Here is a 72,089-nt window from a genome sequence, read left to right as displayed (position 1 = left end):
TTAAATTTAGGCAAAGATGCGTGTGTGTGCGTGCATGCGTGCGTGTGCGTGCATGCGTGTGCGCGTGCCTGCGTGCATGTGTGCACGTGCATGCATTCTTGCACACCTGTCTGTCTGTGGCGATGCCTAATCTTTGCAAAGCCGACCCCGTCAGTTCACTTAGGGGCTGATGAAGAGTCTAGCAGAGAGGGCACTCTGTCACAACGGCAATGGCGCCGTGGTGTAACAAAACCCCCTGCAGTCCCCGAGGTGCAGGGGGGGCCCTGAGCTCTAGGGGGGCCCCTCAGCACAAGTGGTAGGGGGTGCACCAGGGAGAGGGGGGCTCCCCATGTACCTTGCAGGGGGGGGGGGGCTGAAGTTTCAGTAGTCCCTCTCCCTTGGTGGAGAGTACCTCTCCACCAAGGTGAAAGACCGCCTGCTGATTCAGAGGCGGGCCAACATTAAGTGTGTGAACATGGGGCCTGCTCCGGCTGTCGCTGACATACTCTTCCGACCGCCCGGAGTTCGGCCATCGAAGGTTCACGTCACTCCACCCGCCAGATTTAGATGCAACAGTGTTATATGTTTTTTAATGTTTGGCACCCCCGGGTACTGAAGGGCAGTAAAAAACTAAATAATGCTCCTCACACCATGAGAGTCAAATGGCACGGTGTGGGGGTCATTAGTCTCACTTTTTCCAAAAATAAACTCCCACTCACAATGTTTCAAGCCGCAATTTGTCAAACTTTTACAACATCAACAGGCATCACCATGACGAGATAACTGTGAACGTTTAGAGTTGTCGGCAGGGCTGATAGATATCTCTAATTTGGAGGGCGGGGGACACTCAGTATAGCAGGAGTGAGGTACCCCGCCACATCGAAGGACTTACCTCCACCCACCAAACTCTAAGTCAGCCCCTTGGAGTCAGAGTGAGACAGCCACAGGTCCCGCTTGAGGGGATGTCTCAAAGAGGGCGGCCATGCCTGAGAGAGATCATCAGGGGCTCCCATTAGAGACCACTGGCTCTCATTTTAGATGCAGATCATGTCCAGTGACATCTATCCATCCATCCATCCATCCATCCATCCATCTATCTATCTATCGGTGACCACCTGCTTTATCAGAGACCTAATTTTCAATAGTCTTCAAGGATTGGTTTAGTAGTGTGCGACGCATGCCAGACCAGAAAATGACATACGTATTAATTTGTCCAGATCAAGTATTAGGTCATTTATTAGTAAAATGCCACCCAAGCCATCCGTGAACAGATAAAAGCAAATTCTCACAAGTGTTTCGCCCTCATTGGAGCTCATCCCGCTGAAGCATAATCCAGAATTGAGAAGGTCACCCAGTCCATGGGAAATCAGAAACACTAATCTTTAAGATTCCACACTGCATGACCCTAGCCCGTATCAACAATAAAAGACCCAGCACAGTTCACCGGAGCGTTCCTTCACCTCATAGAGATCACGAGCAGCTGGAGCAAGTCACGGAGGGTCCAGCCGTACCTAAGGCAGAGGTGATCCACCTTCTTAAGAAGCCTCGAGCTGGTCCTGCTGAGTTGCCCAATTAGGAGCCCTTTCCTGATGTGTCAGATCCATCAATGCCTTACGCCTACTGTTGGAACCGGCATGGTCTAGTGGGCTGAAGAAATGCCCCCGCCAGGCAGAATGCACCGCTCCCGTCAAGGGAAGGTGATTATACGCACTGTACAACCCATGCTCACCATTGGGTAACTTGGCACTGAGCGGTCAAGCGTCCTTAAGAAGGAATGTGTGAAACAAGAACACAGCACCCGAAAACAATAAATATTCCCCACGACACAAAACAGAGACTTCACATGTGATGTTGAGAAATGTAGTTTATATTCAACACACACATTCAACAATGCATCATGAGTATCATGGAATCCTGGGCATAAATCACATTTGGCAACATTACCAGCCCCAGTACTTGCTGATCAGATCTCGATAACATGCACACACGGGAAAAGTCCTACAGTAAACCCCACACAGCACCCTTATGTGGTGCGACCCATGATCATCCCCTGGCCCCTCCTAACAATCAGGCAATCTCACACGGCCTGTAGGGTGCACCCTGGGCTACACCGATATCAGTAATGAGTACATGCACAGAATTATAACACTTTTAGCAGCACCGCAGGACGACGCCATGCGGGTCAACCCACTGCTGAGATGCAAAGTGCTCTTAGCAAAAGAACAACATCTAAACCAACTCCGCCGAATAGTGTCATGAAACACAGCTGGTCCACATACGGTCACTCCTGCACGCTCACTTTGCACCGCTTGCACAATGAGATAGGCCCTGCACGCTCACTTTGCACCGCTTGCACAATGAGATAGGCCCTGCACGCTCACTTTGCACCGCTTGCACAATGAGATAGGCCCCAGCCCAGTCTCTATGGGCACTTTCAGACCCACACACCCAGCACCCTAATGTGGTGCCACTGATACCAAACAGGTCGATAGGTAACACTCTGTACACCCGTGCGTCCAAGTCTCCTGCCAGGCGCCATTTCACCACCACTGTCCAGACACCCCGGGTGGAAATTCACCATCTCCTCCCTCCGGACACAAGGCCATCTATGACTGAGGTCACACTGCGTCTGGGTCCCCGAAAAGCAGGTGGGATAGGCAGTAAGCACAAACAAGAAATAGACGTAAACAAAGAGAGTCTTGGGGCCACTCTGGCCGTTCACCAACAAGTTACAAAGCAGAAACATGCCATGAGCAGCAATCTGTTACAAGCGGGGGTCCACCAGGGTCTTCTGGCACCAGTCAAGTCCTGCGAAGCAAAGGGCGGTCACGCAGTCTCTTGACGGGCTCCCGAACCTTCTTGGAAATGTCTCATGAGCCTAGTCAAATCCTCTCACTCTGACCTGGCACCATGAAATCTTCAGAAGGGCCATATGGGGAGAGGGCAATTGACCCACCGTGATTGGGCCAGTGAGGGAACAAGCAGTGAATGAGAAACAATACACAGGGGAGCCTCTTGACTTAGTGAGACACCCCTTCTTGTACACGTTGATCCGGGTGGGTTATGCCCAGACAATCCAGGCACAGTGTCTGGCTTATGGCAAGATGAGTCACACCAGACACTTCAGGATACACCGAGCAGGGTTGTAATACCCTACCCCTGGGGAAATGAGGCACTCTGTCCGGCACACCTCGATGTCGGTTGCACCAGACGATTACGGACACACACACAGGCGCAATGTTCAGCTAATCCTCATGCGATAGAATGACACTCTGCAATGGGTGCACCCCCACCTCTGATGGTCGCAGCCTGTGAAAAAGACACACAATGAGCATGCAGTCGTAGTGGCACACAAGAGAAATGAGGCACCATTGATGAATTGGGCCACTTTGGATCCCGCAACCGGTGAATCGGCTCACCACCAACAAGAAGCGTATGAGTGCTGGGGTCCCTGCAGTACAGGAACCACTTCACCGTAGATGCGGGCAATGTCTTGAGCTCTGCACTAGGCTCTCAGGTCTCCAGGCATGAGTTTGTAGTTCCAAGTTCACACCGGGCTGTCCAGCTTTCAGTAGGCTATGTGGGCACTTAGAGGGCACCACTCTCTCAAGATATCCCCAGTAGAGGGTGTGAGCCCCTCGTAGGAGAATTTTGATATCCCTGAGATCTCAGAAAGAACAGGAGACCAGCCAACTGTTCCTTGGGAGCCCACTTCAGGGTGCTACACATCAGAAGGTAGTCTGCCCATGCCAGCCACTATTCTGGAACGCATGCAGTCCTTTCCTCGGGCAGTTATCCTCCTTGTGCACAACAGAGTCCTCTGGCAATGTGCACAACGCAGTCCAGGTTCTCCGGTCCTGCATCCCCACAAGTGGATCTCCTCGATCCGCGGTTGGCACTAGGTAGTTATATGCCATTCGACCATTGAAGTTGGGGGACTTTTCAAAGAGCATTCCTTTGAACCACAGATTTGTCCCCTAAATTTCCCTCCAGTTTGCCATGAGGCCGGAATGCAATTCTCTATCTTTATGGGGGCCGTGATCCGGCCGTGGAGGCCAGGTGTCACAATCTCTGCCCCCCGTATATTCTGCCAGAGCCGCAAATGGCAGCGGTCGGCCATCTCAATTGCATGCCCAGTGATTTATGGCTGTCGCTGGGGAATACCCAGATGTGCTACTCCGGCCTTTAAGGTTCACTGATGCCGAACACCATGGCACACAAAGAGTTTGATGCATAGAAATGTCCCCTTTTCATGAGTGGCATTTCCACGCAAGATATGCCAAGCGCACCGTCACCAGTGGAGCGGGTTTGGCCTAGCGAACCCATTGATAGGAAACATCACCAGGCTGCGCCGCTGCAATCCATTAGAGCAGCTTTAAATACCGGTGACCCCTTCCCAATGCTAACTTCAGGGAAGAGCACGCCTCCTCGGTAGGGGAACAATCTTGGGTCTCCCTTCCTACCTGGGCATTGAACACCGGTGGGTGCCTGCCCAGCCTTTCACCTTCCATCCGAGTGGAAGTTAAAGGCTCCCCCCTACGGATGGACTGTGTATGTTACAGGCCAGCCAGAGTAGGCTCTCTCACAGACCTGCTGTGGCAGGTTGGACACATGTTTAAATGCACAGTCTGTGCGTGTGCGCACACTGGCGTGCCATAGCAAGTCAGACACATAGGTAAACCACACCAGGTGTGCAAGTGCGCACCCAGGACGCAAGGGCAGTCCTGACCCACGCTTACAAACATCATGTCCGCACCACTTCTGTACATGTGTAGGACGTGTGCACCCCTTTCACACAGTACAGTACAGTACAGTACAGTGGGAAAGGGCTCAGAGCCTCGAGGCTCCACACGAGAATCAGCAAAACATAAGAGGACAAAGCAAAAAGTTTAGGGAAACTCTACCCGACACGTATCAGGTTGAACACCTACCATAGGTGCAAATTTAACTGAATCTCAGAACATGCTGGATCAGTGCACGCGGCACTGAGACACTGATTACATTTATCGCAGGTGACATCGAATATGAAATTGATGACAGCAGAGACGGAGTGTCATTTTCTCTACATCGGTCAGCACCGCAGATCACTCAGTTTTTTAGCAATGTTAGAGCAAATATGGATTCTGACTCAATTATCAAGTGAGAGAGTGACTCATTCCTCATCAACAGGATACAAGAAATATCCATTCTCTCATTCCCATCTCTCTGTTCTGAAGTCAACCAGGGATCTGCTGTCTCTCCACTATTTCCCCAAATGTATCTCCTGCGGTGGATCCACTCCTTGGCAGGACGTTCACCTGCAGTCATGAGGAAAGGTTTCATTTAAGCTGTCATCTCCTCATCTCCATAAACAGGTCCAAAGAGACATTTTATAAATGACTCAACCACCCCTTCTCTGTGAGTCACTATGGGAAGCTGGAATTAAGGAGCCCACTGTGAAGCTGATTGGCTCCCCTCCATAAGGACAATGACACCAAGTTTAGATATAGGCAGCGAGGGCTGACCTCAAGTTCTTCTCCCTTGGAAAAGATCCTCTCAGGCTGTATCTTGGTGAGTGTCCTTCTTAATATAGTTTTTAATGATCATCCAGAAAAGAGGGGCAGCTCTTCCCCAGATGAGGCCAGGGTTTGATCGTGGTCAATCCTTTTATGCGCAAAATAGGTCTTTTGAAAACGATTCGTAAAGATGAAGGTGGTGGAATTCTTCGATCTTGTAGGCATCAGATTTTCTGCCTTTGGATCCGGAGCCCACAGATTAGCCAAATGCAAGAGTCTGTAGCCCAGATCACTGGTGAGCTGTGACATTCAGGGCCGGACTCACAAAGGGCCTACGTGCTCGTGGCCGAGGCCCCGCAGTTGTGGGAGCGTCCCAACAATCGGGTGGATCCGCCACAAGTGCTGAGGCCCTTTGTGTATTAGGCCCTCAGTCATCGATTTGGGGACCATCCAGTTTCGTCTCCTTCGGCACGCGACTAGTACAAATTGCCTGCAGTTGCCACTTCTGTGTGGAGTTGTGGTATTATGTGAGGTTTGGTCTCCTAAGAGAGGACAACTGGTTTCTAAGAGCTAGACTGTGGCTGGGGCAGGGTACTCCGTTTCCGCAGTGTCCCTGGAAGTGGGGCTATATGACATGAACATGGCGGCTGTCTTTCACCATTTGTGTTGTGGGTGAGTTGTAGTCCATTCTCTACATTGCAGATTAGTGTAAGAACATTTCTTTTAGTCTTGTTGTTATTGACTTTGCCAATAATTCCATCAATCTTGAGGTGAAAAATGGGAATACAGTGGAGTTGGGGTTAAGTGGACGGTGGGATTGACATAGAATAACTGAAAGTAAAGGACACTATACAGGTTGCCTACTTCCATAGGATACATGGACATGGTGGCAAAATAAATTCTACAAACGAGACGCAGTCAAAGATGGATAAAATGGATTGAATCTTTTCTTTGTTGGGGGCTGAACTATCGGCCGGGTGTTAGCTCCGCCGCTTGTTTGGCCGGGACTCTCTTCGTTGAGCCTCCATCCTAGGTCGTATCCTGCCTCAGCAGAATCCCGGGCCGGGCTTTGCTCCGCTGTCTCCATTGGCCGGGCTTTGCTCCGCCATACCGAACTGCAATTCCCATCATCCCTGTCTGCTGTGAGGTTGCTGTGCACGTCATCTGCAAGCGCCAAGAGGCGCATAAAGGTCTGCCTGGGGCGGAGTCCCCTGTGAATCTTTTCTTTGCTGGGGGCTGAACTATCGGCCGGGCTTAGCTCCGCTGCTTGTTTGGCCGGGACTCTCTTCGTTGAGCCTCCATCCTTGGTCGTATCCTGCCTCAGCAGAATCCCGGGCCGGGCTTTGCTCCGCTGTCTCCATAGGCCGGGCTTTGCTCCGCCATACTGAACTGCCAATTCCCATCATCCCTGTCTGCTGTGAGGTTGCTGTTCATGTCATCTGCAAGCGCCAGGAGGCGCATAAAGGTCTGCCTGGGGCCGAGTCCCCTGTGAATCTTTTCTTTGCTGGGGGCTGAACTATCGGCCGGGCTGAGCTCCGCCACTTGTTTGGCCGGGACTCTCTTCGTTGAGCCTCCATCCTTTGTCGTATCCTGCCTCAGCAGAATCCCGGGCCGGGCTTTGCTCCGCTGTCTCCATTGGCCGGGCTTTGCTCCGCCATACCGAACTGCAATTCCCATCATCCCTGTCTGCTATGAGGTTGCTGTGCACGTCATCTGCAAGCGCCAGGAGGCGCATAAAGGTCGGCCTGGAACCCCCGTGGGACGCACGCGAGACGCGAGCGGGACGTGCCGGGAGAAGCCCGGGACAAGGGCGGGACCGTCTTAGGCCGTCAGAGGCTGGAGGAGACTGGACTGGGCAACCTCTCTTGGCTGTCTAAGCGTGGACTGGTTCAGGTTACGTAACGATACCATTGTGGACTGTTTTGTGCTCTTTGCAGGGTGACTTTATAATCTGTTTTATTTCTTTTGTGGGCAACTGTGTTGCCTAAATTGGTACTATAATTGAGGGATGCTATAGTCCTTGTGGGTCTCTTTATTAGTTGTTACCTTGTCTTACTAGGCGTGAGACAATGGGCAAACCTAAGCCAGCGACTAGTCGCCCCCGCACTAGACAAAATGCAGTCTCTAACACTCCTCTTCCTAATCTCACTGCTATTGATAAAATGTTGCAAAAAACTATAGGGGTGGTGGCAACTGCAATTGAGAATACCGAGAGACGTCTCTCCCTTACCCCAAGTTTACTTTCTCCCCCAATACTTGGGAATGCCTCCATCCTTTCAGATAACCATCAGGCTTTGCTACTTGTGCCCTCATTTGCCGAGCTTCCCTGCTCAAGTGAATTTGGCAGCTAGTCCAGGGGCCACTTCACCTAATAACATATCACCACTCCAGGTTCCCCAAGTAACTCCTAGGATTCAAAAGCCTCGCGGCAAAACTAAGAAGGTAAAGCCAACTATTAAACCCTCTATAAATAGCTCAGCACTCAGAGCATCTTCAAATTCAGGACTAACCCAATCGTCTGCTTCTCCAGCACCTCCAGTATGGGCTACCCACCTATTAATTGATCTGCAAACCCAACTGGAACATCTCATTACTTCTCAATTTAAAAACTTGATGAGCAAAATTGATAGAGTTGTATCCCTAATTAATAGCAAAACAGCTGGGCATTTATTTGCTTCTCCCGGGTGTGGGATTACTCATACGGTTCCTGTGACTTCTATGCATAGTTATCAAGACACTCGTCCTACTGTATCTGTATCTAGCCCTAATGACACTGGGGCACGGGTATCAGCTACTACGAACATACTTCCTCCCACTATAAGCTCTAATGTACTCGATCTTCCCCCATTTCCCAGGCCATCTGTGTCTGTGTCCACCTTGCCCCCACCCCCCTCTTCTTTTCCTATTTTAGCATCTGGCAAGAGGAGAGTGGACTGTGATTTCATACCCCACTCTACTGATGGGAATGACCATAGTATTGGGCAACTATTACCATCACTGCTTCCACAGTTGCCTCTGGAGGCTTCGCCATATGTGGTAGTCCTTTCAGGCGTTCCCCCATTGTCTGGTGCTCGCCAGGAATCTTTCCCTGAGTTGAAGAACAAGGTTACCCACTGGCTGAATACCTTTAGATCTTTACCAAGAGGGGGTTATGGGGAAATTTTGTTTGTGCGAAAGGTAAGTTGATTGGGGGTGAAGCAAAAAGACAAGGGAGGGGATTGTGTCATAATTAACTTTAGGGATCCTAGAGTAGTCAAATTCATTCTCGAATGGCAAGGCTCGCACTCCCAGAGCTCGATTTTACCTCTACCTTTGGGATATTTCTACCAACGGCCGGCCGGTATGGTCAGGTCCGCCCCAAGGAATTCTTATTTTGGCCCGCAAACGGCTGTCTACAATGTCCCAATTACCAACTCTTTTGGCATTTTGGGCAACGAGGCTTGACTAGTCCCTTCTGTGGGGGCTATAGGTTTATTGCATGATGGGGCCAATGCCACCAAGATGGTGGGGGAGTTTGTAGAGGCCGGCATTCCCATTGTCTGTCATTCTAACACACCTATGATTTCCTCTGGCTCAAGTATTGGTCATTTTACCGATGACGCAGGTCTGACCTTGATGCCCCACCGAGGCCTCTTTTTAGGGCCTGAAGTTGCACCCTGTAGTTCCTTCGGGGCCGTCAACTCTGGCTCTCTAATTGGGTCCTGTAATGTAGCAGGGCTGGGCACCAAACTTTCTAATCCTGACTGGGAAGTATTGGTAGATGACTATGATCTATGTCTCTTTCAAGAGACTTGGATGACGACTTCTCCAGCTAGGGTTGGTTTCGCCTCCTATAGCACTCCGGCGGTGCAGGGCCCTAGGGGGCGACCCTCGGGGGGTTTATGCATTTGGGTGGCTACCCACTTGGGGTGTACAGTCAGAGTGATCGACTCCCATTCACCAGATATCCTTTGTATTATTTTGAAATTTGGGGACGGTACCTCGGTACTGGTAATCAATATCTATTTACGCCCCACTCCATTACGAATGGGACTTACTATTCTTAATGCCCTCGACGACCTTTTGACTTTGTTTTCTGCACTTGCCTACAAAGTAATTGGGGGTGATCTTAACTGTCACTTTGAACCCCTGGCTGGCATCCCCTCTATTACTTTAGAGGAGGATTCTACCTGGGATATTCAGGATTGCCTTATGTACTCTGCTATACGCTTAACACCTTTGGCTATTGAGATCAACAAGCTCTTACTTATTCACTCTCTTCGAGCTTGTAATGGCAGACTTGCTCCTGATACCCCGGGGAAGCGTACTTATAATAGATTGGGCAAAAGCTCGACTATCGATTACATCTTGGTAAACGTGGAGTTTTGGCCCCATCTCAAGTCTTTCACCATAGTGGATCGGGTTGACAGCGATCACAATCTCCTAAGATTGGAATTTCTGCACCACTTGGACCCTAAACGAGCTCCAGGGACCTCGGACCACTCTATAGCACCTAATTTAACAGTGGTGGCAGGTGGTCGCCGCATTAGGTGGTCAAAGTTTTTGACAACTCCAGATAAAATCGCTGCATTGTACTCCCATGTGGCTAACCACCTAGATGAAGCGTTTGTTCTTATGGAGGGTAGTCAGGATCTATCATATTTCCAAGAGTTAGAGACTATCCACACTAAACACATTACTATGGCCGCCAGTTTTTTTTATGTTGCGGCCAACCCCAAGTCAAATGGGGCGAGGAAACAAGCTAACTGGTTCAATTCCAACTGCAGGTATGCTAAACGGGCACTCCTGCGGGAAGTGAAAAGTGGTACCCCGCACAGTATTAGAGGAGCCAGATTTTTGTATAAATCCATAACATCGGAATCTAAAAAAGACTGGGAGGCTGCCAGGTGGGATAGTATAAAGCATGACCTCGATAGTCATGATTCCACGACCTTCTGGAACTTAGTCAGGTGTGGTAGACAAGAAGGATCTTCTGCTATAACCCCCGGTTTAAGTGAAGAGCATTTTAAGCCTCTTTTTTTGTCTTCCGACAAAAGATATTGCAGTTCAATTATCACCACTTTTGATGGGTATATCTTCTCAAGTGCTTAATGAAGTACGGGTCTCTGACCCATTACTCTGCACTTCCTGTGAAATTCAGGCTGCCTTAAAGAGTCTTTCCCCTGGTAAAGCTCCCGGTTTAGATAGGATTCCTGGGGACCTATTCACTAGTTATTGCTATATTTTAATGCAATCCTCCTGGGTATGGACATCCCTTATACTTGGAAGGGCGCAGAAATCATTCCCATCCACAAGAAGGCTTCTCCTCTAGATCCAGCAAATTATCGGCCAATCAGCCTTATTGACGTCTTACAGAAAGTGTTTGCCCGCATTTTATTAACTAGGCTTGAAAGCTGGATGGTAGATTACCATATCCTATCACCCTTTCAAGCGGGCTTTCCCTCTAGGGTTTCAACAACTGACCAACTGTTCAGGTTACAGTTGGTATACTGGAAGACGGTACTCCTGGGGAAGGGTTCCCTCTACCTGATCTTTGTGGATCTTAGATCCGCTTTTGATCTGGTTCAGAGGGACAAGCTCTGGTCAATCTTGTTTGAGATGGGTGCTCCTCCATACCTCTGTGACCTCTTCAAGCGTCTCCATTCTGGAACGTTTGCGATGGTTCGTTGTGGTAGGAATGGTGAGCTCTCTGCCCCCTTCCCGGTAGATAGGGGTGTTAGGCAGGGGTGTGTGTTGGCTCCCACCTTATTTTCCCTATTTATTAATGGTTTGATTTCACATCTTTTGGGGATAAAGGATTTAGATTCTCCGATTCTAGCAGCACGCAGAGTACCTGCCCTAATGTTCGCTGACGACACCCTTCTACTTTCAAAATCTCCAATAGGTGTCCAGCGAACTTTGGAGCCGCTCTAGAAATCTGGAGTTAAATCTCTCAAAAACCAAATTTATGGTTTTTAATTCCAAACCATCAACTTACCCCCACCCACACCTCGAGGGATGCACTTTGGAGAAAGTCTCCGCTTTTGATTACTTGGGAGTCACCCTGAATGACAGGATGGAGTGGGACTCCCATATGGTTAAGGCTGACCTTAAGTTGATCCAATCAACAGGTGGAATCCTAAAGGTTTTTAAAGAATGCTCCTATAAACCTTTAGGTCCCCCAGTTGAAATATATAGGGCCCAGGCCAGGGGTGCGGCACTATACGGTGTAGAGCTCTGGGGCCATGTTAACGCCAGCTCTATGTCCATCACAGAGAATAATTTCATCAGGCGTCTCTTAAACCTCCCCAAGAGTACTCCTTTGACCCCCCTAAGGCTGGATTTGGGATTGGCCCCTATCCAGGAGATCATCCTACATCGACCTTTGTTTTATTGGAGGAGACTCTGGTCCACTCCAGTGCTGCTAAGCTATAAGGAGGAGCTAATCGATCTACTGTCTATTAGGGGATCGGGCAACATCTTGTGGCTTAAACATGTTAAACAGCTCTGTTATGATTTGCATAGTGAAGATTTGTGGACTTTGCCTAAAACATCTTGTCCTCTGATTAGAAAGAGGGCGTTGGGGGACATTCTTAAACAGTATCACCTGAATCTCCGTGATCTGAACTCTAGCTTGGGCAGGTTGTCACTCCGATTTCTGGACGTGAAAGACCATTATTTTGTTGAAAAATTTCTGGATGACATCCAGCCCTCGTTAGCAAAAAAACTATATCTCCAATTCAGACACGGATCTCTACCACTGCGGGCCCTGTCAAACAAATGGTTGGCCCCTTCCTCCAGGTGGAGTCTTTGTCCCGGTTGTGATTCTGTAGAAGAGACCGATTTGCATGTTTTGCTCTTTTGTCCCTCTTACATCAGGGCACGAACCAAATGGTTTGTTCCCCTTTGTAAATCAAGAGGTCTCAGGGACTACAGGGAGGTCTACAGATTATTAAAATATGATACGACCCCTGTGTTTGTATTCGCCACTTGGAGATTCCTCCTTTCCATGTGGTATGCAAGAAATGCAATAATTAAGCTAAAAGATGTCCAGCCCTATGATGCTTTACACTGAGATTTATTGCATTCAAATTGATTTGTGATTATCTTATTGTTTTATCTTTTTAGTACATTTTATTTATTTTAATTAATGAATTGTGGTATAGTATGATCTATGAATCCCTACCAATGTGCAATAAGTATTGTATATATGTGCTTTTATGGTTTTTAACCGAACTAAAGCTTATGAAATGAAAATTAAATGAATATTCCTAAGCTAATAAGCAGCTGACGTGCGGAAGAGAACCATCGTCAGCCTTTTCTTTGGGTCTGGTCATGGGGGTGAGCGAGACACACTCTTCGCTTACGCCCAGTCTGCGTGTCGGAGTCTATGTTACAAGGATAAGCCTTCACCTCACTTATATGCAAGGCAGCGGTCAGTGGATGTAATCCTGTCTCATACTCTTGCCCTTTTGGTCCTGGGTTTACCGGTGGAGAGGGAAGGTGTCATCCAGGTGAGTAGTACGGTCCATATAAGATCATTCTGCTTGGAGCAATCACTTGCAAAAGGTGTCTTTTGGTTGAAGCCTACCAGAGAGTGCAGATGCCTGGTTTGCTAACAACATCTTGGGACATTCTGAAAGCTTCCCTGGAAATGCATTCTGCCCTTTGCTTTCCATAGGCTTTGGGTTTTGTAACTCACAGTTGCTTTTTTTCGATTTGCTGGCTTTATTTGTTTTAGGCTGTCCAGCTTGAGTTTGACCCTCCTGTGGAGCATAGCTGATTTACTGCATTCTTCCTGAGTGCTTGCTTTCTGTAAAACTGCCTTTAAATCAGGCTTTGTCTTCAAAGGGTGCATGGTGTGCACTTATCTTTCTCTGACTTGAAAGTGGGAGGATTTATGTGGTAATCTTGCTTTAAAAGGAAAGGCTTTTGTCTGTGCAAATGTAATGGCCATTTCAATTGAAAATGTGTTGTATGTAATGGCAGTGCACCATTACTCCATGCCTACTCCACACAATGCGGTACAAAAGGGGGTGGTGATGGACGGAGCATCAGAACCAATCAAACACTCACACCCAGTCAACAGATCTGGGTTTGATCCATCACCATTCTTTAGCCCACTCTGCCACCCCAGTTCAGATATGGCCATATGCAAATCAGTCTGACCCTGTGCCTCATGGGAACAGTCCAGCCCGAACTGCCAAGCCATGCCTTCCCTGGACCGGAAACAAGCTTCCTAGGACCGGTTTCTGGCATTTCAGCCGTCTTCAGCCAGGCTTGCTTGAATCCAGTGGCAAAGTGAGCAAGGGACTCACGTCTGAGCATACCCTGCCAACTTATGGCGAACAAAGCGGTACAAAAGGGGGTGGTGATGGACAGAGCATCAGAACCAATCAAACACTCACACAATGGCACTTCAATCTGCACCACTCCGCTCTCCAACACTCTACTACACTCTATGTCCCTCCACTCTATGCCACGCCTCTCCATTCTACACCACTCCACTCCACTCTACGACACGGATTCCACTCTATTTCACTCCACTCTATGACAGTCCACAACACGCCACTCCACTCTATGCCACGCCACTCCATTCTACACCCCTCCACTCCATTCTATGACACGTACTCCACTCTACGCCTCTCCACTCTATGCCAGTCCACGACATGCCACTCCACTCTATGATATGTCCCTCCACTCTACGCCTCTTCACTCTATACCCCTCAACTCTGAGAAACTCTATGATACGCCACTCTATCCACTCCACTCTACTCTATGACATGCCACTCCACTCTGTCATGCCACTCTACGCCACTCTGCAGCATGCTCCTCTACTCTATGCCACTCCACTCTTTACTACTTACCTCACTCCACTCTATCCCAATCTACCCCATAGACTGCACTCCAGTCCAATCTACCCTATTCCACTCAAAATTACCCCGATCTAATCCAGTCTAGCCCAATCCACTCCAATCAACCCACTCCACTTCAGTCTACCCCAATATACCCCACTTCAATCTGCCCCAATCTATACCATTCTACTCCACTCCACTCTAATCTACCTCAATCTACCCACTCCACGTCAATCTATCCCACTCCACTCTAATCTACCCCAATCCACTTCAATCCTGTCCAATCTACCCCACTCTACTCCATTCCAATCTGCCAACCTCCACTCCACTCCAATCTACCAAAATCCACCCATATCTACCCCACTCCACTCCCCTCCAATCTACCCAACTCCACTTCACGCCACGCCAATCTATCTAATCTACCTGACTCTACTCCAATCTAGACCAATTCACACCAATCTACCCCAGTCCACTGCAATCTACTCCACTCCACCCCAATCTACCCCAATCGACACCACTCCAATCTACCCCACTCTACCCAAATCTACCCCACTACATTCTACCCAACTCCACCCTCCCCAATTTATCCCACTCCAATCTACCCCAATCCAATCAACCCCACTCCACCTCATTCCACCCCACTCCACCGAACTCCACTCTATGCTACGAACTTTTAGCCATGCTGAACAGGGGTTAAAACACATTTCCAAAGCCGATTTCTCTTGCAGGGGTGAGACTTACTGGCTTTGCCAGAGCTGCTATTGGCTGGGGATGTATGCACAAGCACAACTTCTGGGGGTGTCAATGTGCAGAGAACTGCCAGTTTAACAGAGACAAGTGGAAGAACGAAAAAGAGACAGCAGTGGAATACAGAGCCTGGCAGGGGACTATGGGCTATCACCCATAGAAAACAGTCAGCAACCGGAAATCAACATGTTGGCTGCCGTATGCAGGGCGTGCTAAAAAGAACTTATGCGGAGCCTGGCTCCAGGTAGATGAGGAGGGGTAGGGGGAGACACCTGTCTCTGACAAAGCCTGCTTGTGTGCTGGGTAGCAAGCGCAGACAAAAGCCTCTCACGAGTGCATTCACCAGACAACCTGGGCGGCTTTCTTTGTTGTAGCATCCATTTTCAGCTGCTTCTGTCAGTATTCAAGCCCCAGCGTCCCCAGGCGACTCACTGACTGTTAAAAGCATTTCCAATAGATGCGGAAACACTTAAAGAGCGAAAGGAAAATGAGGAGACCAAAATATTACCGTGGGCAGAACCAGGATGTGATTGACAATATCGCTAGCCAATGGCTGAAGGTTCCAAGGCAAAGGAAGTCAATGTCTGAAGGAGGCTCGAATAAAAAGCTCTGTAAAGTACAGAATGCAATATTTTTGCCGTGAATAGTGAAAGTATTGTGCACCTCACTCCTAGAGAGGGAGCAGAGAGTGACAGAGACCATGAGTGGGGGAGAGGAGGCTGGAAGTGGGAATACAAAGTCAGGAGTGGCTGTAGCGGCTCCGAGGCATGGCTGCCTGGCCACCAACGGGCCCTGGAAGTGGCCACCAGGGAGCTGCAGAAGCAGAGTAAGTAACACATGGCCAGGGCTAGCATCGCCTGCTACTAAGCAAGCCCAGCTGGCCTGGGCTTTTCATACAAAGTCATTGTGTGTCTTTGTGTATTAAACACCCCTCCAGTTATCTGAGGGTGGTTCGCTTCATTGCGTCATCTCTCCCACAAGGATATTGTCTTACTTTCTGACGCAAAGTATGTTTCACACTCGTCTAAAGGGATGCAATGTCCGTAGGGCCTCAATGCCGCCTCCATTCCACACCCTGCAGATGGAAAGTAGGGTTCAAAGAAGGAGTCAAGAACGGCTTCCGAACAGAGGTGACCTGAGGATACTACTCTGGCTGGAGGCATTAGGCCATAAAATAAACACCTGATATCCATTTAATAGGGTGGATACATACAAACGGGAACAACTCTTTATGAACCTTACATAATCGCCAGAGGTTAAAAAAACCTTTCTTTTTCTCACTTAACTACGGCCCAGATTTACTTTGATTTTGCGTTAGGTTGGCATCACTATTGTGGTGCAGCCCGCTGCGAAATCATTTTTGGCATTTTCTAAGCCACGCTTAGCCGGTTTTCGTGGCTTTGCCTGCTTTAGTAAAGGCAAAGTAATGCAACGCAGCGCGTAGTGATGTCATGCATCACTTTGCGTTGGGAATGTGTTAAATTGGTGGAAATGGACATTCCCTCATGAATTTTGATGCAAACCCACATTTGAAAAGACTTGTGGAGTGGTGTGGCTCACTGGTTAGAGGCGGCAGACCCGGAAGCAGAGGCCGGTCCGGGACCAGGGTTCGATTCCCGCCGCGGCAGGGTCTTGGGCCAAGGTCAGCGGACTCGACAATTCTCACCTCGGTGCCCACTCTAACCATGGATCCCACTCAGCAACTCTGGGCAATAGCTTGCTTAATCTCCACTTACAGCCCCATCAGCGCCGGGGATGCTTGCCTTCACCTTGGAGATGCCCAGTAGGGACCATCTCACAGGGAAAGCCAGGATGGGTTCCCCAGCAGTACACAGCGCCGGGACACTCTGCTTGAGTAGCTGAGCGATCAATAAAACACCAGATAACATAACATAACTTGTAAACCGGGGCTTGCGCCACAATGGCGCGCCTACCGGAGCGCCGTAAACAGGAGAAATATCTCCCTTGCTCCTCGTTACTCCCTCTTTCTGCATATGCCCGAATCTGCAGCACACAGGAATGTGCCTAAAGGGATTGATTTTCTGCAGGAAGGTTTCCCTTCCTGCACAAAAAAGATCCTGCCCATAATCAGGCACACTTGCCCCATGGTGAATGGATGCCTGCGTTGGAGCTAGGTAGCCACGAGTGCGACAGCGAAAGGAGGAACCTGAACAGCACCATATCTCTGTAAATATGGAGCATTTCTGCGCTCTGTCTTTCACGCAGCGCACCAAGCTCCCTTGCTGGGCAGCGCTGCGTGAAATAATAGTAAATGTGCCCCCACGCTTTCAAGGAAATTATGTCAAAATGATGATGCTCATTTTATTCTCTGAATCTCTGTTAACCTTTCCATCAAATAATTTAGATTTTTCACAGCCTGCTGGGCAGAAAATCTGGATTTTATGAAGGACACGGAGGCTAAGATTATGTCTCTTCTCGTTCATTCAAGGGCATCGCATAATATGTCGCCCTTTTATCGCAATGTTTGGTCACAGCGCTGTGTTCACCCTGCAAGGACCTCAGCGCTATTCATTGATGGCCTGCCAAGTTATATCTCGCCTTCAGATCCATATTTATGGGGTATGACTGACGTGTGGGATTAATCCAGCTGACACATGCCTTCATTTGTGGACAGTGGTCGGTGCCACACTGGAATCACTCTCTTTCCTTCAGGTATGACTGATGTCACTTAAGTCTTGGCCAGAATCCTGGCCTTCCCCAGTTGCCTCCAGTGTAAGCTTTGCCAAGTAGAGGCATTTAAAAGTCTTCAGGTCCTTAATGGGTTAATCCGTCTTCATGGATGACTATTACCCTATCTGGGCTGTTTGTAAACTGTCTTTCTAGTTCAGTTACCCCACAAAGGTAAAAGTATCATTATTTTTACCAACTACATTTTATTTATGTTTGGGACCAGAACAGAGTATATATTTTAAAGATAAAAGGGTTCTTCTCCTGTTCATCTCATTGGAGCAGAAGGTTCCTGTTACTAATTTAAATGTTCTTTTTGGCAGTCCTGGGCTACTGATACCGATGTGAGCAGTGCTTGGCCTGCAGTGGGTTTTACAGTCCGTCCACAATTGAACTTTGTTTTATTTGTGTCCCATATCGCATTGCAAACTACAATAAACACAACAAAGGTCATTCACAGGTAAGGAGCAAAAGGCCTACACCAACAATAGATAATGTCTACACATAAAACTACACAAAGAGAAGGAGAATGCATAAAATAAAGTTAGGAGAAATCAACTTACCAAATCCATGAAGAGCAGAGTTTTTACAGGTTTTTTGCAGAAAATAATCGAAGAATCCTCTAATTGCAACGCTGATGTGAAAGAATCCATCATCTGTGTGAGCCAGGACATAAATGACTATTTTACACTTTTGGACAATTTAAATCTTGGAATATCCAACCTCAAGATATCACTTCTGTTGGAAAGGCGTCCGCCGGAAGGGGGTTCGATACACGTCTTGCCCACCCCTTTGACCCACCTCTCCCAAGTAAGCCGAACCAGGCGCGCACACCCTGATCTGCACTGTGAACAGAGGGACACCACAGGTATTCTTTGTAGGACGATAAGTTCTTTTATCGATGATTTCAAGGGATCTTTATGACCCAAAAGGCAAATAGTACAGCAGTGGCACACGTACCACAAATCAGTCGTGGGGAATGGGGGTAGCGGGACAGTCTTTCAAGATAGTGTCTCTGCGAAATACCCTGCGGAAGCTCACAATCCTCGAGCTGGAGGGTGTCGTGTCTCTGGGCGATCTCTTATCGAGTCGTCCTCAAGGGGAGCGCCGCGAGTCTCTCAGCAGGCACAGGTGGTCGGAGTTCAGGAGCCGCGATTCCGTCCGCAGGGCTCAGATGGTTCAATAGCTGGGGGGCCGCGAGTCACTCAGCAGGCCTAGGTGGATCAGTGTTCGGGAGCCGCGACCTCGTCCGCAGGGCTCAGTTGGTTCAATAGCAAGAGGCCGCGAGTCACTCAGCAGGCCCAGGTGACTTCAGCGTTCAGGAGCCGCGACACGTCAGCAGGCTCAGATGGTTCCAGGTCTTCTCTGTCCTTGTTCCTCCGGCACCCCTTGTTATACTCCGCTGGTTCTTTGAAGTCCGGAGTGCTCGCAGAGGGGGGACTGGGGTGACGGAGGGGGTTCGGCGGGATTTCCTGCCGCTCACTTCTTTGGTCTTTTCAGGTGGGTCTGGGAGGGACCCCAGACGCTCGGTAGGGGAGGCGCCTGCTCCCCAGGGGCCTGGTGGCCGATTGAGTCCTCCCGGGGAAGGCGACCCGAGGTGTGACTGGGCTGGCGCCTCTGGGTCTGGCTCGAGGGTTCCCGCTCCCTCGGTTGGGCATGCGTGGTAGGGTGTTGAGTCTGTCAGGTCTCTGGCCGGCCCGTGGATCGGGGGTGGCTGGGGCGGCCGGAGTCGGGGATGTCGTGTCTTGAGGGTGGTTGCAGGTTGGCGGGATGATGGAGAGGGCAACGCCGTGAGGCCGGTCTCACACGCGTCCCCCCCAGCTGAAAGGCGTGGAGAACTACCCATCCACTGGGGGGTTCTCCTCGCCGAAGCGGAAGAACCGGGACAGGCCGTCGGCGTTGGCATGATCCGTCCCGGGGCGATGTTCGACAGTGAAATCCATCCCTTGGAGAGAGATGGACCATCGTAGTAGCTTGGGGTTCTCCCCCCTCATCCGCATTAGCCACTGCAAGGGCCGGTGGTCCGTCTGTACTCGAAAATGGGTTCCGAACAAGTAGGGCCGCAGTTTCTTGAGGGCCCAGACTACGGCAAAGGCCTCTCGCTCTATAGTGCTCCAACGCTGCTCTCTCGGCAGCAGCCTTCGGCTGATGAAGGCTATGGGCTGATCAATGCCCTTGTCGTCGAACTGCGAGAGCACGGCCCCGATGCCATGTTCGGATGCGTCGGTCTGGACCACGAACTCTTGGGAGTGGTCGGGGGCCTTGAGTACGGGAGCGGTGCACATGGCGGTTTTCAAGGCGTCGAACGCCTGCTGGCACTGGGGGGTCCACTGCACCTTCTGCGGAAGCTTTTTGGAGGTCAACTCTGTGAGGGGCCCTGCGATACTACCATAATTTTTAATGAACCTCCGGTAGTACCCCGTAAGGCCCAGGAAGGCCCGAACCTCTGTCTGCGTGGTGGGGGGCTCCCAGGACTTGATGGCATCGATCTTCGGCTGGAGAGGGGCGACCTGGCCGCTGCCCACCTGATGCCCCAGGTAGACCACGGAGCCTTGTCCGAGCTGGCATTTGCTGGCTTTCACTGTCAGGCCCGCTTGGCGCAGGGCCATTAGTACTTGTCGGAGGTGCTGGAGATGCTCGTGCCATTGAGAGCTGAATACGGTGATGTCGTCAAGGTACGCTGCGCTGAACTCCTCGAGTCCGGCCAGGACCTTGTTCACCAACCGCTGGAACGTGGCTGGGGTGTTTTTCATCCCGAACGGCATGACCCTGAAGCGGTAGTGGCCATCTGGCGTGGAGAAGGCAGAGCGCTCTTTCGCCCCTTCCGTGAGAGCGATCTGCCAGTACCCGCAGGTCAGGTCGAAAGTGCTGAGGAACTGGGCGGCCCCCAGGCGGTCGATGAGCTCGTCGGCTCGGGGAATAGGGTGAGCGTCTGCGCGGGTGACCGCATTGAGCCCCCGATAGTCTACACAGAATCTTAGTTCGGGGGCGACCCCTGGGGAGGCAGCCTTCGGGACCAGAACCACCGGGCTGGCCCAGGGGCTGTCGGAGGGCTCGATGACCCCTAGGTTGAGCATTTTCTGTACCTCGGTCTTGATGCAGGTGCGGACCCGGTCAGGCACCCGGTAGGCTCGGTGTCTCACAGGCGGGCAGTCGCCGGTGTCCACGTCGTGGACACACCAGTCGGTCACCCTTGTAATGAGGGAGAAAAGGTCTGCGAATTGTCCGAGCAGCTGGCGGCAGTCGTCGGCCTGCTGGGGAGTGAGGGTGTCCGACAGTTTCACACCCTCCACGGAACCGTCCAGTTCTTTTGTGCACAGGAGATCGGGCAGGGGTTCAGTGTCTTCTTCTGCCCCCTCATCGGTGGCCAGTAGCAAACTCAGTTCTGTCCTTACGAAGTGGGGCTTGAGACGGTTTACGTGGAGGACCCGGAGGGGGTTCCGTGGGGATTGTACGTCGACCAGATACGTGACCTGGCTCTTCCGTTCGACCACCTTGAATGGACCAGTCCATTTGTCTTGTAGGGCGCAGGGTCTCACCGGAGCCATGACCCAAACCTGCTGGCCCGGCTGGAACTCGACCAAGGTTGCGTTCTGGTCATCCCAGCGCTTCATTTCTTCTTGGCTGGCCTCGAGGTTAGCCTCTGCAAGTTCCCTAAACTTCCTCGTCTGGTTGCGGAGCGCCAGGATGTAGCGGAACACATCTGGGGGTGTCCCCCGGGGGCTTGTCTCCCAGCCCTCTTTGACCAGGCTTAGGGGCCCTCGAACGGGATGTCCGTACAGCAGTTCGAAGGGGCTGAACCCCAGAGACTTTTGGGGAACCTCCCGGTACGCGAACAGGAGGCAAGGGAGGAGGACGTCCCATTTCCGGCGCAGGGGCTCTTCGAGGCCCAGGATCATTCCCTTCAGCGTTCGGTTGAAGCGTTCCACCAGGCCGTTGCCCTGGGGGTGGTAGGGGGTCGTGAATTTGTACGTGACTCCGCATTGCTGCCACAGGGACTTCATGTAGCGGGATATACAGTTTGTGCAGCGATCACTCACAACCTCGCGGGGAAATCCGACCCGGGAGAAGATCCCCATGAGAGCCCGGCCCACCACGGGAGCCGTCACGGTGCGGAGGGGGATGGCCTCGGGGTAGCGGGTGGCATGGTCCACCAGGACGAGGATGAATCTGTGGCCCTGGGCGGTCTTCGGATCCAGGGGTCCCATGATGTCGATGCCGACCCGCTCGAACGGGGTACTTACAACGGGGAACGGTTGTAAGGGAGCTTTGCGTTTTCCGCCACTCTTCCCACTGCCCTGGCACGTGAGGCAGGACTTGCAGTGTGCTTCTACATTCGCTCGCATCTTGGGCCAATAGAAGTGGGTCACCAATCGCTGGTATGTCTTGTCTTGGCCTAAGTGTCCTGCCAAGGGTACATCGTGGGCCAGGCCCAGGAGGAGGCTCCGGAACCGCAGGGGTACCACCAGTACTCGTGCTGCGCCTAGCTCGGCGGACTTTTGCTCGCTGTAGAGGAGGCCATTGTCCCAATAAACCCAATGGGTTCCGGTTTGATCCCCGGCGACCTGGGCTTCGGCTTGTTGTCTAAGTCCCTCGAGGGAGGGGCAAGTGGTCTGTTCCTGGCAGAACTCTTCGCGGGAGGGCCCCCCTTCGCAGTGCCACTGGGCCAACTCGGGCAGTTCTTCGGGTTCCATCGGGGCCTCTGGGGCGGAAGGTTCCGGTCCTTCCCCTGGGTTAGTGTCTCCTTCTTCCTCGGAAGGAGGGTTGTCTGCTTCTGGTAGGGGGTCCCTGTTCTTGGGGAAAGTGTTCGGTAAGAGGGCTTCACCGCCCTTGGAGGGGGCCACTCGTGCGGTCATGGAGCGCGTGGTGGCGCAGACCCATTCCGGTAGGCCCATCATCTCTAGGTGGGCTCTTCGTTCTACCTGCCCCCACGGGGAATTTTCCAGGTCGTTGCCCAGGAGGCAGTCTACGGGCTGCGAGGTCCGGACCGCTACCTTCAGTTCTCCGGAGACCCCTCCCCACTCGAAGGGCACCAGGGCCATCGGGCAGAGGCTCTCAGAATTGTCGGAGGATACGACCGGACAGAGGGCCCCGGCTAGGATCTGGTCTTCGGAAATTAGGCTGCGGTGGACCGCGGTGACACTCGCCCCGGCGTCGCGAAGGCCCTCGACTCGGTGGCCGTTGATAGTCACCTGCTGTCGGTATTTCTCTGTGTTGGCGGGCAAGGGTGTCCCGGGGACCATTTCTCGATCACCAAGGGAGACCAGGGCCATGGCCGCCGGTTCCCATTCCTCGGAGTCTTCCATTTCTTCCCCCAGAGCCACGGAGGCCATCTGCCGGGTCGTGGGGCTGGTCGTTGTGGTTCGCTGATACTGGGGACACTGGGGGTCATTGGCGTAGTGTCCGGGCTGCTGGCAGCGGAAGCAGGTGATCCTAGCTCGTGGACCTGGTCGTCCTGGGGCTCCGGTGCTGGCTGGAGACTGGGCCGAACCCGCCGCTGGTGGGCTGCTGGGGGGGCTGGTGGAGGACCCCCCGGCAAAGTCTCTTGGTCGGCCGTGGTTCCCTCCGCCCCTCTGGCGGGGGGGACCCTGACTGTTGCGGCCGTAGTCCCCCACGGGGCCCCGGGTGGCCCGGGTGTTCACCCAACGATCAGCCTCAGCGGCCAGCTTCCGAGGGTCGGTGAGTTTACTGTCTAGGAGATGCTGGCGCAGTTCTATAAAGCAATTGGCCGCTAAATGTTCCCAGGCGATCAGATCGAACAGTTCTTCGAAGGTGGAGACCTTGCTGCCCTTGATCCACCCGTCCAGAGCTCGGCTGTAAAAGTTCACGTATTCGACCCACGTGGTGCCCGGTATCTTTTTGCAATCTCGGAACCGTTGTCGGTACATTTCGGGGGTGAGTCCGTACCGGCCCACGAGGGCTTCCTTCATGTGGCTGTAGGAGTTCATGACCGCGGAGGGCAGATCGAGCAGAGTGTCCCTTTCTTCGCTTAAGAACCGGCCCCATAGGCCAGCCCCCCAATCCTTCTGCGGGACTCGGTGAGAGGTCATGGCGACTTCGTAGGCTTTAAACCACTGCTGGATATCATCATTCTTATAATACTCCTTGACCACATCCTTGGGGATGTGAACTTTGGTTTCCCCGGCGGGAGCGGGCTGGGGATTCCCGGGCGGCTGTGACTTTTCGTGTCTAGCCCGCCACTCAATTTCCTTCAGGCCGCGTTCATGTTCTAGCTGGAGTTTCTTTTCGTCGTGCTCCCTTTGGAGTCTCTTCTCTTTGAGTTCCCCTTGTAGCCGTAACTGCTCGACGGCTAACTTCTTCTCTGCCAGTTTTATCTCTCCCTCGATTTTTAGTTTTGCCAGTTCCAGTTCGTGGTTGCGGCTTCTCTCTCGGTCCGCTAGTTCCTCGGAGGACAGGTTCCCCTCTGGCCCGTTGTTTCTCGCCGGGGTGCTTGTTTGTTCATGGGTAGAGTCTCTTTCCGTTTGGGTCGGGGGCGCCCCCGTCTCGACCCAGGCTTTCAGTACTTTCTGGTAGTCTTCCTTTGTGCTCAGTCCGGTGGTAGCGATGCCAAGGTCTTTGCAAAACTGTTTTAGTTCTCTATGCGTGTAATAGTCCAATTGATCTTCTCGGAACGGTGAGCTTATTTCGGTACCTGTGGCACCCAGGGAGGTTTCTCCTTCCATTTCTGTTTGGTAGTGCGTCAGTCATTTACTGCACGCTCTCCTTCGGTGTCGGCTCGGATCCCGTCGTCTGCCACCAAATGTTGGAAAGGCGTCCGCCGGAAGGGGGTTCGATACACGTCTTGCCCACCCCTTTGACCCACCTCTCCCAAGTAAGCCGAACCAGGCGCGCACACCCTGATCTGCACTGTGAACAGAGGGACACCACACGTATTCTTTGTAGGACGATAAGTTCTTTTATCGATGATTTCAAGGGATCTTTATGACCCAAAAGGCAAATAGTACAGCAGTGGCACAACGTACCACAAATCAGTCGTGGGGAATAGGGGTAGCGGGACAGTCTTTCAAGATAGTGTCTCTGCGAAATACCCTGCGGAAGCTCACAATCCTCGAGCTGGAGGGTGTCGTGTCTCTGGGCGATCTCTTATCGAGTCGTCCTCAAGGGGAGCGCCGCGAGTCTCTCAGCAGGCACAGGTGGTCGGAGTTCAGGAGCCGCGATTCCGTCCGCAGGGCTCAGATGGTTCAATAGCTGGGGGGCCGCGAGTCACTCAGCAGGCCTAGGTGGATCAGTGTTCGGGAGCCGCGACCTCGTCCGCAGGGCTCAGATGGTTCAATAGCAAGAGGCCGCGAGTCACTCAGCAGGCCCAGGTGACTTCAGCGTTCAGGAGCCGCGACACGTCAGCAGGCTCAGATGGTTCCAGGTCTTCCCTGTCCTTGTTCCTCCGGCACCCCTTGTTATACTCCGCTGGTTCTTTGAAGTCCGGAGTGCTCGCAGAGGGGGGACTGGGGTGACGGAGGGGGTTCGGCAGGATTTCCTGCCGCTCACTTCTTTGGTCTTTTCAGGTGGGTCTGGGAGGGACCCCAGACGCTCTGTAGGGGAGGCGCCTGCTCCCCAGGGGCCTGGTGGCCGATTGAGTCCTCCCGGGGAAGGCGACCCGAGGTGTGACTGGGCTGGCGCCTCTGGGTCTGGCTCGAGGGTTCCCGCTCCCTCGGTTGGGCATGCGTGGTAGGGTGTTGAGTCTGTCAGGTCTCTGGCCGGCCCGTGGATCGGGGGTGGCTGGGGCGGCCGGAGTCGGGGATGTCGTGTCTTGACGGTGGTTGCAGGTTGGCGGGATGATGGAGAGGGCAACGCCGTGAGGCCGGTCTCACAACTTCTTGCAATGCCTGAGTTCCCCCTAAACTTTTCAGATGTTCTGCTAGAAATGTCGGGGTGCCCAGATGAACCGTTTCAAAGGAGTGACAGTCTACACTTCATCCTGACCTCTAATGGCAAGCAGAGCAGAATCCATAAAATAGGCCCAAAAGAACCCAACATACCAGCCCCCACTGTCAGTCTTGCGGGTTTGGGCACAGTCCCAGGTCATATGCCCTTTCCTTTACTCAGTAAAAAGACTGAGCATGGTTCAATAGTTGTGGCTGTAACCCTCAACCATTCCGTTGCTTCCGGTCACTTTCGCTTTGAGGCTGTAAGACCATTCCTCTGGGTCGTGTCAGTCGTTACTGGGCAGTATCCTCTGTTGTATTATTGATGATGCTCAGGGAATCGGGTACAATTTAGGCCTGGGCAGGGAACTCCGCTTTATTCGTGGAATTTTCCGCACTCCGCGGAGCATGCAGAGTTTCGAAAAACTCCGCTCCGCAAAGCGGAGAAGAGTTTTTTCCTCACTTGCGCTCGCCATCATTAAATTGGTGAGCGAGAGCAAAGAAAATCCAATGCTTACAACCTCCCAGTGAGATTCTCAATGCGGGCGGTGGCGGATGGTTGCTACTGCTGACGTTGAGAAACCATTCGATCGCATTGAGGAAGCTGCCACTCGAGAAGAAAATCTACTCGAGCAGCAAAACGAACCAGAGCCCTCTTGTGCTGCACGTGGTGCTGTTCGTGCTGATTTTCCAGCGCGGTACAAACACCCAGCGCTAAAAATCAACGCAAACGCGCATGACCTAACAAACTTCACAGCTTGCGTAACTCCAGTAAAGCCCATCTGAGTTTCTGAGTTTCTGGGTCGCTTCGCGGAGTTCTGCATAACTCCACTCAGGCCTAGTACTATTGTCATCTAGATGGCTAATCAATTTACTCAACGGGATTACTCTAGGAGGTAGCAAAGGCTGTGAAACTCGGATACTGCCTGATACAAGTTTTTAAACTCAACTCAATATGCTGTCAGAGATTTTATCTATGAAAAGGACTGAAAGTTGTAAGAAATTAAGTTATTAGTGGTGGGTGGGAGGTGCATTCCAGTGTTCCTCTATGAAACAGCCTGCCTTGCTACAGGGAAAATAGCTTTTAGTTTCTAGTCACGGTAAGGACATGTTTACATAACATTTTGACATGTCCTTTTTAAAAATTTTATGCACTCTGCCATATGAGCCTTAAGGCATCCTCAAGGGTGAAGTATTTTTATTTTAAAAGAAGGTGTAGACCTGTTAAAAGAGTTTATTTTGACAGGCCGAACTTCAAAAGGGACTAGCCAGTGGTAGGCCCGATGCCATTTTTACACTACCACTGTAGTGGGTCATACAACAGGGGCTACCGTCCACTAGTGGCATTTAATTTACAGGCCCTGGGTACCTTTTGTGTCATATCATATGGATGTACAGGTAAGTTAAATAAACCAATTAGGGTTATTTCATTTCACCCATGAAATATAACCAATTCCAGCTTTAATTGTTAAGAAAGTCAAAATGCTCATCCTTCTAGCTTACTTGACACCTACCCATTGTGTCTGGGCTCGCCCCAGATTAAACTGAGGAACCCCTCCTCCTCAAGAGTCCTCCTAACTCCTCTCAGGCCTCCCTCAATGCAGTGACACGACTCATTGCAGGCTCCTCGAACATATGTGATGTGACCAGACCCGGCTCACTCTCATTGGCTCCCGTTCAATGGTCGCACACAGTTCAAAGTGGACTCACTCACACCAAAAGCACCTGGCATCTACCGCAAGACATCATTCTATGGTTCTTGCGGATCTTGGCCATCATGACACAGACCATGAAAGGAGAACATGGGCGAGAACGCGCCCATCACTGGAATCTGTGCCCTCCAGGTCCACCTCCCGTTCCACGGGGCTCATAAGACATTGCCCATATAGGTGCCCCGCCCTTTGGCATCTATGCTTCGTGCTGCTCTTCAGTCATTTTTATTTCCTACATTGACCCAACATAAACCGTCTCTGCCACCAACAGCTCATCCATTTTTTATCTTGCACAAAGTTCAACCTTCATCTAAAATAGTTCCACAGCTCCCCTAAGAGCATCAACGGAACTCCAATCAGAACTGAAGCCCAGAAAATCCTCAAAATAGATTTAAATTATCTGTGAATATCTGAGAATCATTTCAGATAAGCATAATTTGGCAAGTCTGCGCCAAAACGCAGTGTCCTCGCTAAGAAAAACAGAGGAGTAATCCAGTGGATGCATGGATGGTGCCCAAATATAGGAATGTTCCTCGAGCAGAAGGCACTGCCTCCCCGCGTTGGCGCCAGACTCCTATCTCATGCCCTGTCTGTGTCCCTGGCAAACAGGGACTGGCCCCAAGGAGTGCGGCCGACTATGACCCACCAGTGCCAAGTACCCTGGATGTGTGGTCTCCAAAGCCTGGCATCTGGAGCCTGTCTAATAAAATCATGTCACACATGGAACCAACACTAAACACTGCCACAGCTCTCTCTGGGCAAGACCAAAACACTTCACAGATGGCAGCCGTGCCAACAGAAGCACCCTGGCACCGGATAAAGGCCAACATTCTCTCATCATCAGATGAACAGTATTGTAATAACAAGTTTTAAATACTTTATCCAATTTTTGGGTACTGTTAAATTGTTTAATAGCAAAATCTGTTAATTACAGGGCTTAGAAATGGCAGAAGTAGGGTATGAAGTTATTTTTAACAGTAACTTTATTAAGTTCCTTGCTAATTGCTGCTAATGAGCAGTCTCCCTGGAAAACCCAAAAGAGCATATTTCAGAGTAAGTGTTATTAACACCTATGCTGGTGGGACCGGAAGTGCCATCTGAGTGCCACAGAACAGCTCAAGTGGAGACTCTGCCTGAAGCCGGAGATTGTTTTACATTTAAAGCTCCCAGTTTTACATTGTTACCGATTTTTTCACATAAATACAGACAGAAAACAAGGTGTTTCCTGTCAGTATTTATTTTTAAAAGTGGAAAAATTGTGCTTCTTGTGAGTGACCATCCATGCTGTTCTCATAAATTTCAAGCCAGCAGCTGAGCAGACAGACAGTATGGGAAGTGGAAAAAAATGAGATTTTATTAAATACAGCCATATGTTACCAAATATCTATAGTATAACACTAATATTTACCTGTGGGTGTAGTGTCTTGTGATAATTGGCATCTTCATTTACTAATAGACGGCAGGCATCAAAGTATGAGAGCATGTTTATTAGTTAAATAAGTGTGGAAATATACCATTTTACAAATAATTCTTTTTCTCAAAATTCAAAATAAATATGGATAAATACTGACAAGATGGCCCAAAGATAAATATAGATAACTACAGATGGAAATGTTAAGAACATAAATAAATAAAACCAGAAGCCGAGTTATAATTAGTAGGAAACTGTTAAATCCTTTTAAACTCAGAATCTTTTTTCTTATTACAGAAAATTACAGCAAATTACCAATGACTGCTAACTCCGCCCCACAGCGCCTGAATTATATACAAGGCAGCATGGAAGTCTGCACAGAAAGAGGGTTACTGCCCCTTCACTCATGTCATGGGGATGAACATTCTGAGAAGGATGCAAAGCTCTCACTTGGTGAGAAGTGCAATCTTTAATTAACTTCTAGTGATGCTTTTCTAAAAAGATCAAGCAAACGATAAGTTCCTGATGCCAAACGAAACAAACATTAGAAGATGTTGTAATCTCTATTTCCCTCTATCTTGGCACCTTCCACCCACCCCCTCCCCTCTCCCTTAGTTAGTATGCCCGGGAGCTTACCGTAGAATGTTTAGAATGCATTCTCCAGTTGAGAGTGGATGACCGGTAATAAAGGACACATCGTTACTTACTCCTGCCTGACGTGCATCTTTTCACCTTGTCTCCAGTAGAAGTGCCGGAAATTCCTTGGACCAAGCTTGCTATGGACATCATTGGTCCAATGGTGGCTTTAGGACCGCAAAAAAAGTATATGTTTGTTCTGGTGGACTGCACCTCGCACTGGGTAAATGTCAAGTTCACCTCATCTACCACAACTAATAATCTCATCACATTCCTCAAGTCTGTTTTTTCATTCGAAGGGATACCGGCTATCGTAGTAACTGATAATGGGGTGCAGTTTACCTCTGATGAGATGAAAGCTTTCCTTCAAAATCTCAACATCAAGCACGAAAGGACGGCTCTCTACTGTCCCAAGGCAAACGGGTTAGCTGAAAGAACTAACCGCATGATTAAAGATCATATCCAACTGGCAATCTCCAACGGGCTCAACATTGACGATTAACTCAGAGACTGTTTATGGGCCTATCATATGGCTTCCAACTTGGTAAGTGGTATATCACCATTTGTGGCCCTAAGAGGGAGAGAGCCTGGCACCAAACTCAACCCACTCTGGTTGGACGGGGGTAAAAGTGTGAATTACAACAGGAAGGAGAGTCATCTTAAGGTCCTAAAACATCAGTCAGAGTACAAAGAGTGGTATAACAGGAAACATGGTGTGAAAGAATTTAATCCCCAAGTTAGCTATCCAGCAGTGGTAAGAAAACCTACCCGGGTACAAGTAGGACAGAGCAAATTTTTTCCTCCTCAAAATGTAAAGAGTTTCAGGAAAAATGTGGTGCAGTTGGAGGATGGATATTTCTGGAGTGGGGACAGACTGGTTATGTAAACTGTGTTTCACCTCCCTGTATGTTATACATCATGCAGTGGGTAGGAGATGTGTTGTAATCTCTATTTCCCTCTATCTTGGTACCTTCCACCCACCCCCTCTCCCTTAGTTAGTATGCCCGGGAGCTTAACGTAGAATGTTGAGAATGCATTCTCCAGTTGAGAGTGGATGACCGGTAATAAAGGACACTTCGTTACTTACTCCTGCCTGGCGTGCATCTTTTCATTATAACAGAAGAGCCAATAGCTGTTGCCTTTTTGACCGTTTGGCTTTTCCAATGCTTTTTTAACGATGATGTATAGCATTAGAAAACAAGCATTTGCAATGTAATAGGTCTCACATTTACACAAGTTTAAGCTATTGGCATTGAAAATGACAATGTCTTTTATTTTTTTGAAAAACAAAAACAAAATGCTTGTTAGATTAGTGAGTAGAAACGCTACCTTTAGGCCCGCGAGTCAAATTACTTAAATAAACAAGCACGGCTGCTAAAGTGAAAGCGGACGGCGCAGCAAATAAAAAAAAATAGTGCTTATGACTTATGAAGGAGACCGTGTAATGCCACAAGTAAAAGATCCAGTCCTCATGGGAGGTAACAAATGGCGACAGGGAGGTAACAAGGAGGGACTAACAAGCCTCATTATCAATCGGAAGCCAGCGTTTACCATGGACAATGACACCAGCCAATCAAAAATATGGGCAGAGAGAAGGTGAGACTTCCACAGCATACTCGACTACTGCATGCCTCGACTATAAAAAACAGCGCAATGAAGCAGTTGCTGTTGGCTACTGCGTCACTCCCTAGGTGCGTACCTGCATGATGACGTGCACGTACGAATCAATCAATCAATCAGCATTTGTATAGCGCAGCCCTGTCACCCCTAGGGTCTCTGGGCGCTGCATCACCACGCATGCGTGGCCCTAGTGAATGATGTGAGCGCCAGGTGTTTGGTTGTTTATTTCCCAGTCCGAGAGGGCCAATGTGATCTGGGTTAGTAAATAAAAAAGAATGTAATTTGTAATTTGAGTTCCATTGTGTAGAAGCCTGGCAGCACAAGGCCGCCGCTGCTTCCTCCAAAGAAGTAAATAAAAAAATATACATATGAAAGAAGTACTTCAGAGAGCAAGGGAGGGGCAGATCATTAAAATGCCCAGATAATGACGCCATGAGTACAAATCAAATATAGACCTAGTTTGATAGAGCTAACAAATAAACGAAAACCCTTGTTCTATTACACAAATCTCCGACCCAGCTGCCTGACAATAGAATCAAAGTACACACTCTCAGCCACATAAACTACACACAGCCACTCTCACAATCTGCAATGTAAGGTGGATTTGTAGAGCGCTGCTTGTCACCTGTGAGGGCATCCAGGCGCTAAAGGTACAAATGGCATAGTGTCTCTGACAGAGCTGACCAGGGGAAGGAGCAGAGGGGTGTCATGAGTCCACACGAAAGCAAGGAAAGGTATGACAATGCAGACAGGATTGGGGTGCAGGGGGCCACTCACACCTGTGGACTCCGGTGTCACTGCACCTGCTGCACCAACAGCTGGCCTCCTGCTAACAGGCCCCGGGCTCTTCAGCCTACCTGTCCAACCGTCTCTCCTGCATACCCCAATCCCTCTCTCCTCTTTCACTCTCCCATCGCTGTCCCATTCCCTTCACTCTCTTCGCCTCTCGTGTCTCTCGACACTGTCTCCTTCCTCCATTCTCTCCCTGCCATCTTTATTTGTGCTCTGATTCTCTTCTTCTCCCCTTGTCCTAGTGCTCGTCATTATCCCCTGCATCATGGTCCCTTGGTCCTCGTCTGTCACTCTGTCCTCTCCTCCTCACCCACCTGTCAGTCTCTTCTTTTCTCTCCCCCTTTTCTCTGTCAGGCAGCACCCACCAGATCAAACCCTTCTAAGAGTGAACCCAGAGGTAAGACCCAGGCAGGTGTTCTTGTTAAAACACCCTGAAAGAGAAGCCTCTACAATGCCTCCAGTCAGTGTAGGAAAGAGTGCCCCTCACCCACCTCCGTGCCCCGACGCCACTTTACCTGCTGCGGTTTCCAATTACTCACCACCTTAGGTCCACAACCATAGGGAAAAGGCACCGTCCAGCACAAAACTCCCACAGTACCGGGCACCATCTGTCCTAGGACAGACCCACGAATCACACCCCCCCAGCACCTCTCACTGTACCGGGCACCGTCTCTCCATGGACAGAGCCACGGATCACCCTCCACCAGAGCGCCTCTCACAGTACCAGGCACCGTCTGTCCATGGGCAGACCACGGATCACCCTCCACCAGAGCGCCTCTCACAGTACCAGGCACCGTCTGTCCATGGGCAGACCACGGATCACCCTCCACCAGAGCACCTCTCACTGTACCGGGCACCATCTGTCTATGGATAGAGTCACGGATCACCCTTCACCAGAGCGCCTCTCATTGTACCAAGCACCGTCTGTCCATGGGCAGACCACGGATCACCCTCCACCAGAGCGCCTCCCACAGTACCAGGCACCGTCTGTCCATGGGCAGACCACGGATCACCCTCCACCAGAGCGCCTCTCACAGTACCAGGCACCGTCTGTCCATGGGCAGACCACGGATCACCCTCCACCAGAGCGCCTCTCACTGTACCGGGCACCGTCTGTCCATGGGCAGAGCCACGGGTCACCCTCCACCAGAGCACCTCTTACAGTACCAGGCACCGTCTGTCCATGGGCAGACCACGGATCACCCTCCACTAGAGCACCTCTCACTGTACCGGGCACCATCTGTCCATGGATAGAGTCACGGATCACCCTTCACCAGAGCGCCTCTCATTGTACCAAGCACCGTCTGTCCATGGGCAGACCACGGATCACCCTCCACCAGAGCGCCTCTCACTGTACCAGGCACCGTCTGTCCATGGGCGGAGCCACGGGTCACCCTCCACCAGAGCACCTCTTACAATACTGGGCACAGTCTGTCCATGGGCAGAGCCCCGTGTCACCCTCCACCAGAGCGCCTCTCACTGTACCAGGCACCGTCTGTCCATGGGCAGAGCCACGGGTCACCCTCCACCAGAGCACCTCTTACAGTACCAGGCACCGTCTGTCCATGGGCAGACCACGGATCACCCTCCACTAGAGCACCTCTCACTGTACCGGGCACCATCTGTCCATGGGCAGACCACGGATCACCCTCCACCAGAGCACCTCTCACTGTACCGGGCACCATCTGTCCATGGGCAGACCACGGATCACCCTCCACCAGAGCGCCTCTTACAGTACCGGGCACCATCTGTCTATGGATAGAGTCACGGATCACCCTTCACCAGAGCGCCTCTCATTGTACCAAGCACCGTCTGTCCATGGGCAGACCACGGATCACCCTCCACCAGAGCGCCTCTCACTGTACCGGGCACCGTCTGTCCATGGGCAGACCACGGATCACCCTCCACTAGAGCACCTCTCACTGTACCGGGCACCATCTGTCCATGGGCAGACCACGGATCACCCTCCACCAGAGCACCTCTCACTGTACCGGGCACCATCTGTCCATGGGCAGACCACGGATCACCCTCCACCAGAGCGCCTCTTACAGTACCGGGCACCATCTGTCTATGGATAGAGTCACGGATCACCCTTCACCAGAGCGCCTCTCATTGTACCAAGCACCGTCTGTCCATGGGCAGACCACGGATCACCCTCCACCAGAGCACATCTCACTGTACCGGGCACCGTCTGTCCATGGGCAGAGCCACGGGTCACCCTCCACCAGAGCACCTCTTACAGTACCAGGCACCGTCTGTCCATGGGCGGAGCCACGGGTCACCCTCCACCAGAGCACCTCTTACAATACTGGGCACAGTCTGTCCATGGGCAGAGCCACGTGTCACCCTCCACCAGACACCTCTCACTGTACCGGGCACCGTCTGTCCATGGGCAGACCACGGATCACCCTCCAACAGAGCACCTCTCACTGTACAGGGCACCGTCTGTCTATGGGCAGAGCTATGGGTCACCCTCCACCAGAGCACCTCTTACAATACTGGGCACCGTCTGTCCATGGGCAGAGCCCCGTGTCACCCTCCACCAGACACCTCTCACTGTACCGGGCACCGTCTGTCCATGGGCAGACCACGGATCACCCTCCAACAGAGCACCTCTCACTGTACAGGGCACCGTCTGTCCATGGGCAGACCATGGATCACCCTCCAACAGAGCACCTCTCACTGTACAGGGCACCGTCTGTCCATGGGCAGACCACGGATCACCCTCCACCAGAGCGCCTCTCACAGTACCGGGCACCATCTGTCCATGGGCAGACCACGGATCACCCTCCACCAGAGCGCCTCTCACTGTACCGGGCACCGTCTGTCCATGGGCAGACCACGGATCACCCTCCACCAGAGCACCTCTCACTGTACCGGGCACCGTCTGTCCATGGGCAGACCACGGATCACCCTCCACCAGAGCACCTCTCACTGTACCGGGCACCATCTGTCCATGGGCAGACCACGGATCACCCTCCACCAGAGCTCCTCTTACAGTACCGGGCACCATCTGTCTATGGATAGAGTCACGGATCACCCTCCACCAGAGCGCCTCTCATTGTACCGGGCACCATCTGTCCATGGGCAGACCACGGATCACCCTCCACCAGAGCACCTCTCACTGTACCGGGCACCGTCTGTCCATGGGCAGAGCCACGGGTCACCCTCCACCAGAGCACCTCTTACAGTACCAGGCACCGTCTGTCCATGGGCAGAGCCACGGGTCACCCTCCACCAGAGCACCTCTTACAATACTGGGCACAGCCTGTCCATGGGCAGAGCCACGTGTCACCCTCCACCAGACACCTCTCACTGTACCGGGCACCGTCTGTCCATGGGCAGACCACGGATCACCCTCCAACAGAGCACCTCTCACTGTACAGGGCACCGTCTGTCCATGGGCAGAGCCACGGGTCACCCTCCACCAGAGCACCTCTTACAGTACTGGGCACTGTCTGTCCATGGGCAGAGCCACGTGTCACCCTCCACCAGACACCTCTCACTGTACCGGGCACCGTCTGTCCATGGGCAGACCACGGATCACCCTCCAACAGAGCACCTCTTACAGTACTGGGCACCGTCTGTCCATGGGCAGAGCCACGTGTCACCCTCCACCAGACACCTCTCACTGTACCGGGCACCGTCTGTCCATGGGCAGACCACGGATCACCCTCCAACAGAGTACCTCTCACTGTACAGGGCACCGTCTGTCCATGGGCAGACCATGGATCACCCTCCAACAGAGCACCTCTTACAGTACTGGGCACCGTCTGTCCATGGGCAGACCACGGATCACCCTCCAACAGAGCACCTCTTACAGTACCGGGCACCGTCTGTCCATGGGCAGAGCCACGGGTCACCCTCCACCAGAGCACCTCTCACTGTACTGGGCACCGTCTGTCCATGGGCAGACCACGGATCACCCTCCAACAGAACATCTCTTACAATACTGGGGACAGACCCGTCTGTCCCTGGGCAGAGCCACGGGTCACCCTCCACCAGAGCACCTCTTACAGTACCAGGCACCGTCTGTCCATGAGCAGACCACGGATCACCGTCCACCAGAGCACCTCTCACTGTACCAGGCACTGTCTGTCCATGGGCAGAGCCACGTGTCACCATCCACCAGAGAACCTCTTACAGTACCAGGCACCGTCTGTCCATGGGCAGACCACAGATCACCCTCCACCAGAGCACCTCTTACAGTACCGGGCACCGTCTATCCATGGGCAGACCACGGATCACCCTCCACCAGAGCACCTCTCACTGTACCGGGCACCGTCTCTCCATGGACAGACCACGGATCACCCTCCAACAGAGCATCTCTTACAATACTGGGCACCGTCTGTCCATGGGCAGAGCCACGGGTCACCCTCCAACAGAGCACCTCTCACTGTACCGGGCACCGTCTGTCCATGAGCAGACCACAGATCACTGTCCACCAGAGCACCTCTCACTGTACCGGGCACCGTCTGTCCATGGGCAGAGCCACGTGTCACCCTCCACCAGAGCACCTCTTACAGTACCAGGCACCATCTGTCCATGAGCAGACCACGGATCACCATCCAACAGAGCACCTCTTACAGTACCGGGCACCATCTGTCCATGGGCACAGCCACGGGTCACCTTCCACCAGAGCACCTCTTACAATACTGGGCACCATCTGTCCATGGGCAGAGCCACGGTTCACCCTCCAACAGAGCACCTCTCACTGTACCGGGCACCGTCTGTCCATGGGCAGAGCCACGTGTCACCCTCCACCAGAGCACCTCTTACAGTACCAGGCACCGTCTGTCCATGAGCAGACCACGGATCACCGTCCAACAGAGCACCTCTTACAGTACTGGGCACCGTCTGTCCATGGGCACAGCCACGGGTCACCCTTCACCAGAGCACCTCTTACAATACTGGGCACCGTCTGTCCATGGGCAGAGCCACGGTTCACCCTCCAACAGAGCATCTCTTACAGTACCAGGCACCGTCTGTCCATGGGCCGACCCACCTTTCACCACCCACCACAACCCCTCCCACAGTATTTTCACAGTCTGTCCATGGGCAGACCCACGGATTAACCTCCACCGCCAAATACCAGACAGGGTGTGTCCATTGGCAGAGCCACACATCCCCCTCCTCCACAACATCACTCACGATACCGGGCACCGTCTGTCCATGGGCAGACCACGGATCGCCCTCCTCGACAACCTCTCTCACAGTGCCGCGCACCATCTGTCGCCATCTACAACAACACCTCTCATCTCACAGTACTGGCACAGTCTGTCCACGGATCACCCACAAACACAGCACCTCTCACTGTACCAGACACAGTGTTCATGGGCAGAGCCACGGGTCACCCTCCACCACAGCACCTCTCGCAGCACTGAGCACCATCTGTCTAAGGACAGACTCACAGATCACCTTCCACCACAACACCACCCAAAGTACCGGGCATCGTCTATCCATGGGCAGACCACAGACCACCCTCCACCACAACACCACTCAAAGTACCGGGCATCGTCTATCCATGGGCAGACCACGGACCATCCTCCACTACAACACCACTCAAAGTACCGGGCATCGTCTATCCATGGGCAGACCACGGACCACCCTCCACTACAACACCTCTCACATTACCAGGGCACCTTATGTCCATGGGCAGACCACAGACCACCCTCCACTACAACACCTCTCACAGTACCAGGGCACCTTATGTCCATGGGCAGACCACAGACCACCCTCCACCACAACACCACTCAAAGTACCGGGCATCGTCTATCCATGGGCAGACCACGGACCACCCTCCACTACAACACCTCTCACATTACCAGGGCACCTTATGTCCATGGGCAGACCACAGACCACCCTCCACTACAACACCTCTCACAGTACCAGGGCACCTTATGTCCATGGGCAGACCACAGACCACCCTCCACCACAACACCACTCAAAGTACCGGGCATCGTCTATCCATGGGCAGACCACCCTCCACTACAACACCTCTCACAGTACCAGGGCACCTTATGTCCATGGGAGACCCACAGACCACCCTCCACTACAACACATCTCACAGTACGGGCACCTTATGTCCATGGGCAGATCCACAGACCACCCTCCACTACAACACATCTCACAGTACCAGGGCACCTTATGTCCATGGGCAGACCCACAGACCACCCTCCACTACAACACATCTCACAGTGCCAGGGCACCTTATGTCCATGGGAGACCCACAGACCACCCTCCACTACAACACCTCTCACAGTACCAGGGCACCTTATGTCCATGGGCAGACCCACAGACCAACCTCCACTACAACACATCTCACAGTACGGGGCACCTTATGTCCATGGGCAGACCCAGAGACCACCCTCCACTACAACACCTCTCACAGTACCAGGGCACCTTATGTCCATGGGCAGACCACAGACCACCCTCCACCACAACACCACTCAAAGTACCGGGCATCGTCTATCCATGGGCAGACCACCCTCCACTACAACACCTCTCACAGTACCAGGGCACCTTATGTCCATGGGAGACCCACAGACCACCCTCCACTACAACACATCTCACAGTACGGGCACCTTATGTCCATGGGCAGATCCACAGACCACCCTCCACTACAACACATCTCACAGTACCAGGGCACCTTATGTCCATGGGCAGACCCACAGACCACCCTCCACTACAACACATCTCACAGTGCCAGGGCACCTTATGTCCATGGGAGACCCACAGACCACCCTCCACTACAACACATCTCACAGTACGGGGCACCTTATGTCCATGGGCAGACCCAGAGACCACCCTCCACTACAACACCTCTCACAGTACCAGGGCACCTTATGTCCATGGGCAGACCCACAGACCACCCTCCACTACAACACCTCTCACAGTACCAGGGCACCTTATGTCCATGGGAGACCCACAGACCACCCTCCACTACAACACCTCTCACAGTACCAGGGCACCTTATGTCCATGGGCAGACCCACAGACCACCCTCCACTACAACACCTCTCACAGTACCAGGGCACCTTATGTCCATGGGCAGACCCACAGACCACCCTCCACCACAACACCTCTCACAGTACCAGGGCACCTTATGTCCATGGGCAGACCCACAGACCACCCTCCACTACAACACCTCTCACAGTACTGGGCACCTTATGTCCATGGGCAGACCCACAGACCACCCTCCACTACAAGACATCTCACAGTACCAGGGCATCGTATGTCCATGGGCAGACCCACAGACCACCCTCCACTACAACACCTCTCACAGTACGAGGGCACCTTATGTCCATGGGCAGAGCCACGGGTCACCGTCCACCACACACAGTACCATCACCGTCTGCCCAGGACAGACTCAGAGACCACCCTCCACCACAGCACCCCTCACAGTACCGGGCATGGTGTGGGCATGGGCAGACCCACGGATCCATCCCCGGGGCTACCCACAGCTGCTGATTCATGTGTCCAGGGGGAATAGCGCTACGAGGCCTGGTCATTGGCAGGCAGGCGCTTCCTAAACATTGCTCCACATAACATAACTCAGTGTTACAAAGCGTGCCCTGCCACCCCTCAGTGAGTCTCCCCCTCGCTCCTTCCTTTACCCCTCTGCCCAGTCTGTTGGAATGTAAGAGGGACCCCGCTTTCATGCACGGTCACTAAACACAGCTCATGTGACTTCCATGAATAGAAATGAATAGAGTTTGGAATGACGTGAGTCTGAGCCCAGCCCCGTGCAGTGCAGAGCTCGGGCAGGGGGGATTAACTGCTGATAACGGCCCTCCAGTACACGGGACATTGGGTTCCCACTGTCCTGTCTTCATTTATTTTTAAACCTCGGCATCGAGAACCAGGACAAGATTAGGAGCCGCGAGGGAAGTCGAGACATTTTAAAAACATCTCCTTTGACAAGCGGAATCCTCTCTCCTATCTCTCCGGCAGGAACTGGAGCCCCGCGGCAGCCGGCACGACTGAGTCTCCTCCACTGACCGCCAGCCTTCTGTTGTAGTCACCACCAGGACAACAGCTGAGGGGGCAGGAAGGGGGGCTACTGAGAAGGATCCCCCTGGGGTCTCCCACAGGCCAGAAGCAATCCAGCTGCCGGGACGGGCACGCCCCCACAGGGTGGCAGCCAAGGGCAGAGGGCACACAACATTCTGAAATACAGTAAAGACACAACACCTTTCCAACTCAAGCTCCTAATCCCTGGACACAAATAAAAGGAAATGATTGGATTCCCCAAGATATCAGGCTACAATAATGCCAGTTCCTGCAGGTTGTAAGATGTATTTCATGTCACAGATGCTGTGTGGACTCATATGTGATCTTGGGCACATCCGGTGTATCTCATTTATTCCTCAAATGTTGCAGAAAATATCCCACCTGCAAGCACAGAGTGCAGGGGCGTAACTTAGTCAGTAAGATTTGAGGGGTGTGAATCTCAAGTTTCCCAACTAACAAAGCAGCGGCCCTAGAGGGAATGTGTGATGTCAGAAGGGTTGGGCAATGGACAGTCCCTTGTGGGACAGGGTCAGCACTGGTTTGCATCAGATGGGCCGCTGAACTGATTTACAGTTGTCAGACAGGTACCGCGACGGAGCCCGCCAAACTCAAAGTCCATCTGCCTGGTTTTGTGCAGCTTTATGTCAACGTGGAAAACTTTGCTACGTCATCGACGGCCAAGGAGCTGGGTGCCCTTGGAAGCATGCCATCTGACCGCCCGCCCTGTTTGGAGTGGACATTTCCTTTAACTGTCAGGCATGGACAGCTATAGATTAGTGAGGAGGGGCAGTAAAGAAAAAGACAAATGAAGCCCACCCCAAAGGAGAAAACTGGAAGAGGGTTGGGGGGGGGGGGGGGGCTTCATTAGTTTTTTTCCCAAAACAAACTCCTGTTTTGGGAGTTTGTTTTTGAAAAATCTAGAAATTTGGAAAAGGCTGAGAGCCGGCTAGCTGTCCTTTAAACTTTTCCTACATTGACAGGCAGCGCTGTGCGGGTGGTTACTGGCAATGTATGGAACTGTCCGCTAGGCTGGCGGGCATCTCTAAATCCGACAGGTGGGGTAAAGGCAATAAAATCCTCCACAACCTTGTCTGCCACTCTGCCCTCCATCTGCTAAATCCCAAATCAGACCCTCTGTCTAGAGTGGCACAGTGTCTGAAAATCATTGGCTTGGAATACTACCCGATGAGTTGGCAGTGGTTAGACAAGCATTCCTTCCGTCACCTTTTAGTTGGTTCATTGCTATATTCAGGGCCATTGGAATTATGCAATTGTACGGCCGCAGCGATTTTCGCATAATTATATATTTAATGCATTTGCCACATAATCCATTATCTGTTGCATAATCTGCAGATTTTAACAAAATAAAAATGTATTTGCCTTTCAAACGGTTCAAAAGATACTAAAACCGCATTAAAAAGTGTCGTGCAGTGGAAAACCCTATGCAAAGGCTGACTGGTCACCTTTCTGTAGCTTATTGCTGAGTGTTAAACTGGTACAAAGGCGTTGCAACTAATGCCCAGACAGTCTTACGTTTGAAAATGACAAAATAATAAAGTAATACTAGCCCAACACATGCTGCATAATTTGCATTTTCTTGCCGCATAATTTACTCAACCCTGCCACATAACTTGCATCTGGGCTGTGGCAAAAACAGTGCCCCAACCTTGATGCGAAATCTTTGTAAATCTGGGTCGAGATATATTTACATTCCTGGTTCAAAAAATGAGCAAGTTACAACCTGTTAGTGAAATCAGGACAAGAACCAATGAGCAGAGACTTAGCAGACCCCACTCAGGGCCCCCAGAGCCCGCTACCAAGCCACGAATGTATTTATTTGGGAGGAGGCACACCCCAGACAGCCCGCCTGAGCTACCCCCTGCCAGAGGACACAGGTCTCAAAATCATGTACACACCTGGGGTCCGCGCACAGACCAGAAGGATTCCCTGGTGAAAAACATCAAGATTTGTATTCACAAAACCCACATTTGCGCTTGTAAATCACTGAAATGTGCAGTTACCTGTTCGACCGTCTTACTGAAATCCTCGGGGCCTCCCTCAACACTCTACTCTGTATTCATTGGTTCTTTCGTATCGATGATCCAGACTTGGTGGACCTTGCAGGGTGGTCTCACCCCCCTTTATGTGCAGTGAAACCTAGCTGGGTGGAGTTTGTGCTATTCAAATAAACAAATACTCAAATAAAAGAAAGTTCGAATTTACCAAGCCTTCTTTCCCTGGAATCAGCTGAAATATTACTCTGGCAAGACAGGAGTAAATAAGTTTACAGCATGAGAATGAACAGAGAGCTTTCCCACAATTTATGGGGAGAGAAGGGAAAGTGTTTTCAGTAAGGGGAAAAATAATTACCAGTGGAAAAAGCCGTTAAAAAATGCACTTTAGTAAAGGTTTAAAGTGTTTAATGCTGTGCACATTTACTGTGCACAAGTCTGCACGTGACTAACAAGTATCACTGCTTTGGAAAGCTGCAGCCTTCCTCTAGTAATGCTTGAGTTCTTTAAGAAATTCCAAAAATGTACATCTATTCCAACAGATAGGCCTGGGCTTAAAGCTATAGAGAAGGCCCTTCTTTTGTTCAATAATGTCACGAGGGCACGTTTAGAAACGTGGCCTACGTCGCCATCAGGAAGTTTTCGAAAGTTCAACTTCTGGTCTGTTGCGGTGAGTGCTCACTCACTCATGGTCAGTTGAAGAGGGAGTGTTTTTGTTGCGTTTGTCTTGCAATGGGACACCCACATACTGAAAAGAGGTGAACTCTTGATGGTTTCCAGTGGGGTGCACTGGGCCCGGTGCCACTGCACCTGCTGCACCAATGATAGCGGTGCTCTTGATGACGCCTCCTCTTCTCAGATCCCCTCCCCCTCTGCCTAGTAAGTGCAGGCACGAGCGCGAGGAGGCTGTCCAGTTGTGTCAGGCACTGGTGTCAACGGTCCTGGCAGCTGTGGCGGGGGAGAGGAAGGGCACAGGGGGCCCGAGGCAGAAAGGGAATGTGCGAGGACCCTCTAATTTGCATATGACGTAACAACTCTGCAAGTGACTTCACAGGAAGTGCCATAAATTGACTGATAATCCTCTCACGTTGTTGAACCCACTTTGCAAGAATCAGCTGTCCTGGTGTGGGTGTCAGTAAAATAATAACACCATAAATAAATGATTTCCCTAATAAAATAAGTATGTATATGTTAAAGCTCTCATGAGTGGATATACATTTCATTAGTCACACAGGGTGGAAACGCTTTATGGGGTCAAAGGCAAGACACAGTGAGTATCTGATAGCAGGGTCTGGGTGAAAGGCAAGATGCAGTGAGCATCTGTAGCAGGGTCTGGGTGAAAGGCAAGACACGGTGAGCATCTGTCGCAGGGGCTGGGTCTTCGTCAAGACACAGTGAGCATCTGTAGCAGGGTCTGGGTGAAAGGCAAGATGCAGTGAGCATCTGTAGCAGGGTCTGGGTGAAAGGCAAAACACGGTGAGCATCTGTCGCAGGGGCTGGGTCAGAGGCAAGACACAGTTAGCATCTGTAGCAGGGTCTGGGTGAAAGGCAAGACACAGTGAGCATCTGTAGCAGGGTCTGGATGAAAGGCAGGACACGGTGAGCATCTGTAGCAGGGTCTGGGTCAGAGGCAAGAGAGTGAGCATCTGTAGCAGGGCCTGGGTGAAAGGCAAGATGCAGTGAGCATATGTAGCATGGTCTGGGTGAAAGGCAAGACACAGTGAGCATCAGTTAGCAGGGTCTGGGTCAGAGGTAAGGCTCAGTGAGCATCTGTAGCAGGGTCTGGGTGAAAGGCAAGATGCAGTGAGTATATGTAGAAGGGTCTGGGTGAAAGGGAAGACACAGTGAGCATCTGTTAGCAGGGTCTGGGTCAGAGGCAAGAGACAGTGAGCATCTGTAGCAGAGTCTGGGTGAAAGGCAAGATGCAGTGAGCATCTGTAGCAGGGTCTGGGTGAAAGGCAAGATGCAGTGAGCAACTGTAACAGGGTCTGGGTCAGAGGCAAGACACAGTGAGCATCTGTAGCAGGGTCTGGGTGAAAGGGAAGATGCAGTGAGCCTCTGTAGCAGGGTCTGGGTCAAAGTCAAGACGCAGTGAGCATCAGTAACAGGATCTGGGTCAAAGGCAAGACCCAGTGAGCATATGTAACAGGATCTGGGTCAAAGGCAAGACACAGTGAGCATCTGTAACAGGATCTGGGTCAGAGGCAAGACCTAGTGAGCATCTGTTATCAGGGTCTGGGTCGGAGGCAAGATGCAGTGAGCATCTGTAGCAGAGTCTGGGTCAAAGGCAAGACAGGGTGAGCATCTGTAGCAGGGGCTGGGTCTTAGTCAAGACACAGTGAGTATCTGTAGCAGGGTCTGGGTCAGAGACAAGACACAGTGAGCATCTGTAGCAGGGTCTGGGTCAGAGACCAGACACGGTGAGCATCTGTAGCAGGGGCTGGGTCTTAGTCAAGACACAGTGAGTATCTGTAGCAGGGTCTGGGTCAGAGACAAGACACAGTGAGCATCTGTAGCAGGGTCTGGGTCAAAGGCAAGAGGCAGTGAGCATCTGTAGCAGGGTCTGGGTCAGAGGCAAGACACAGTGAGCATCTGTAGCAGGGTCTGGTTCAAAGGTAACACACAGTGAGTATCTGATACCAGGGTCTGGGTGAAAGGCAAGACGCAGTGAGCATCTGATAGGGTCAGTGGCGTAACAGGCCCCCGCAGCCCCCGTGGTGCGGGGGGGGCCCAAGCTCCAGGGGCAGAGCTCCTGATTGAGCCCTGAGGGGGCCCCTCCACTTGCCTTTCAGGGAGGTCCCCTCAAGTTTCGTTACGCCAGTGGATAGGGTCTGGGTCACACAGTGAGCATCTGTAGCAGGGTCTGGGTCACAGGCAAGATGCAGTGAGCATCGGTAGCAGGGTCTGGGTCAAAGACAAGACACAGTGAGCATCTGATAGCAGGGCCTGGGTCAATGGCAAGACGCAGTGAGCATCTGTAGCAGGGTCTGGGTCAGAGGCAAAAAACAGTGAGCATCTGTAGCAGGGTCTGGGTCAAAGGCAAGATGCAGTGGGCATCTGCAGCAGGGTCTGGGTCAAAGGCAAGACGCAGTGAGCATCTGTAGCGGGGTCTGGGTCAAAGACAAGACACAATGAGCATCTGATAGGATGGTCTGGGTCAAAATCAAGACTAAGTCTGGGCGCTGAACTCCGTTCCGCGTGCGGAGTATGCAGAGTTTTCCGCACTCCGCGTTACGCGGAACTCGCGGAGTTCCGAAAAACTCCCCTTCGCGTTGTGGAGTGGAGTTTTTTGTGTCACTTGCATATGTTAACGCCAAGTTGGCGAGCCCGAGCGAGGAAAATCAACCTCCCGGAGAGATTTTCCCCGTTCGCGATGGTCACCAGAAAGTTGGTGAGCACGAGCGTGGAAAATAAGCCTCCCGACAAGATTTCTCAACGCGAGTGGTTGCATATGCTCACGACCTCTTGCGTTGAGAAACAGCCCGCACGCGTTGCGAAAGCTGCCGCTCGAGTAAAAATCAACTCAAGCGCCAAAAAAGAAGCAGCGCCCGCTTGTGCTGTGCATGATGCTGTTCGCGATGATTGCACAGTGCGGACAAGCACCTGGCAATGACAATCACCGTGAACTGCATTTTTCTAAAGAAACTCCGGCGCTCATGGAGTTCTGCGTAGCGCAGCGGAGTTTTTTGTGCCCTTCGCGTAGTTCCGCGTAGTGGAACTGCGCAAACTTAGCTCAGGCATACTAAAGACATAGTGAGCATCCGTTAGCAGGGTCTGGGCTGGAGGCAAGATACAGAGAGCATCTGAAACCAGGGTCTGGGTCTAAGTCAAGACACAGTAAGCATCTGTAGCAGGGTCTGGGTCAGAGGCAAGATGCCGTGAGCATCTGTAGCAGTGTCTGGGTCAAAGTCAAGACGCAGTAAGCATCTGATAGCAGGGTCTGGGTCTAAGTCAAGATGCAGTGAGCATCTGATAGCAGGGTCTGGGTCTAAGTCAAGATGCAGTGAGCATCTGTAGCAGGGTCTGGGTCAAAGGCAAGACGCAGTGAGCATCTGTAGCAGTGTCTGGGTCAAAGTCAAGACGCAGTAAGCATCTGATAGCAGGGTCTGGGTCTAAGTCAAGATGCAGTGAGCATCTGTAGCAGGGTCTGGGTCTAAGTCAAGATGCAGTGAGCATCTGTAGCAGGGTCTGGGTCAGAGATAAGAAGCCGTGAGCATCTGTAGCATGATCTAGGTCAAAGGCAAGATGCAGTGAGCATCTGTAGCAGGGTCTGGGTCAAAGGCAAGACGCAGTGAGCATCTGATAGCAGAGGTTGCAGATTTGTGTCCTGCGACTGCTGCAGGATGCAATATTCTTTAGCCAGACTTATAAAGCGCTAACTTCATGATTTTAGTATTTATTTCTATACCCTGATTTGATTCCATCTGTATCTAGAATTAAGCAAGTTTTTGCACATTTTGCGCATTTGCACTAAACTCTCTTGTTCAAGATAAATGATCTCCCAAAGGCTCTTACAATGTCTGTTAAGATCTACCGCCGAGGCTGCTTGAGACGGTGACAGTGTCAGGGACAGCAGTGCAATAATAACGCTAATAATTCCAATACTCTAGGCTTAGAAGCATTCATTCTGTAATTTAAGTACATCGTTTTATACTCTGATTTGATTTCAAAATCTTGTATTTAAGAAAATTATCAGCCAGTGATTCTAATAAAGCCAACATAGGATTTACCATATAGGCTGCTTGATACTGCGACCGTGCAATAATAACGCCAAAGAAATTCTTAGACTAGGCTTATAAAGCGTCAACGTTGTGATTTAAGTATATTGCCTGATACTCTGAAGTGAACTCATCTGTGTCCAGATCCACGCTCATTTGTTTTTTAGGCTTTTTCTGCTTTATTTTTAAAATACTCTGATGCTAGAACTTTAACCGATCACCTGATACTTGTGCCGAATGCGATATTTTATGCCTCTTATTGTAATCTTTAGATTAATGCAATAAACTTATATTACTACTAGTATTCTGTAAAGCGGCGAGGATTCAGCTGTTTCCTAATACGGAGCTAGGTCAGGGCTGGCCACGGGGATGCAGGGTCTTGTTCCAGAACCTTGGTGCACACATGGAGAAGGCCTCTTTTATTCTTCGCATCAGGGTGGGAGGTGTCAAGAGATCCCTTCCTGATGGAAATCCACAGGATTCCCTGCCAAACCACACCAGATTCAAAACCAACGGCACCATCTACAAAGCCATCATCACCGCACCCTGAATGCTATCTCCAGTAGATGTCTACATGCCTTCCGCCAGGACACCTTCAACTGTGAGAAGGAGACGCGCGAGCAATAAAAAACACCTTCTCCATCAGTGCATCTCTTCAGGACCTAATGAGACATGCTGCAACAAGTAAGATATCCTCGAAGTGGGGGGGGGGGTGAAGGGGGGGGGGGACAGTTGGTTTAAAAAATCCTCAATGTTTTCCCAGATCCACTGGCCAAAATAAGGTGGGTGATGCAGAAGATGATAGATAAAACTAAACAAAACAGTTTGAACAGCTTGAGCCTTTAAATGAATCACTCAAGTCACTGTGAAAATAAGCACGTGGGTAAAGTGAGACAAATGTGAGATCTGATATATGTACATATTTCTTTCAGTACACACATTTCCAGACACGCCTGCTCTTGCCTTGAGGACAGGAAGTAAAACACCATATTAGGCGTAATGCCAATATTTGGAAGCAAGAAAGAGGGGCGTTTAAAAAAAATTCTGAGGAATTTATTTTAGGGAGGATACAGCCAAAATAAAGCTGTATGTGGTTTAAAACATAGTGAGTCACCCAGCAGAGACAGGTGTGTTGGAACATATGACATGGGTAGAAATGGAAGTGCGTGCAAATATTCTTCAAGCGCACTAACACTTTGGCAATGCGGCCTACATGCATATGGGTGCTATCTAGTAAGTGGGATAAAAAAGTTTGAGAGGGTACTCTAAATTAGGCCTGGGCGGTAAATTACGTTCCGCTCGTGGAATATGCGGAATTTGAGTAATTTCGCGTTCCGCGGAGAACGCGAAATTGGCAAAAATTCCGTGATCCGCGGCTTCGTGTAATTCTTTGCTTGTTCGCGCTTTCAAAATGGGTGTTCACAAGATATTTCTCCCCGAGCACGCAAACAGCATTCGCGAACAGGAAAAAAGCATCGCAAACGGGCGGGAAAAGCAATTCCGCGTGTTTGCGGAACTTTTGCCTGCTTGCGGAGATTTTGTACTGTTTCGCGAAGCTTTGCGTAGCGCGACTACGCAAATTCCGCCCACCCCTACTCTAAATAAGGCATGGGCAAAGAAGCGTAACTAGGAATATTTTATTAGAGGCGCCGCCTTAGTAATACGAAACACCCTGTGTATATGATTATAACACCTTTATCCGCTTCATCCCAATTATTTTCAGGGAGAAAAATGCAGGTACCTGAGGCGGGCTTACCCCCCACCCTCCAAAAAAAAGTAAAAGTGGGGAGCCACGGGCAATGGCCAATGGGACAAGGGAGCCGTCGGTCTAAAACGTTTGGGAACCCCTCGGCTAAAGGGCTTAACAACATGTGCCCCCAGCCATGGTTACAAGACCCTACCAACCAAAGCCTTTAAAAGTTCTAAATCTAATTATTAATATACACTTAGGCGGTCCAGTGTACATTTTGTTCTGTAAATTAGCACAATGCAGATATATTTGACAGTTTTGAGATAAGTATCCTTTGCTTGCATGCACGGGTTTTCCCTGTTTTGCAGCACACCAAGGGCAGCCAAACCAGAGATGACGCTTCTTCCCTGCCCTGATGCATCAAACACTCGGACCGAACCCGTGGCTGGGTGAGAAGGGCCAGGTGGGTGTTGTGGCAAAAGAAAAAGGTGGGCGTGTCTTGGAAGAAGTCTTGCGATCTATCCTTGATAGCGTCAGGGATAGCATCGGGTCAGTGCCCTCCACAGCCCCTCAGGATCTGTCCTCTGTTGACTGCAGTATCATTCCCTGGCACCCTCTGCATCCACCGATATGTCGTGAGGAGGGAGCGCAGGGACCAGCTATGGCTCCTCCGCTAAGGCGGAGGAGCGTCGCCACACTGCTTCAACTGCAAGCTGAATGAAAAAATAAACTGATAATAACGTTCCGTTTTTTGTATTCAGCTTGCAGCTTAAGCCAGGCGGGCGGGGCTGGGCTGGGCTCACCGCGTTACAGGGGGAGGAGTGGAGGCAGCACCTAAAGTGCACATGAGGGTTTGGCCGGACATCTTGGGCCGGCCAAACTGTCATGAGCACTTTGCACGTTCCCCACCCAGGCTGCATTACAGCCTGGGTGGAGAACATGCATAGCCTGCCAGCCCCTGTCTGAGCGCCGAACACGGCGCCCAGACCAATCACAATGCTGCTGTAAGGCAGCGTTGTGATTGGTCAGGGTATTCTGGGAGGCTAAGTGCTTCCTGCTGAGTGCAGAGAAGAGGACGGAGAAAGAAGAGGCAGCGGCCGGCGGTATTGAGGTAAGTGCCATTTTTTTTCATTATTGCCACCCACCACCCTCTCACCACCCCACCAACCCTGTTCGGTAGCAGAAGCAGCTACTGACACCCAGGCCTGATGACAAAACGTTTTCGGGAAGTAGTTTCTGGCCATTTCTGCGATTCAGACTGTGGGTAGACTTACCTTACACCAGGGCCGGCACTAGGAATGGGCAGAATGGGCAGCTGGCCAGGGCCTTGCTCTCAGCCCACCAGCATGGGGCCCTGCACCAGTGCAACACACCACCAAACCTCTTGTGCCCCTACCAATCTCATTGAAGAAAGGTGTCTGCTTGCAATTGGGCCTACAGGAGGGAGCTCCCTCCCCGGGTCTCAAAGGTATGGTGTGGGGAGGCCTAGGGGAGGGGGACACTTCTAGTGCTAGTTGCAAGGAGACACATTTTGTCCTGCAATTAGGCCTCCTGCCTGGCTGCCCATTGAGAGACACTGCGGGATGCCCGTTGCCAGCACTTTACCGTCTGCACAGTTTTAATGCTCAGCCCCCAGGGGGAGTCCACACAAAGCAGCTTCCGGAGCCCTGAAGGTGTCACTTATGTAAATTAGAGGGGCCTCACATATTCCACTTCGCCCAGGGCCCCCAAATCCTATAACCAGCCCTGCCTATACCTACAAATTCATGAGGAAGTGGTAACTGAGCCTGGAGTAAGGCACACCTACTGCTAAAACACATTTTGTGCAGTAGGTCTCATATTCAAGTGTACCTCTGGCTGGCGCTTGAAGTAAGACAGGGCCCCTTGAAGTAAAACAGGACCCCTTAAAGTAAGACAGGGCCCCTTGAAGTAAGACAGGGCCCCTTGAAGTAAGACAGGGCCCCATGAAGTAAGACAGGGCCCCTTGAAGTAAGACAGGGCGTCTTGAAGTAAGACAGGGCCCCTTGAAGTAAGACAGGGCCCCTTGAAGTAAGACAGGGCCCCGTGAAGTAAGACAGGGCCCCTAGAAGTAAGACAGGGCCCCTTGAAGTAAGACAGGGCCCCTAGAAGTAAGACAGGGCCCCTAGAAGTAAGACTGGGCCCCTTGAAGTAAGACAGGACTCCCATGAAGAAAGACAGGGCCCCCTGAAGTAAGACAGGGACCCTTGATGTAAGACAGGGCCCCATGAAGTAAGATATGGCCCCTTGAAGTAAGACTTGGCCCCTTGAAGTAAGACAGCGCCCCTTGAAGTAAGACAGCGCCCCTTGGAGTAAGACAGGCCCCCTTGAAGTAAGACAGCGCCCCTTGAAGTAAGACAGGACCCCATGAAGTAAGACAGGGCCCCATGAAGTAAGATAGGGCTCCATGAATTAAGACAGGGACCCTTGAAGTAAGACAGGGCCTCTTGGAGTAAGACAGAGCCCCATGAAGTAAGACAGGGCCCCTTGAAGTAAGACAGGGCCCCGTGAAGTAAGAGAGGGTCCCTTGAAGTAAGACAGGGCCCCTTGAAGTAAGACAGGACCCCATGAAGTAAGACAGGGCCCCTTGAAGTAAGACAGGGCTCCATGAAGTAAGACAGGGACCCTTGAAGTAGGACAGGGCCCCATGAAGTAAGACAGGGCCCCTGGAAATAAGACAGGGCCTCTTGAAGTAAGACCGGGCCCTTAAAGTAAGACAGGGCCCTTAAAGTAAGACAGGACCCCATGAAGTAAGACAGGGCCCCTTGAAGTAAGACAGGGCCCCTTGAAGTAAGACAGGGCCCCGTGAAGTAAGACTGGGCCCCTTGAAGTAAGACAGCGCCCCTTGAAGTAAGACAGGGCCTCTTGGAGTAAGACAGGGCCCCATGAAGTAAGACAGGGCCCCTGGAAATAAGACAGGGCCTCTTGAAGTAAGACCGGGCCCTTAAAGTAAGACCGGGCCCTTGAAGTAAGACAGGGCCCCTTCAATAGTACTTGAGGGTGCAGCTGGTCTTGCAGGTGCAGCGCGGGCGGACCCCAAGACTGCAAGAGTTAATGCATGGACCTCAGTCACACCACAGCTCGTGGAATGTGTTCCGGCCTGACCCGGAGAGGGCTTGGCAAGGGAATGGGTGGACTGAGAGAGGGCCATGCGCGATATAAATTATGGAACCAGTGGAGCAGGCCCATCCTGATGGAAATCTGGCTCGTATCCCCTTTTTAATATGTCAAAGCTGAATTAATTGCCAACCCGTAGTCATCCGTGGACATCAGATGTGGCTGATTGTGTTATGAATAACTCACCTTGACGTCAGAGTTCCATGGGAGGAAAAGAACAGCAGCGTGGAGGCGCCCCCCCTCCCAGAGTCAGAGCCACGCCCACTCACGCAGAGGTGGGAGGGACGAGGGGGCCCCAACTAAACATGGCGTCTGCTTAGGAGTTTTAAATGAGATTTAAGAGCACGCAGAGAAAACTGATAATCCCGAAAACCTTGAGAAATAGGAGTAAACCAATGAATGTGTCACAGAGAATCAAAAGAAGAGGAAAGCGGGAGATTTAAAAGACAGAATCGGAGACTCTATTTCACCCCTTGACTTCTATTGAAGGAGCTAGAGGCAGTCTCAGATGCGAGACAGACAAATAAAGTCATTTTTGGCTTCAAAAATCGAAGTCTCAGGCCTGAATCGGGTCTGTTTACATGTATGTAGGATGTGCACATGAATTCAGACTCGGAGACTCAGACATACACAGACATGCGAACAGGCCAGCTTTTGGGCAGTGCGACTGGTGCTGCCGCACCGGGTGCGGACCTGGGGAGGTCAGCTCCCAGACCTATATACAAATATATACAGCAACAACAAAAAGTATAGAATACTAATCTTGAGAAAAGCTCCCCTGGTGTGTTTCGTGTTACATATTTATGATGGAACGCTAAGGAACTGGTCACCCAACAGAACTGTTTGTAGCACACTTTTTAAAACTCCTGCAGCAGCGTACCTTGTGCATCCAGCTTTCAGGCACCCTTTAAAAATGTCAAGATAACGCTTGTGATAATGTTCCTGCTAGAGAGAGAGAGATTGGAGTTTTGTCTAGTGACAGTTCTCACTTACCATAAAGTAGCGCCGAGGGTTAATGTGCCTGCTGCAAAGAAGGGGTACGGTGAAGGACACAGATCTGTATTTTATGCGGATAGCTGAGCGGATTGCGGCTTTTATCACATAGATACTTTTGTCACCCCAGTTCATAAGATACAACCCTAATATAGAACAGTGACTGTTACCAACTGTCATCGAAGAGCTGCAGGCAAACTGCATAACATAGGCTCGGACTTTAGGTTTTATTTTCCCCCAGTCCTTTATTATCTATTCCTAATGCTGCTGAAAAGGGTTTGCTTTGGTAGATGTACATTCTTATTAATAAAGTCAGACCTTACCAGTGCTTCAAAACAAATGAAATGTAAGTGAGAGATGAGGGGCACTTCTGCCTGGTGGTCGTGAGGGAATCTGAGGAGGTGGTCATGGGGGGGGGAGATTGCACCAAAAATTGTCGCACGTGCTAAAGCCGGCCCCGTATGTGGAGGGGTTGTACATTGGCAGTCCAAGAATGCACACAGAGGTACTAAGAGATAGCATACGAATGCACTTACAGAAACAGGGGCACCCACAGTCTGTGAAAACATCCACACAGAGGGACTCACAGAATCGGGCACAGACGGTCTGAAATGTGCACACAGAGGCACTCACAGAATCGGGCACACACGGTCTGAAACGTGCACACAGAGGCACTCACAGAATCGGGCACACACGGTTTGAAACGTGCACACAGAGGCACTCACAGAATCGGGCACAGACGGTCTGAAACGTGCACACAGAGGGACTCACAGAATCGGGCACACACGGTCTGAAACGTGCACACAGAGGCACTCACAGAATCGGGCACACACGGTCTGAAACGTGCACACAGAGGCCCTCACAGAAACAGGCACACACAGTTTAAAACGTGCACACAGAGGCACTCACAGAATAGGGCACACACGGTTTGAAACGTGCACACAGAGGCACTCACAGAATCGGGCACACACGGTCTGAAACGTACTCACGTTAGCCAGTTAGCGTGAGGATTTTTATCGCTGAGGAGATAAGCGTTGCTAATAGCACGCTATCTCAGCGATAAAAATCCACGTTACCCGGCGATAATTATCCTCACGCTAAGAGCGCTGAGCGATGATTATCGCCGGGTGTTGCTGATATGCCCCACAGTGACTTTCCTGGAACTCTAACATAAGACAGGGAGCTACGCAAGAGGCGTGTCCAATGTCCATCACGACCAGTGCCTTAAACGGGGCGGTATTGTCAGAGGCAGAGTACCTCCATTCCTGTAATTTGGGTGTGAGAGAACCTGCACTTCTCGGAGGTAACGAGGTAATCTGAGAAAGGGAGAGACTGCGCTGTGATGTTTCCATTTCAAGCACTGATCCCAGGCTTGTGTAACAACCAATGAGAACGCCAGATATGTGAATCTGCACACGCAGGCACACACGCACGCACGCACGCACACACACGCGCGCACTCACACGCATGCACACACGCAGACACACACTCACGCACACAGACACACATGCACGATCACACACAAAGCCTTCCCCCCTCCGATCTCGCCCCCCAGATGTTACTTCTCTTGCAGCCACACTTGATGGAGCACCAGGGCCTCCTCCTCTGTTGATCTGTGCCCTCCGCGTGACCCTCCCGCCCCAGCCCCATTAACCCGCTCCAGAATGTTACAGTATTTATTAAAAAGCCACCCTGGGTGCGCTGTGTACGGTGGCAGGCTGGCAGCCTCTCGACGTCACAGGTGCGTCCCCGTGACAGCAAGTCAGAGTGGACGGCGCCCCCCAGTGCTTTCAGAGAGGGGACTCTGTTCCCCTAATCCGATCCCCGGAGTCGGAGAGGGGTCGCCTGGTGCCCCAGCACTGGGGCTTGTAGCATCTGCAGCCACTGCATGTGTGTGATCTGCCCCGGGGTGTTTTCAAAGCCCCTTTCCCCTGGCAGCGTCGCCGTTCTCCGTGAGAGGCCCCACAGGGGTTAATGGTGGACCTTTTATCTGAGGAGTCACAGAGAACTGCACACCAACAGCCCTCTGCCGCCCAATGAGCTGCAGATGGGCTGCACTCCTGGGCAGAACACAGGCAGGCGTGAACAGCAAGCAGGACTGCTCAAAAATACAGCCAGCACATGTTTACCCTGTAAATGCAGATTAAAGAGGTAATACCACGTTCTACATCTACGTTTTAAAAATAGTTTCGTTTGTAACCATTCCTGAGCTCATGTACACACTGATGTGCGGGAAACAGGTGTGATCTGTAAAAAGTAAAACAAAGAAAAAAATTCTTTACACATTTCTGCACATTTCTTTTAACTTGTTTCGGTAAAGTAGGTGGGTCCAATTTCAAGTGGGGGAATAATGAAGAGAGGGGGGGGTGGGGTGAAGCAAAGGACGAAACTGAGGATGGAAGAGGAGGAGGCGGAGGAGCCGAGACCCTGGAAGGGAAAGGAACGGAAGATGAGAATGAGAGAAGTAAGGGAAAGGAGGAGAGAAGAAAGGACGAGGGTTAAAAAGACATGTGCAGGGTAGAAGAAATAACTGAAAAGAAAGGCGGCAAGGGAAATGAGTGGTGGAACAGGGCACGCGCGGTGACGTCTTACCGTGATTCTGCGATCGCAAACTTGCTTTTCTGTCCGTTCGCGAGCGCCACGAGATTTGTAATATGGCTGCCCAAGCCCGCGAGAGTGTGCGAATGCGGACACGTCATTCGGGCGCGCAAGCTGACTTCCGGCGGCTGTCTTGGTAAGATCGCGATCCCGAACATAGAAAAACTACAATCTGGCGAAGAATATCTCTCGAGCTTCATAAAACCTTCTCTAAAATGATCATTTTGCTCAGAAAAACTCCTCAGATTGTGATATTGCTGTAGTCTTTTGTGTAAGGAGGAGTCCTTTAATTTTTTTAACTTTTTTTTTCAAGAGGAAGGAAGTGGCCCTGAGTCTACAACTTCCTGTTCCTGTCCAGCAGGCTCCTCCCAGTGCTTTGTGCATGTGCTTTCATTTGGATTTGGAGCTGGAAGGATCACTTTTTGTGTCTGTCTGCTGCATCATACCATTGGATTGGATTTATTTGAGGACTTTTTGATTTGAGATTTAATTTACTACAAGTAAGTTGGAGAATTGGTGTGTTTGTTTCATTGGGGCTTGTTTGTACCTACATTTTTCTGGGATTTTCATTGTTTTTAAAAATTATTGTTGTGGCGGGTGGCCTGTACTAGTTTCAATAGGAGCCTAGTTGTTTTTCTCTGCAATTTCTGCCAGTAGGGTACCCATGGGTCCATGTTTCGTGGTGTCTGTAGAATTTAAACATCATGTAGGGCATGGATGGCATAGGATTGAAATGCTAAATGTGGCTGTGGTGTATTTCACTGTTGGTGTGTGTGTATGTGTGTGAAATACCTTTGTTGGATGTGTGTGCTTTATGTGTAACTTCTTTCTAATCCTTTCGTAGCCCTGTTGATTTTCATTTTTGTATTAAAGCTGTGTTGTTTAGCAGGCCTCCTTTGTCCCGTCATATATTAAAGGCCTGCTTCAGTTCATTTTTTTCCATGGCCTGTTGTGACTGTGAGTGCCCATGTGGCAATTTTGTGGTGGTAGTTTAGTAGTGTGTGCTTCTTTTTCCATAAAGGCCTGCATTTCTTTTCTTTGTTCCCCTTGGCTTATGCTTGTTGTTGTTGTGTCCTCCTGGCCATGTGTGTGTGTCCATTGTGCTTTTGCCGTAGGCTTACATTGACTGTTCCAAGCTTGTGGCCTAGTCTGCCAGTACGCCCAGAGGTAGTCATCCTCAAATCTTTGGTGCATTATTTAAATTTACAGTTTGTGTTGTCTGTTGATTTTTTTTTTTACACCATGGATGGCTTTTGATTTCATTGCAAAAGGTGTTTTTTGGGGTGGGATAGCAGTTTTTTGGTGTGTGTTAAATAAATAGGGCTAGTCAGCCAGTAGGTAACCCTAGGGATTCTGCTTGTGTACTTTCGGTAACTCTGCACAGCGCGACAACGCGGACTTACAGTTTTCGTCATTTTCGCGCTCTCAATATATGTGTTCGCGCACGCGATAAAGCCTTTTTGTACAGTTCGTGATCCCGAACACGCAGCATTTGCAATCTGGCAAACAATATCTCGCGAGCAACATAAATCCTTCTCAAAAACGCTGATTTTGTGCATTTATCTGAAAAAACTCCTCAGGTTGTCATTCAGCTGTAGTTTTGTAGCACGGAGAAGCTTTTATTTAAAAAAAAATATTTTTATGAGAGGAAGTAAGTTCCACAGACACTACAACTTCCTGTTCCTGTCCTTTATAATCACTCTTTGGTTATTATTGTGGTGGGTGGCCTGAGCATGTGTGTGGCGGCCATTTTAGGAAGGCAGGCATTGTGCTTTTGCCATAGGCGTACATTGACTGTCTTCCATTTCTTGTTGTTGTGGGTGTGTGGCGGCCATTTTGTGGAGCCATCCAAGCAGTGTGCTTGCTTTTGCCATTCTATTCCAAGCTTGTGGCCTAGTCTGCCAGTAGGCCCAGAGGTAGTCATCCTCAAATCTTTGGTGCATTATTTAAATTTACAGTTTGTGTTATCTGTTGATTTTTTTTTTACACCATGGATGGCTTTGGATTTCATTGCAAAAGGTGTTTTTTGGGGTGGGATAGCAGTTTTTGGGTGTGTGTTAAATAAATAGGGCTTTTTAGCCAGTAGGTAACCCTAGGGATTCAGCTCGCGTACTTTCGGTAACTCTGCACAGCGCAACAAAGCGGACTTACAGTTTTCGTCTTTTTCGCGCTCTCAATATGCGTGTTCGCGCATACGATAAAGCCTTTTTGTACAGTTCGCGATCCCGAACACGCAGCATTTGCAATCTGGCAAACAATATCTCGCGAGCAACATAAATCCTTCTCGAAAACGCTGATTTTGTGCATTTTGCTAAAAAAAACTCCTCAGGTTGTCATTCAGCTGTAGTTTTGGAGCACAGAGAAGCTTTAATTTTAAAAAAAATATTTTTATGAGAGGAAGTAAGTTCCACAGACACTACAACTTCCTGTTCCTGTCCTTTGTAATCACTTTTTGGTTATTATTGTGGTGGGTGGCCTGAGCATGTGTGTGGCGGCCATTTTAGGAAGGCAGGCATTGTGCTCTTGCCATAGGCGTACATTGACTGTCTTCCATTTCTTGTTGTTGTGGGTGTGTGGCGGCCATTTTGTGGAGCTATCCAAGCAGCGTGCTTGCTTTTGCCATTCTGTTCCAAGCTTGTGGCCTAGTCTGCCAGTACGCCCAGAGGTAGTCATCCTCAAATCTTTGGTGCATTATTTAAATTTACATTTTGTGTTGTCTGTTGAATTATTTTTTTACACCGTGGATGGCTTTGGATTTCATTGCAAAAGGTGTTTTTTGAGGTGGAATAGCAGTTTTTGGGTGTGCGTTAAATAAATAGGGCTTTTCAGCCAGTAGGTAACCCTAGGGATTCAGCTCGCGTACTTTCGGTAACTCTGCACAGCGCGACAACGCGGACTTACAGTTTTCGTCATTTACGCGCTCTCAATATGCGTGTTCGCGCACGCAATAAAGCCTTTTTGTACAGTTCGCGATCCCTAACACGCAGCATTTGCAATCTGGCAAACAATATCTCGCGAGCAACATAAATCCTTCTCGAAAACGCTGATTTTGTGCATTTTGCAAAAAAAATCCTCAGGTTGTCATTCTGCTGTAGTTTGGGAGCACGGAGAAGCTTTTATTTAAAAAAAAATATTTTTAGGAGAGGAAGTAAGTTCCACAGAGACTACAACTTCCTGTTCCTGTCCATTGTAATCACTTTTTTGTTATTATTGTGGTGGGTGGCCTGAGCATGTGTGGCGGCCATTTTGTGGAGGCAGGCATTGTGCTTTTGCAATAGGCCTGCATTGTCTGTCTTGTATTCCTGACCTTTTCTTGTTTTTGTGAGTGGCCTAGCCATGTGGTGGCGGCCATTTTGTGGTACCAGCCACTGTGCGTTTTCCATAGGCCTCCAAGCTTGTGGCCTAGTCGTACAGTAGGCCCAGGGGTACTACTCATCAATCATGGGTGCATGGAATTTAAACAACTGTTTTTGTGTTGTGCGTTAAATTTCAACATCATGTATGGCTTTGGATTGAATTGCAAAATGTGGGCTTTACTGTTTTTTCGGGGGTACATTTCACTTTTTGGGTGTTGTAAATAAATGCCTTTAGTTTTTGTGTATATGTTCGTTGTTGTTGCTCCCTGATGCTGCATCCATCCCATGTGATGCACACATTTTTATTTAGGGCAAACAGGCTAGACTACATTTATGTTTTTGTTCTTTGCTATTCTTCTTCCTGAGTGTACACAGTACAAGTACACCAGGAGCCCTGGCCTTGTCAGTCTCTTTAATGGCTGGCTATGCTGTTGTTGTTCACTGACTTCATAAAATTTAATAATTGTGACCACCCACCAGACACTAAGAAGTTATATATTATATTATTGATCTTTTGACTGATGTTCTTCTGGCTTTTTTGCTTTTAGGTGCACAAAAGACAGAGGAGGTGTGTCATCATCATCGACCGTTGTGGTGCCAGACCGACGACCTGCTGCTGTACACGACGTGACGTGTGAGTGACCTGACCAGGCATCTCTGCAACTTGTGCAACTGAGTGCTGTTTTGACATCTGAAGAAGATGCCCCCAAAGAAAGCAGGTAGCAGGTAGCAGGTCCTCCGGTACCAAGAAAGTTGCCATGGAGAAGAAGGAACAGAAGAAGAAGGAAGTGTTACTTAAGTCTGGTGTGCCTCCCAAAACCTTTTTTGGGACTCCAAAAATGACGCCTGCAGCAGCGGTGTCGGGGGGCCAAGCTGGGGGCAGCACCTCCACATCAGTGGGCCCAACCCACCAACCAAGGCCCAAGCAGATGAGTGTGGAAGAGGTAGCCAGCCTTATGGTGGAAAGCAGTGATGCTGAGCCTGAACTAAACTTATCGCTATCTCAAAGTAGTACACAATCAATGCAGGAGGGAACACAGCAGATAAGTGGTCAACAGCCGCAACCACCGCCTGCAATAGTAGCTGTAGTTCCTCCCGAAGTAGGGGCAGTTCAGGAAATTGAGCCTCATGCAGAGGAAGAAGATGAAGCCACTCCTTTAGAAGTTCCATTGGCTTCGAAATCCCCAGCAAGGAAAAGGAGGGTTAGTACATCAAGTTCTTCACCAAGCCCCCCTTCTGATGATCTAGATGCCACTTGGAAGCCACAAACTGAGTCTGAGAGGGAAACACGTCACAAGAGCAGGCATGGGAAAAGGAAGGTTCCAGAAAGCCTTACACTTATGGAGGTTGATGTAGAAGAGCAGGATGATGATGATGATGATGATGGTGAGCCAGTCATCACGAGGAGATGGAGACCAACATTTTTACACTATCCAAAATGGCTGCAAGGGATGTAGCACGCATACCTCCAACACAGGTAACACCAACACGACCTCCAGCTTCCATATTTACATTAGCAAAGGGACGGCAGCGTCCTACATCCAGCACAAGCACCACCTCAGCAGAAGTAGGTAGTGGTCCTGCACAGAGTCAAATTCAACACACACCCTCCAGTTCATCCGGCATTGGAAGTGGGAGTGGCACCTGCAGCAGGAGACAAAAGTTAAGCTCCCCGGTGTGGGACGTCTTTACGGTTAGCGGAATGGAGGAGAACATTGCTATATGCTCTGTTTGTCATACCTCTGTTAGTAGTGTTAAGCTTGGAACAAACTATGGTACCGGAGGCCAAATGACCCATCTGAAAAAACACCACGCAATCCAGTGGGAGGAGCACCTTAGTCGGATGAAAACTGGAACCATTGCTGTTGGGCATAAACGAGTAGAAATTCTGCTCACGGTGGAACAGGAAGAAGAGGGAGACATTCTCTGTGGTAGTGGTGCACAAAGTAGCCCTGTCCCCAGCACTGCAGTGGTAGCATCCACATCCTCAGCCACATCTCATTGGCACAAGAGTAAGAGTCAGCCTGAGACACCAAGGAGTACTGCTGGCCCAAAAAGTGCGACGTTGACCACAGGAAGGAATACCATGCAGCCTACCATTCTTAGCATGTTTAGTAGGCCGGAGGGGCAGTACGAACGCAACCACCCAATAGCACGTTTGTACAATGCGAAGCTGGCTAAAATGTTAGCACTGGACCTTCTCCCTTTTTCTTTTGTTGAAGGGGTGGATTTTCTTGAATTTGTGACCACCATCTGCCCAGAAGGGAAAGTTCCCAGCCGCTACTATTTCGCAAGAGTTGCTGTTCCAGCACTACATCACGACGTGCTGGAATTGCTTGGAAAAACCTTAAAACAGAGTGCTGTTCAGAGTACACACCTGACAACAGACATGTGGACCAGTTGCCAAGCCACTGATTACATGTGCATCACTGCACACTGGGTCTCTTTTTCGGGTGTTAAAGATAAGATATCTGACCGTGTTGTTGACACCGCTGAGATTTTTAACCCCTTCAGCAGCTGCGCGGATTTCCGCGCAGTGCTGAAGGTTCTGAGCGCGGGCGGGGCCATGACGGAACGGTTCCGTCATAAGCACAGCCCAACCGACGTGCATGACGGAACCGTTCCGTCATAAGCGTCGAAGGGGTTAAAGACACTCGCAAACATGCAACTGTAGCCATCTTTGCTATGGAGAAATCTCATACTGCTGCAAACATTTTGGATGAGTTTAACAGCAAGGTGTTTGAGTGGCTGCGACCAAGAGGGCTTACCATTGGTTTTGTTGCCACGGACAATGGCAGTAATGTAGTTAGGGCCATGAAAGATGGTGGCTATTTCAGGGTGCCATGTTTGGCACACTGCATTAACATTGTTGTTCAGGACTTTCTGAAAAATGAAAGCAAAGTCAGCAGCTTACTGACCACCTGCAGAAGAATATGCACACATTTCAACCATTCTTTTAAAGCCCGGAAGCAGCTGAGGGTAATTCAAAGTGAGCATAAAATGCCAGTCAAAGCACTCATCCAGGAGGTGCCAACACGTTGGAACTCAGCGTATTACATGCTTGAGCGTCTGTTTGAGCAGTACATACCACTTAATGCTTATGTCATGAAAAGGTCAGGGGATCCCACTGTGAAAGGCATGACAGTTGAGATGGCCCAATGGGACCTCGTCAAATGCCTGGCAGAGATGCTACTTCCTTTTGAGGTCTTCACACGTGAAGTGATCAGGGAGGACTGTACTATGGTCCAAGCTATCCCATTGTTGTACATGCTAGAGCAAGAACTGAAGGAGGTGTCAGAAATGTACGCAGGTGTGGATGACAAAGTAGACGCATATTATTTGGCAGACACCTTAGTCGCTCACTTATCTGACAATACAAGGATTCAAAATAACATTGTGTCACATCCACATTACATTACTGCCTCAATTTTGGATCCACGTTACAAATTATTGCTGCGCAGTAATGAAGTAATTCCTTTTTCAGAAGTGGATGTTGCCCAGTAAAAAACTTTGATAGCTGAGGAAGCCACTGACTTTGAAAACAAACGGATCTTAATTAGAGGCCCGCCCCCCCCCCGGGCAGAAAAAGTACTGCAGGGCACCCAGAGTCGAGTTCTACTTCAGAGGCCGAGAGCAGTGCGTTTGCCTCCCAGCAGTCAACAACACTGCCAGCAATAACATCAACAGCACCAACAGGATCATCAGGCACATTAAAAAAAATGGCAGGTGATTGGTTTCTACGGAAAGGGTTTTGTACGTCCATGACTGATGCAAAGGCAAAAGAGGCCAAGCAAATCGGAGCACCCCTGAACATTGAGCTGATGGTTCTGGCATATCTAGATGACACAACAGAGGTCTTCATGGAGCAAAGCCCATTGGTGTATTGGTATGGGAAAAGAAGCCAATGGCCAGTGCTCAGCAGGCTGGCGATAAAGTATGTGACTTACCCTGTTGCAAGTGTCTCTTCAGAGCGTGCTTTCAGTGCTGTTGGTGCCATTGTTACTGTCAAAAGGACCAGTCTCTCGCCCAAAAGCGTTGAGAGGTTAACCATGATCAAAGTGAATCAACACTTTATACCACCAGAGTACAAAATACGTGAATCACAGCAGGAAGAGGAGAGCGACTTCGATGACATAAGTAGTGGGTTGTTAGACGTACTTCTGTCCGAACCACCAGAGTTTGAGGACAAGCTCCTCTTCCCTGACAACTAGGCTTTCAAATTGTTCTCCCTTCCTTTATTTGTGTGTGACTGTGTATCTGTTTTTCTCGTTCTAAATCTAATCACAACAAATCCATCAACAGTCTCCTCTTTTTATTCCCCTATTGGAGTTGCACGTCTGTGCATAACTGTCTACTGCACTCCTCAGGGTCCTGCTCCATCTTCCTTACTCTCCCTAAATACATTTCAAGCAAGCCAGACATTGGATGGAGAATGATGGAGAATAGTACATACATGTTGCTTCTAACAGTCCCTCCATAAGAAGTGAAACGTGACTCCAGCTATATTCCGTTTTGTTTCCAAGCCGAAAGAAACTCATCACTGACTGTCAGAAGGCTAGGCAGGCATCAGATCTGACAGCCAAAGAGAACAGCAAGACAGGTAATGAGTGATTATTGTGAATGATGGTGGCATGCATTGCATTGGATGCTGGGTGACTACGAATGAATGTGCATGAAGTAGAACTATACTAGTTTATCGACAAAGTAAAAGTGACTCAGGTGAGGTGACAGTTAATGTTTCCTTGTTGTTTAATAACCACATTGTACTCCTACCACTGCAGGTGCCGGCCAATATCCGTTGCAATTTTGTAATATGGAATATATTATAAACTTAATCAGTCACTACAGACTGAGTTGGTGTTGGAGAATATGTACCACACGGTCATCATCATGATGCTGCTGAGCATACTATCTTTGCACACAGTCAGTTGGATCGGAGAAAATTGATGGAATAACTGCGTTTCATGGGCTGACTTAAAAGGTAAACAGTTTGAACAAGAACCACAGCAGACCTAGGCTAGATGTCCGTGTAGTGGTGTGGACTGGAGTAGAGTGTAGTGGTATGAGGGACAGTGGTGCATTGATTTAGTCACTTCATTTGGAAAATGCTAGGTTGCTGCAGTGCATATGACATTTCTCTGGCTCTGTCAAAATGTAAGTAAGGGGTAGGGTGCCTGGCCTGTGCCACGGTTCTCCTGTTCTGTGGCTGTGCTGGCTCCTGAGTCCTGTCCCGTTGTTGTTGTACCTTAATGCTGTAGAGTAGACACTTATGTATCCTATCCAAGCAGCCTCAGTCTGAAAGTGTTCTCTCCAGAGTGTTGTCTTCTCGTCTTGCACCCCACTGTAATTGAGTTTATTGTTTTAAATGCAGTAATTTTTCAATACCCCGTTTGTTTTTCCATCTACACTTACAGGCCTGCCTTTAACCTGTGCTATAGTGGGAGAAACGACTCACACTCACCATACCAATCCGCATCAGGCAGACAGTGGTACCCAAGATTGATGTGCGGAGTGTCCATGGAAGGGAGGACCAAGAGGAATGACGAGAATGATGCAACTCCACATTTGGACCAGGATAATACAGTAACTTTAGTATCATTCATCATTCGTCTTTAAATGTATTTGATTCCTTTTTTCTCTTCAATTATTACGACTGTGTGTTGTGGTTTGTTTGGTAATTGATCCCTACAACTATTTTTTCATTTCCTTTGCTAGCTTGAAAAATAAAAGTAAGCCCAGTACAGCATGCAATTTGGTTTGGTCTGAGCTCTGAGGGCGGCAGACATGCAAGGCAAATTTCATATTAACAATTTCTTCCCTGTACTGTCTCATTGGGTAATAGTAGTTATAGTAAGTACAACTCATTATCATTAACCATCAAGTTCTCTTCCTCAGCATGCATGCATTTGCTTTTTCTCACTTTATACTTTGATTTCTTTGATAATGGATCATGGTCGTCTTACAAGATTGTGTTTTACTTTTGTTGTGTCCATGCATACTGTCTGTTTTTCTTTCTCAAACCTTTCCCAAAACCCCACTTCCCATCCATTCATCAATCCCTAACCCTCTTTCCCCGGGCTGTGTGATTTACATTGAGGTGTGATGTGACTACATTAAATGTACACCAACAATTGATCACACGCTTGCTGGGGCAGATGTGATGAAAGCAACACTAATTGAATTTCAACTAAGGCAGGGCAAGGATCTTCTTCTGCTTGACCACCCATGCTGTAGTTTACTTTGTGTTCTGTTCTACTACTCCTCCCACAGTCTCTGAGTCAAGTGACTTTCTCTTTCTTTTTTCAAACGCTATTGCCAGTGTCTACTACTACCACCACAATAATGGCATCTTCTCCGTTCATTTGGGAAACCAACCATGCAGCCATCAGTGTGCCGAACTTCATCATCAATCACAGGTAAGATAAGTTTTGTGGGAGGTATGAACTAGGAGGAGAGACTGACAGTACTATTATGACATTTAAAAATAACTCAGTGAGGGGTACTGCATCTATCGGTTTGTGTGTTACAAAATCGGCAGATCTTTTAAATCAAACACTGGCTGTGGGCATGCAGCAGCACGGAAACAAAGTAAACAACCATGTAACTTAGATTGAATTTGGAAAACTGTAACCCACCACAAAACATTAACATTGTATAAGTAAATAGTATAACATTTAATATCCCCTAACAAAAATAAACTATCCCACTCTGACCTAACCCACCCCCCTCCCTAACCCCAACCAATGTCCACAACGAAACGAAACGAAAGTCCAAGAGTCCCATGGTTCGAACGAATCCCCAACGCCCAAAAACCCACCCACCAACAAAAGGAATTAAAAAAGGGGCAAATGAGACAAGGTCCTCTATAGTCGGCGGGCCTTCAGGTGTTTGTCCACTAGGATTTTTACCCGTTCCTCTAGGTTCTACTCTAAGCGGGCCATCCGGCGGAGCAGCTGGCGGCGAAATGCCTTGCAGTTAAATGCAGGGTGGGGGGCAGCAGTGGTCGAGATGGATGCGCGGTGGCGGGCGGCTGCCGGATCACGGTGCCGTGAAACTGGAGGCAGGGCCTGACTGGGACCCGGGGTATTGGAGGAGGCTGCAGCTGCAGCCGCCTCCTCCTCCTCCTCCGCCTGAGCCACCAGCCGGCGATATTCTTCGCAAATGGCCTCCAGTTTACGGCGCCGGGCCCTGGCGGCCAACTCCTTCCGAGATGGTTTGGGTGTGGATGTGGAAGGAGTATCTATATCAAGAAAGAAAAAGAACATGTTCTAGCCAATGCTCTTAGCAAAACAGAAACACTAAAATCATTCAACACATAGTGTCACAGTATCACTAGCAAGCACAGTTCATAACATTTGTGATTTGGTGGTAAGTATCTCTACTCCTACTTCCTTGGACTCTAACATTTGTGGGAGTTTCCGACATTATAATCGTACTATGTACTCCGGTACACCAGTCGTGTTGTTGTTATCTGTAGTTTAGCGCAATTAGATAACCCTGTTGTAGCCGGCATGCCAGCTCAGTCAGCTAAGCTTGCACCCAAGAGAAACAGATATGAGCCACATGATGCAGACTCACGTTAGTTTTATTTACTACTACTGTCTGCAGGTGGGGAAGCTCATATTTTTGTATGACGCCTTACGGCCGGTGGCACTAGCCATACTCTGTCTGTTACATGAGGGCAAATGCACAATTTCACTTACACCCTGCCCTGGGTACTACAAAAAGGCTGATTATTTATCTGATCCAATGATCATTGCTTATATTCATATTATAGATGGTAATATACGACATCAGGTCAGTAGCGGTCGGTGGTGGGAGTGCTGCCGGGCGGGGACGTGGAAAGGTGCAGGGTGGGGATAGTAAACTATGGATTAAGGACAATCACAGGTAATTAAACAATAAATTTTAAAAATAAATTGTTGCAGACACTGCATCGCATTCGGCGGTGCAGTGCGCACAATGAAAATAAATTTATTTATTTTTATGTTGATTACCTGTATTTGGCCGTAATACACAGTTTACTCGCCAGTCCCACCCACCCTGCCCCTCCCCATGTCACCGCCCATCAACACTCCCACCACCAACCGCTACTGCAGAGGGTACTTTGCTTTCATTGATTGTGTAACCAATAACCATAAACAACAGATAGGCCACCCTTTGCAGACTGGCTGACCCAATCGAAAATACATTAATAATAATAGGTAGGGAGTGGTCCCCAGAGTGGGAGGAAGGGGCTTCCGCTTGATAATAATATATATATATATATATATATATATATATATATATATATATATATATATATATATATATATATATATATATATATATATACAGTTCCACAATGCAGCAAAGCATCAGATGCACTCCTTCCCAAATGAATGTCCAAACACAGGCTTGAGGCTTCACGGTGATTTATTCATCAGAATTTTAAGCCACTTTTACCCAACGCGTTTCGGCGTAACCGCCTTGGTCACGGGTAGTTCCACGTTTAGTGCTATACAGTTTATAAACATAAAACGTGACGAAAAAAATAATAACAGAAATAGGACTGACATAGAAACTGCAATACATGATGCCTAAGTTTTCGGCCATTTTGAAGCAGTGCCACTAACATATGAAGACCTGCAGTGTTACACTCATGCTTAAGTCTATAACTTTACTAAGCGATTCATCTTGTGCAAATGCATTACATAGAGACCTGCTCATAACAACAAAAATAAACGACACCTAAGATTAAAACACATAATGTGTGTTATATACGAAGTTCTCATATGTTAATGACTGAATAGTCGTTATAAAACCTCCGCAATGTTGTGTGCACTGAATACTTGTACTATAGAGATGTTACCGGTCGCGCTGTGAAAAGTGTTTCACATAACTTTATTGCTGTAACTAATAGACAAAGCGCGCAGCCACAAAATGAGCACATCATTAGAGAGAGAAAAATAAACCCTACTCTCTGCAACCTGTCAGTTAAGGTCTCTAAGCATGCACAAGATTGTCGCAAATATCAAACAGTAATTGTGATAAGTGTAATCGTGTAACAGGAAGGTGGAATAAACATTACCGACATGCCAGGTACAAGTTCAAGACTATTGTAGGATATCAGAAAACCCTTACGAATTATTGCAAATCTGAATATGAATTAATCATCAATCATCCAACTGAAATACAACCCCAGTGGGTAATAGTGGTTAGAAAATTCAAATTAATGCAAATACTCTCAATACATATACTGTGTAACCCCAGTGGGTTAATAGATTCCTTTGCAAGAACATCAACATATAGATACGATATGCGCGATGAGACAGCACGTCAAAAACCCCAGTGGGTACGTATTCATAATCAAAGCAATACGGATACAATCATTTGCTTATCCCTGATTACAGTATATAGACAAATTGGTATTATTAATTCATTGTAAAACCCCAGTGGGTTAAAAGGTATCTGTGCATGAACATCATATCAGTTTTGAGGCAAAGTGTTATAATATAAAGTCAGAACAAGCGGTAAACCTTCATATGTGAGCACCACCTACAAAAATAAACAGAAAAATAGAATACAATTATCAATTAGGCCAATTGTAAATTGATAGAAACAGACTGTTAAAACATGGATGTCCATGTAGAAGAGTAAAAAGTCAAAATCCATATATTGTACATATACTGTGCATGCTGTAAACAACCAAATGAAAGGGTAGACTATTCACCAAGAAACCAGGCTAACTCTTCTTCAGAATTCAAACCCCATGGAATCTTGGTGTTGAGTTCTAGAATATAATGAGACTCAAGTTGTCTTAGCTTGCGAATTCTGTCTCCCCCCCTGGTGTTTGCCGGTATACGATCTATTACAAAGAATTTCAACAAATTACGGTTGCTTTTGTGGAATTCTTCATAATGTCGTGCTATGGGGGAGAGTTTGTCCTTATTCTGAATCGCTCTCATGTGTTCTAACACACGTTTCTTGGCAGCAAACATAGTGCTCCCTACGTATCTCTTGACACACGGGCAATATAGTACATATACACAATAATCAGATAAACATGTTAGATGTTTCTCAATAGGTTTATCTACATCTGTGATAGGGTAATGGACTTTTTTCACATTTGAACTGAACTTGCAAGCTTTGCACACCATGCAGGTGAAAAAGCCTTGAATATCAGTAGTTACTGTTCTTACACTGCTGACTTCATTTTGACATAACTTATCATGCAGGGAATTAGCCTTTCTATAAGTTACATTGGGTGCATCCTTGACCACTTCGTCTAGTGTAGGTTCAGTTTTAAGGATGTCCCAATGTTTCTTAAGACATCTTTTAACTGCAAACGATCCTGAATTGTAGGTTGTTATGTATCTGACAACTTGGTTGGTACTGTCGTCATGATTGTCTTTGGGGATCAGCAAATCAGCTTGTTTGAAATCTTTAGCTTTCAAGCGTGCTTGAGTAATATCATGTAATATGTATCCCCTCTCCAAAAATCTTTCTTGCATTACATTGCATTCATGTTCAAAATCGGCATCAGAGCTACAGTTCCTCCGAGCCCGGAGGAGCTCACCAAAAGGAATACTCTTGATAAGAGCCTTAGGGTGTGCACTTTCAGCGTGCAGTAGCGTATTCCCAGATGTCTTTTTACGATACAGTTTAGAAGTCAGAGTTCCATTGACTACCTGAATCTGCAAATCTAAGAACTCAATGCTGGACCTACTTAAAGTCCCTTCAAATTTCAAATTGACCTCATTGTTATTGAGATCAACAATGAACTCTTGTGCAAGGTCCTCACTGCCCTCCCAAATGATAAAAAGATCATCTATGTATCGTAGCCATGTTTTCACATGGCCACGATACAAGTTGTGCAGTCCAGGCACCTGCTGCTCCCAGTACCCCATAAAAAGGTTAGCATAACTAGGAGCAAAGCAGGTGCCCATGGCAGTGCCCTGGGTTTGTCTGTAGAAAACATCATTAAAGACAAAAAAGTTGTTCTCCAAGCAGTACCTGATCATCTCCAACACCATGTTAGTGTGTTGCAGGAATGAGATGGAACGTGACATGAGGAAATGTTTGCATGCTAGTATGCCATCTGAATGTTTGATGGCCGTGTAGAGACTACACACATCCAGTGTAATCAGCAAGTAGTTCTCTTGCCAGGTTACCTCCTTGATCTTTTTCAGAAAATCCCGACTGTCTTTCAGGTAGGACGGTAAACCTTCTACATATCCTCGTAAGAAATAATCAATGTACTTGGATGTTTTTTCCAACAGGGAGCCTATGGATGACACAATAGGTCTCCCTGGAGGATTAGACATGTCCTTATGCAATTTAGGCAATAGATATAATATAGCCACTTTGGGTGTACGGTTCAGTAGAAAGGAATATTCATTCCATTCCAAGATCCCTTGTGTGTGCCATGTCTTTAACATGTTGTGATACCGCGTATTGGATTCGTCAATCACAACTTTTTCTACAACCTCGTAACATTCTTTGACTTCTAGCTGTCGTAGCCCTTCCTTAAGATAATCACATGTGTTGAGAACAACAACGTTCCCTCCCTTATCCGATTGTCGGATCACAATATCCTTATCTGTTTGTAGGGATTTAATAGCTGCTCTTTGTTGTTTGCTCAAATTGTCATTGTGCCATTGATTTTTATTTTCCTTTCTAGCCAGTGCTTTCAAATCAGTGATCATAAGAGTTTCAAAAATGTCAATGCCACTCGGAGGCATGGTGGGATTGAAGTTGGATTTGGGGGCAAAATCATTCTCACAATTCAAATCTGTCTTAAAGCCCAATGATTGGGCTGTAATAGGACTAGATTCGATAATGTCTTCGCTCTCTAGTTCTTTTAAAGCAATTAAAGTGTTAACTTCATTGATGGTGTCTTTCACTGGAATGATCTTGGTAATGTGTTTTTGTGGTTGAATGTTCTTAACTTTTAATTTGTGCCACTTGTGTAAACGTAATTTTCTTGTAAAATGATACAAGTCAACCCTTTCCTTAGAATAAGAAAATGGGGCAGTGGGACAAAAGGACAGACCATACTGTAGTACATCGTACTCAATACAATTCAACAAATGATTAGAAAGGTTTACCACATTTTTGCAGTTCATCATTTTTTGCTTTTTTGACCCCTTGTTTCCATTCCCATGGGGGTTATTGTGGTTCTTGCTCCATCCGCCACGTCTGATTTGGTTCCAGTTGTTGATTGTCCTCTTGCGCTTCTTCCTCTTCCTCAGAGGAAGAGGAAGAAGCGCAAGAGGACAATCAACAACTGGAACCAAATCAGACGTGGCGGATGGAGCAAGAACCACAATAACCCCCATGGGAATGGAAACAAGGGGTCAAAAAAGCAAAAAATGATGAACTGCAAAAATGTGGTAAACCTTTCTAATCATTTGTTGAATTGTATTGAGTACGATGTACTACAGTATGGTCTGTCCTTTTGTCCCACTGCCCCATTTTCTTATTCTAAGGAAAGGGTTGACTTGTATCATTTTACAAGAAAATTACGTTTACACAAGTGGCACAAATTAAAAGTTAAGAACATTCAACCACAAAAACACATTACCAAGATCATTCCAGTGAAAGACACCATCAATGAAGTTAACACTTTAATTGCTTTAAAAGAACTAGAGAGCGAAGACATTATCGAATCTAGTCCTATTACAGCCCAATCATTGGGCTTTAAGACAGATTTGAATTGTGAGAATGATTTTGCCCCCAAATCCAACTTCAATCCCACCATGCCTCCGAGTGGCATTGACATTTTTGAAACTCTTATGATCACTGATTTGAAAGCACTGGCTAGAAAGGAAAATAAAAATCAATGGCACAATGACAATTTGAGCAAACAACAAAGAGCAGCTATTAAATCCCTACAAACAGATAAGGATATTGTGATCCGACAATCGGATAAGGGAGGGAACGTTGTTGTTCTCAACACATGTGATTATCTTAAGGAAGGGCTACGACAGCTAGAAGTCAAAGAATGTTACGAGGTTGTAGAAAAAGTTGTGATTGACGAATCCAATACGCGGTATCACAACATGTTAAAGACATGGCACACACAAGGGATCTTGGAATGGAATGAATATTCCTTTCTACTGAACCGTACACCCAAAGTGGCTATATTATATCTATTGCCTAAATTGCATAAGGACATGTCTAATCCTCCAGGGAGACCTATTGTGTCATCCATAGGCTCCCTGTTGGAAAAAACATCCAAGTACATTGATTATTTCTTACGAGGATATGTAGAAGGTTTACCGTCCTACCTGAAAGACAGTCGGGATTTTCTGAAAAAGATCAAGGAGGTAACCTGGCAAGAGAACTACTTGCTGATTACACTGGATGTGTGTAGTCTCTACACGGCCATCAAACATTCAGATGGCATACTAGCATGCAAACATTTCCTCATGTCACGTTCCATCTCATTCCTGCAACACACTAACATGGTGTTGGAGATGATCAGGTACTGCTTGGAGAACAACTTTTTTGTCTTTAATGATGTTTTCTACAGACAAACCCAGGGCACTGCCATGGGCACCTGCTTTGCTCCTAGTTATGCTAACCTTTTTATGGGGTACTGGGAGCAGCAGGTGCCTGGACTGCACAACTTGTATCGTGGCCATGTGAAAACATGGCTACGATACATAGATGATCTTTTCATCATTTGGGAGGGCAGTGAGGACCTTGCACAAGAGTTCATTGTTGATCTCAATAACAATGAGGTCAATTTGAAATTTGAAGGGACTTTAAGTAGGTCCAGCATTGAGTTCTTA

Source organism: Triturus cristatus, chromosome 10, assembly GCF_964204655.1.
Source record: "Triturus cristatus chromosome 10, aTriCri1.1, whole genome shotgun sequence".
Classification (NCBI taxonomy): Eukaryota; Metazoa; Chordata; class Amphibia; order Caudata; family Salamandridae; genus Triturus; species Triturus cristatus.
The sequence above is the reverse complement of the archived record's forward strand: the minus strand, read 5'-3'. Positions refer to the sequence as shown.